General features: G+C 43.9%; 1 protein-coding gene across 1 annotated transcript; it reads right to left on the bottom strand.

Annotated features, from left to right (window-relative positions):
• Positions 1-7,569: 7,569 nt before the first annotated feature.
• On the bottom strand, positions 7,570-22,223 carry LOC126516708 (uncharacterized). Its single transcript, XM_050166811.3, has 10 exons — positions 21,084-22,223; positions 18,487-18,597; positions 17,329-17,423; positions 17,043-17,222; positions 13,787-13,880; positions 9,863-10,021; positions 9,491-9,697; positions 9,294-9,429; positions 8,370-8,443; positions 7,570-7,839 (listed from the first exon to the last, which is right to left on the bottom strand). Exons 1-10 carry the CDS (start codon positions 21,210-21,212, stop codon positions 7,570-7,572), a joined length of 1,455 nt encoding a protein of 484 aa, XP_050022768.2. The 5' UTR covers positions 21,213-22,223.
• Between the last annotated feature and the right edge of the window lie 44,784 nt (positions 22,224-67,007).

Genomic DNA, 67,007 nt, shown 5'->3' with positions numbered 1-67,007 from the left:
TAGCTCCAAGTCCATACGTGCAGACTTCGGACTAGAGGCAGTGCAACCTGCAAAGAAAAAAAAATAAAAGCCATGAAAAGAACATCCACCTTCAAGAATCACCTAGACTTCACCCGGAAATGCAAAGACAAAAACGTCGTGCCACAAAGTCTCCAGCTACACCAAACGATTCACACACTAGAAGGCCAGGACATCACCAACAAGGCCTAGCAAAGATTGGTGACAGCACGGATACATGAGTGTCACACGGTGATTCGGAAGAAAAAAGTTGACACCAGAAGACAGCTTGAACACCAGGTACCCCATCTCTTTACCACCAGGTACCCCAGGTACCCAGGTACACCAGGTACCCCCCCCCTAACCAGGCTGATGATGATGATGACTGGTTAAAGTAATCAGGACTATACATTGAACCCCCCATGGTATTTACGAGTTTATCGAAGAATCCAGCAAGTTATGCAGGCCAGAACATTTATACCATCTTCTCGAAATCGCTTTCAGTAGAAATTTTAATTGCAGTTTCCTGGTTTCTTGCGTGCAAGCACTGTTCTGCGATGTTCCCATACGAAGTGGTAGCCTCTCTCCACTATATTTGAAGGTGCAATATAAAGAAGCTTCTTACTTAGCGCTGTCAAGTTTTCAAAAAAGCTGACATCCGACTGTCTTAGTAGCTTAGCCTTTGCCTTACATTGCTCTTTTATCTTGCGAGTGGCCAAATGAATGATGTTGGGTGGCACACGGTTTGGGCGTGAGGGCAATCTATGAATACTGTCAATGTCAGAGTCTGTCAATTCCTGCAGCCCAGTGGCTCACCCACAGAGTTTACTACGGCCAACAAATTTTCATTTGTTGCTACTTGAATGCAGTGAACCTCTAGGTTCTGTCACCTACTATATTGCTGAAGTTCATTTAGCTCTTTCTTCGACCGAGGCATTTTTTCCCTTGGATTTGCCGCTTTTATTTCAGTCACCCTTTTCTGAAGATTATCGCCTGGTATTGCTTCTTCAACCGCGTTGCAAACTAATCATGTTTATCAGAGAGCATTTGCACAGATCTCTCAATGCTATGAATGGTTTGTTTCATTTCTAATACTGATTCCATTTTCTCGGAGAGAGGCAGCAAAGGGGTTAGCATTTTCTGAATGTAGCTCAGTTTATCAACACTGCTCGGCTCTTCCCTTGTCTTATAATCGTCATCTGACGACCTGCCATGATCAGGATTTGCACAGGAACTGCATTGCCAGTCATTTGGCAACTGGGCACATTGATCTGCTTAAACGCCTTTGTCGTCACTCCCGAACACTTTCCTATACATTGAAACATGCGTCAAACTCGATGCGTGTCGATGATTGCTGATTGTCTAAAAAATTTTTGACGCAAGTGCCACAAACATCATTACGCATCACCGAATCTTGTGAGCCCGCCATTAAAACATGCATACAAATGTCACTCGTGCGACAGCAGAGGCAGCAGCAATGCTATCTCAATAGTGTTTTACGCAATAGTAAATAAGTGTAAGCTACCAACCTTCGAATACGGAAGGTAACACTTTAGGCCGGGTGAAGCGTTCGAGCTGCCTGTCGCTGCCGTCTCCGTGCACAGAATGAGGGGGCGGACAAGGCCGGATCGTTGAGCGGTAGTAACGTATTCCCTCGGCACTTCTCTTCGGTGTACGGCTATCGGCGAAACTATTCAACAGTCAAGGTGCAATTCCCTGATGTCAAAAAACAGCATCCACTGTCGCCAAGCCTGCGAATACGGAAGGTAACACTTTAGGCTGCGTGAAGCGTTCGAGCTGCCTGCCGCTGCCGTCGATGAGCATAAAAATCTTCACGCAAACTTACGCGATACATCTTTCTATACTCCCGTTGTGCCTCTAAAAAGCTCCGTCCATTAAAGGAATAAAAAATAGAAAAAGCCTCCCACGGTTCCGCGCTAAAATTCCACTCGCGTGGAGTAAAAATTCTACCTCCATCATACGGAATATAAGATAACTCCCCCCAACTGGAGGGTCGCTACACTACACTGTAAACGAAAATAAACCCACCTGGGAGTTTTTAAGAGGTGATGTGCCCTAATACCTCCCCTCCTCAAATATTTACTCCGATGTATGGGAGCAAAACAGCGCCATTCCCTCGTTTCACTCCGCTAGCTAGCTGCGGGAGTATTAAGGCGACATGACGCGATTTTACTCCGCTTAAAAATCTTGTTCTCCCGTGAAACTCCGACAGGGAGTTTTATAAAACTCCCCTCCGCCGATACAGGTTGGTCACGTGGCGCTTCCCATGACGCTGTGCGCCTCGCCAGCGACCGGGCGCGTTCGGCGGAGCGGGCAGTGCTCATGGCTGACGGTTTGTTTACGTGTGTAAAGTGTCGTTCCGTGACAGCGTTTCGTCAATTTGTTTCCCGTATTTCCTTCCAGAAAGTGTTATAGGCATGCCTGAAGCTGACTGTATCTCAGCTTCAAGTACATTAGCTGTGATCACTTTGCTGACAACGATGATTGCAAGAGCCACGTTTTCAAGTGCGGAAAAAGGCTTAGGTATACCTCGAAGCTGCTCACTGGCTCGTGATGCCGGCTCACGTTCTGGCTGTGTTTTCGTGCTGCGTCACCCTGTCTTGTGTTCTTCAGTACGTGAAATGCGACTTCTATGTCCTTTTGAGTACATGCTGACAACGTCCAGTGTAGTGTTTGGAAGGACCGCGTAGCAATGGCAACAGCAGCCACTGTTCGAGCGACGACATCCGTGCTAGTCGCGCATGAATGGCGTAACCCAGGTTCGTTGCGGTGCTGTGTTGCCAGTGAGAAAGACCGGAGTGCAAGCAACTGTTTTTATGTATCTGTGAACGGATATCCTCGCCCGAAGAAAAACGGTAGGACATAAGTATGCGTACTGAAAATAAAGCTTCTTATTGAGTGATGTGAATCGAATTGTTATCGCGCATATAGGTTTTGGTCACGTCGTTGCTTCCGATATTGCATTAACGTTACGCTCTATCCGAGACACTGATTTAGACGCATGCCTGCTGGCTCCGAGTTCAGGGATTCACTCGACAGATCAGCGATGTAGCTCCTTTTCGCAACCGAGACAGATTGCTTGGACGCAGAGAAAGTAGTGCGGTGTATAAAATGTATAACTGCGCATTTTTCTGTGTTACGTCGGCTGCTGCGGGTCATGCTCACACGTAATAATTTCTTGCTACGCTACCACTATATCGCACAAATTTAATTTTGCTGTGCAGCGCATGCACTTACATTTTTCTTGCTTACTGTAACTAACGCACTACTTTTTGCCCGCGAACGCCGGCAGTGTGCGAAGTCGCTTCATCACTCACAGAATGGCATGATAATTTTGAAAAATTACGCCATTAACTTTTTTTCTCTCACTATTTTGAATTAACAGTTTTGTTTTGATTAAGGTATTCTGTTAATTTCAGAGAGGCAGATCTCGTATGAACGAGCATGTGAGTCGTAATTCTGAAAACAGCACAGCTGCTCCCTAGGCGGTTTCGAGGCACACAGTATCGTGGCTATATATACTGGCACCGTTGCTTCTTGAGTATCGCGTGTACGTGGGATGTCTTTCAAATTTCTGCATTGGGCGTTTCTGAAATGTTTATGTATGTCATGATATATGTGCTTTCATTGACTTGTTTCGTCGAATTTGACGCGGTCTCGTGTGCATATTTCGAAATTTGACCAGCAGCCTCTGCATGTAAACATGTTCGCGCAAACTCACGCGATGCCTCTTTTATACTCCCGTTGCACCTCGAAAAAACTCCGTCAATTGCAAAGCAAAAAATAAAGAAAAGACAGAGAAAAAAGCTCCCATAATTCCACGCAAGAATTCCGCTCGTACGGAGTAAAAATTCTACTCCGATCATACGGAGCATAATAAACTCCGAACCGGGGGGTCGCTATAGGACAAGCAGTATACTCCCACCTCGGAGTGATTTCCGTTTACAGTGTATAGCACTCTAAACAAAATTACACCCTTTGGGTTGTATCTTGCCACACAATACACTCTAATAACAGTTTACACCCTTTGGAGTGCCCCTTCTGCCACACAACAATAATCATCTGCCTTGATGCGTTTCCTTTCTTGAAAACGCCGCGCCCGCTCTTTTCCTGTCGGGAATTCTATCATGCTGATAACGTGCATGCCGTTCGTTACTGGAAAGTACCGGGCTCGCAGCGTTAAAGAAAGGAAACGCATCAAGGCAGATGACGATTATCGTTGTGTGGCAGAAGGGGCACGCCAAAGGGTGTAAACTGTTTTTAGAGTGTAATAAACCTCACACTCTATGAACAGTTTACATCCTTTGGAGTACTCCTTTCTGCCACACAACGATAATCGTCATCTGCCTTGATGCGTTTCCTTTCTTTAACGCTGCGAGCCCGGTACTTTCTAGTAACGAACGGCATGCGCGTTATCAGCATGATAGCATTTCCTGTCGGCAATGCTATCATGCTGATAACGCGCGTGCCGTTCGTTACTGGAAAGTACCGGGCTCGCAGCGTTAAAGAAAGGAAACGCATCAAGGCAGACGAGGATTATTTTTGTGTGGCAGATGGGGCACTCCAAAGGGTGTAAACTGTTCTTAGAATGCATCTGTCTTGTCCGCATTTCCTTTCTTTAAAGCTGCAAGCCCGGTATACTTCCCAGTAACGAACGGCAATTCCCGTTATCAGCATGACATAGCATTCCCGACAGGAAAGTAGCGGGCGCGGCGTTTTCAAGAAAGCAAACGCAAGCAAGGCAGGTGACGATTATTATTGTGTGGCAGATATACACCTCAAAGGGTGTACCTTTGTCTAAGAGTGTAAGAAAAGTGTACAGCCTTTGAGTCGTATCTTGCCACACAACAATAAACGTCACCTGTCTTGTCCGCGTTTTCTTTCTTTAACGCTGCGAGCCTGGTACTTCCCAGTAACGAAGGGAATGCACGTTATCAGCATGACATAGCATTGCCGACAAGAAAGTTGCGGGCGCGCCGTTTTCAAGTAAGGAAACGCAAGCAAGGCATATGACGATCATGGTTGTGTGGCAGATATACACCCGAAAGGGTTAAACTTTCTTTAGAGTGTAGAGGACAAACATTATACTCCCACCTGTGAGTCACTTTCGTTTACAACGTGATCGCTCACACTAAACAAAAATAACGCGAAATGGGAGTAAACCGCTCGTCCTGTATCGCATTCCCTTTTCTGGGTTTTTTTTACTACGTACCAGCCGAGGTAAAAATTTACTACCATGCTGACCAAGTTTTTGCATGTAGAAACGAGAGTAATTTTTTAATCTGTGTGAAGGTTTTTAGGGACGATAGCGGGACTATATTTTTACTTCCATCACAAAGTTCTAGCGGCTATTCCTGAGAGTTATTTTTCAAGCCCACTCGAGAGTTTCTTGGGTCTGATGCGAGAGTATTTTTTTACCTCTTTCATGAACTTTTCTCAGCTTTTTCCGAGAGTAATTTTTCATGCCCATTCGCGAGTTTCTTGGCTCTGATGCGGGAGTATTTTTTTACCTCTTTCATTAACTTTTCTCAGCTTTATCTGAGTTAATTTTTCAAGCCCATTCTGGAGTTTGTTGGAGGTGATGTGAGATTACTTTTTTACATCATTTATCCGGTTTTCCAGGCTATTCCTGGGAGTTATTTTCAGGCCTATTCTCGAGTTTTTTGGTACTGATGTGAGGGTATTTTTTTACCTCGTTATCAAGGTTTCTTAGCTCTACTCGAGAGTAATCTTTAAGCCCATTCTGTAGTTTGTTGGAGCTGATCTGAGTATTTTTTTCACCTCAGTCATCGTTTTCTCGGTTCTTTCCGAGAGTAATTTTTCAAGCCCATCCTGGTGTTTCTTGGGGCTGATGTGGAAGTATTTCGAAGACAATTGAAAGACCACAAGGATGATTTCAAAGATCCCAAGCATGAGTGATTGTTTATTAGTTCTGACATGTTTCTCATAAAAAAGTCAGGCATGAGTTAATGGCCTGAGGCATGGCCTTAAAATGCTGTGATAAGCATAATAAATATTTGTACTAATACAGACTGGGGCTGGTAGCTGCCCATTAGATCTCTCATAGCAAAGTAAAATATGACAACACATTCAATGTGCAATCCCACTAAACTACAGTGAAAATAAAGTGACACACAATACAATATCTAACTCATAAATACACAGGCAGTACTAGAGATGTTCACATTAGACCCACTGAATATGCAGATCATTCCTTCAAACAGGCAGTTGTCCAGAACATGGTTGTGCAGTGCATTCAATGGATCAGTATGAACCATAACTATGCAACATAAAAATATTGCACTTAAGGCCAAATGACATCTGCTAACGGCCACTACTGCCCCAGACGAAATGAAACAACCATGTGGTAAATACAGCAAGCGTTCGTACTATCACAGTGCAACACATTTAAGAAGTAGTGAAGCTAAGTCAGTAGTAGAGATGTTCACATTAGACCCACTGAATATGCAGATTTCTTCAAACAGGCAGTTGTCCAGAACATGGGTGTGCAGTGCATTCAGTGGATCATTATGAACAATACTATGCAAAATAAAAATATTGCACTTAAGGGCAAATAGCATCTGCTGCTAACGGCCATTACTGCCCCAGACGAAATGGAACAACGATGTGGTAAATACAGCAAGTATTCGTAATATCACACATTAGTGCCGGCAACTGCCCACCATATCTCTCACTGCAAAAGGAAAACTCAACGCACTCACGATGTAGTGAAAATAAAGCACAGTGAAAACAAAGTGACACACAATACAACATCTAACTCATAAATACACAGGCAGTACTAGAGATGTTCACATTAGACCCACTGAATATGCAGATCATTCCTCCAAACAGGCAGTTGTCCAGAACATGGGTGTGCAGTGCATACAATGGATCAGTATGAACCATAACTATGCAACATAAAAATATTGCACTTAAGGCCAAATGACATCTGCTAACGGCCACTACTGCCCCAGACGAAATGAAACAACCATGTGGTAAATACAGCAAGCGTTCGTACTATCACAGTGCAACACATTTAAGAAGTAGTGAATAAGTCAGTAGTAGAGATGTTCACATTAGACCCACTGAATATGCAGATATCTTCAAACAGGAAGTTGTCCAGAACATGGGTGTGCAGTGCCTTCAGTGGATCATTATGAACAATACTATGCAAAATAAAAATATTGCACTTAAGGGCAAATAGCATCTGCTGCTAATGACCATTGCTGCCCCAGCGAAATGAAACAATCGTGATAAATACAGCAAGCATTCATACTATCACATTAGTGTAGGCAACTGCCCACCATATCTTTCATAGCAAAAGGAAAACTGTCACAACACATTCAAGATGTAGTGAAGGTAAAGTACAGTGAAAACAAAGTGACACACAATACAAAATCTAACTCTAAAGTATTGCAACAAGCAAATGAGAGAGCACTAGAGATTATCATTGGACCCAGTGATAGCGTACTGACCTTCAAACAGTGCTTTTGTTAGGCAAAATAATTTTTATACACTTTTCTGAGGATATGAATCTGAAAAATTTTTTGCCTAGCAACAGTTCTTGTAGAAATTTACTAACTCTAATGCTTTCACCCGTGGCTTTGTGTAACACAAATCCAGAAAGCAGTGCTCAATGAATGTTAAAATCCTGTGGGCCTTTTTTGGGTATACAATGTGGAATACCCAGAACGAAGCGAAAAGGCAGGCCAGGCCTGCTAGCAGTGATGACGTCACAAACAATCGCTGCGCATCGATGTGCAGCGCGAGGGAGCCATCAGATGCCCTCTGGAGGCATGGAGTTAGTGGGACCGCAGCTGTCTGTGGAACAAAACAAAAATTAACAATTTTATTACACGAACCTAAGGTCACTCCATAACAAGCCCCTAATTTTGATGGTTACAAAAAAGCAAATGCCTTGTTTTATTCATTCATAAAGTGTGTTATATTTAAGTTTTCCTAAAAGGGGGCATGTTCAGATATGGAAATAAATTTGTCTTACTGAAAGTCACAGCATATGTGCGCAAAGCACACAATTCAGAAATAAGCTAACCAAGACCTTAAATAAAAGCTAACTAATACACTGGGACTACACAAAACATGGTCATTAAATTTTCGCTAAGCATTAGTTTTCAGCAACAGATGTCAGATGAAATCAGTGTGTTTAGGCTCCCTTGAGCAAAAGGGTCAGCAGCTCCCATCTAGCGAGGGAAGAGCAGACGCGCAGTGCCCCCAGAAAGTTATGATAGGCAGAAACAGGCCCCACATGCAGTCCAAAAGGAGATTAACACAACTGTGCTCCAGTCCAGCTATTGTATATGTTAATACCTCCTCTGTCTTGAAGCACTTACTTCTGTTAAGATAGCATCAAGTGATTCATTGCAGCGGCCTGCAATGAAGTTCAGGACACCAAGCACACCATCCTCTGCAAACAGTGAAGGATACACTTCAGTACTATTTTACTCTCTTATTTTATGTAAAGAAAAAAATTAGCTAGAGCTATGCATGTATCGGCATAGTTACTTCATGCATAAGGCTATAAAGGGACAGGGCACACATCTTGCCATTTCTGTAGCGCTGCTGCATGCTGGGCTTGTTGGCATGCGAACTTCTATATTCTTGCGCAAGCGCACAGGGACAAAAGGTAGATGCAAGCACCACATCTAAGTCTTCATTTTATCTCGGTCTGCTTACGCAAGAATGTTATCCAAGTTGTAGTTTTTGCTATAAACTTTTAATGCAACAGTTGTTTGCAATGCTGTTACATTATTACAAAGCTGTTTCATATTCACTGGAAAGTGTACCCATGCGGTGTAGTCAACGTTTCTGGCCATCTCAAGCACACCTTACACAGCATATTACAAAGAAAACAGCTCATTCCTAGTGTTCAAGAATCCAACCCGGATGTTAGTAACCTCGTGCAGATTTCTAGTTTTGAATGAGCAAATTCAGTGTGGTGCCAGAACTACATCTTTAGAAGACAGTTACCAATCATAATCATCATATGAAGTCGCATTAAGCAGGCTCCTACAAACACGGCATGCTCTCTCATAGTGGTTAATCCTCTACAGCTTGAAAAAACCTGTTGTAGCTTGCATGTGAGAGTAAAGAAGTTACTTGCTCTGGGTACATTTAGCTCAAGTGAATAAAAGTAATTATGCAAAAGATTTTATTATAATGTAACTTATGTATATACAGAAATGGTTGATCCCCGAAAGGAGTAGCAGTTTTGTCAACACTGAAAATCTATAAAAAATAGCAACACATAAAATTACCAGAAGCCATGGCAGAGAATTGAACAACCTCGTCCTGCTCCGCGTGGTCGAGAATGATGCTGCACAGACGGCTGCAGCCATGCTCAATACTGTCGAGTATTGTTCTTTTGAACAATATATTGAACTCCATCAGCAGCTGAAAATAGAGACCATTATGATTAACATGAACGGCATGAAAACGTTGAACATAAGCATACCGAGTGTTCTGTTGCTAGGAAAGGATACTGCAGGAGCGCCTCCGACAACGTGATTCGGCGAAGACACTCGTGCCGTTCCTTGGCTGTTGCAAGAAGACGTGGCCGCAAATCTTCTGGATCAGCAGTTGCAAAATGTTGCTGTAGCCACTCGTTATGTTTTTGTCGCGACTCCATGGTCTCCCCATAAATGATGAGGTCATTGTTGTCCTGCAATATGTAAAACCAGCACCTCAGTGACGTAACTTTGATAGTTAAAAGAAAAATATCAGTGAAACAAAAAACAGCCGAAAGATGTGCACCACTGACAACACTTTACCTAAATTTTTCAGAAGGGCATGCAAAACAAAACAGAAATAATTAACAAACACTAACAGAGAGGCGGCATAGCTTCTTGTTCGCCACCTCCACCACTGGCTCCCTGGGACTCTTGCGGTAGCTCTGGGCCCGAACCGCTTGCATTTCCGTAGACACATTCACTGCCTTCTTTCTGTTGTTCTTAAACTTATTCTTGAGGGCAACTTTCCACGATTCCTGTAGATTATTTGAACAAAGAGGCATAAAAGACGTTACTTTAGTGCATAAAAGCACACAAGAATTCCAGTTGGCTAAAGAAATGTGTATGCATACCTAGAACAAAAGCCTTTTACCTGTTACGGTGCATCACAAATTTTTTTAAGGGTACTTGTTCTATTTATACCATTTCATTCTGTTGGATCTTGGTTGTTTTACTTGTGTAAGTGTAAGATTGCCACCTTTACAGACTCGCGCTGCCCTTAGCAGTTTACAACGCAGTCAGATTGACTGTCCAGTTGTGCGCAGCATTAATGACTCTGCCAACAAAATTGTCTCATATGACATATCTCTCGTTGCCCAACGGATACCTTCACACATAAAGGTCGCCAGAAATAACGAGGCTGTTCGGCTGGCTTCACTTGCGCTCATAACAGCTGTGCCTGCCCTGAAATATTGTGCAAGCTTCATGAAGCTCGTCTTGTGATTTGTCAACACCTACTCAAGCAGCATCCAGACTAGCGCATCGCAAATGGAATGTTCCCACCCCGTGTTCGCGATCAAGGCTTGCCTTGTCGCACTAGAGCACTACTACTCAAGCTAAGGGTTGGCTGTGTGAGCGTGTGCGAACGTTTATAATGACAAGGACATGTGGCTGGTCCATCATGTCCACTGATACTGTAGTGTCCTGCTTCCACTGCACAGCGCACGTCGCTTGTGAGAGACTGTCACCTTCTTGGCCTGCAGTGTACGACACTCAACAAATATTTGTACCCCAGTGGTTGTGAGTTTCGACGCAATCAGGTGCATCACACTCTTACTTTTCTAAAAGAATCTACCTTAGGTTCACATTTGTAGCCTATTTCTGTTTCCGAGTGACAGGAACTCAGACACTATTTTTTCTATTTCAACAATATTTAGTGGCGTGGCCTGCAGTGACCGGCCCTACTGCGTGTGACCTGTATTGTGTGTGTTCTACCTAATTCTTTGAGATGAGCAATCTTTCTTTTGTCTTCCATCCCCTTCTTCCTATCTTCTATTTCTGTTGCTGTCTCCTGCTTTCTGAAGGGTAGGCAGGCGTTGTGCCCCTTCCGGTGGCAGTTGCCAGCCTGCTCTTCGCATCCCTTTCCTGTCTAGTATATATACAGGTTGTTTCCGCAAGCACTTTAAAAAAGATTTCAAAGGTTGCCTGTGGCAGATAGCACAATTCTGGTTCATGAGCTGGTCTATTCAAAGAGGCAGACATTACTTGCGAAAAAAATTGAAATGCATAATCAACTTAAAAGGACATCTTGTTGGGCGAGTTGGTCACAATTCGTCTTGAGTACTAGGTGCGAACACACACAAGACACAAGGGAGGAGACAGGACAGAGCGCCACTTACAACTGCTTTATTCGGAGGCGCACCACACACTTATATAGCAGTCTTAGACGCAAGGAACGCAATCAGATCAAGATTGATATGGAAGTGAACTGTTAAATATTTCTCAGCCATATATAAAGATGTTGATGGATCGCTGATGCACATACTTCCTTTCTTTTCGATAAAGAAATGACTTGCAATTCACCGTTGAAGTGCCTGAGGGTAACTGCCTACAGTTTCTAGATATAACCATTAAGTTTTGTGCGGATCAGATTTGTTGGGCATATGCACCTCGTGCAAAAAAAAGGGCTCCTGCCATGCGACTCCGCCCATTCGAAGTTAATAAAAAGGGGAATTGCTTCACTTTGCCTAAAATCTGCCCTCGGAAAATCGTGCCCTCACAAGATGCAGTTTAGCTGGCAGAACCAATTGGCTAGGCTGCCTCCAGCTGGATTCCCTGATTCAATTGTGATGGCAGTCGCTTAAAGCCTAGTACAAAAAATGAGTGCGGCTGTGAGAGCTGAGGAAGATCCCCCTCGAGATGAGGTGTTGAGGCCTGTGGTGGTGCCCTATGTACACAAGATGGCCCACAATTTAAAGAAGGTTGCTAGCAGACATGGGGTACCGCTTGTGTTTTCAGCCCCCAAGAAGCTAGGAAGCCTTTGTTCTCGTATCAAAAGAATATGTGAAGATAAAAATGGATGCAGCACCAAGCACGGGCGACCGATCATGAAGTGCGCCGAAGGTGTCGTGTACGAAATCTCCCTCTTATGCAGCCGCTCCTACATAGGGCTAACTGAGCCCTGCGTTAACGACCGAATTAGGGAACATGTAAGAAATGTAGAGCAAGATAAAGAAGGGCCAAACATATCCAAGCACATTAAGTCCTGCCCGTCATGCTCTTGTGAGCCATGTTTTGCAGGGGCGCGTATTCTAGCAAAGAGTAAGGATAAAAAAGCTCAGGAATTTAAGCTTTCTTTATCGGAAAGAAAGGAAGCGTGTGTGTCAGCAACCCATCAATATTTTTATATATGGCCGAGAAGAAATGTTTAACCTGTTCACTTTCATATCAATCTTGATCTGATTGTGTTCCTTGCGTCTGAGCCGGCTATATAAGTGTGTGGTGTGCCTCCAAATAAAGCAGTTGTAAGTGGCGCTCTGCCCCATCTCCTCCCTTGTGTCTTGTGTGTGTTTGCGCCTAGTGCACAAGATGCATAATCGACTAATTAACATACATTCACTAATTACATTTTTGAACTGATTACCTTGTGGCCTGTATTGCAATTTACAAATTTAGCAGTAAAGTTCGCAAGGCAGATCCATTCGGAACGAATTCACAGTATGACACCAGTTTCAAGATATTAATTCCCGAACATTAAGTGCATTAACATTCCAGTTACTCTCCTCACAAAACGTCGTTATATGCATTAAAGCACGAAAGTAACTTGAATACCAATGCATTTCTCTGCAAAGTTCGGAAATCAATATCTCAAAAGTGGTGTTATCCTGAGAATTCTTTACAAGGGAATACGCTTTGCGAATTCCACGGCTAGAATTTGTAAACTGCAATATGGACCATGAGGTAATTAGTTAAAGCTTATTAATTATTTAATTAGTAGATTATGCATTTCAATTTTTTGTGCAGGTAATATCCGCCTCTTTAAACAGACCGGCCCATGAACTACAACTGTGCTATATGCCACAGGCAACCATTAAATTTTTTTTAGTGTTCGCTAGAACACCCGGTATGTTTTCAAAACAAATAATGCTACTGTGCATGAAAAAAAAAAAGCATTTTAAGTACTAGTTCTGTTATGCAAAAAAAGTGAGGCGTGCAGACAGGACACAAGAGAACTGGACAACATGCCTCACTTTTTTTGCATAATGAATCCTTACCAACTAGCTCAGCTTTTTGTCGTTCTATACTAGTTCTATTTCTGCCATTTCATTCTGTTGGATCTTCCTTCTTTTGTGTAAGTGAACCCAGGATACATAACACTGAGAACTCCATGAAGCTTTTAGTGATGTATGGTATCAGCACACCACTAGAGATCTCAACTTTGTAGCACGAGTTTCCCAGATTTGGATATATTCTATCCATTTCCTGGATATAATCTGAGCTCGTTGCATATTACATAAAAAGACTCAGTTATTTGAGGTGCCTGAGTGAAGTTACACAATATTCAAGGTTTCTGAATTAGGCTTCCTAGTTTCATAAACACAATCATTAATGCCCATCCTCATTTCATCATTGCATTTAATAAACTGCGCATCTTCCTTCTTGTTGTCCTTGCCTGATTATAAGACCCTGCAATGAGCTCTGCCACACCACATCAATCCAGCTGTCAGAACCACTGCATAAGACCTCAATGAGACACCTATGTACTAAAATGGGAAGGGAAAGATGGGAAAAGTTTTACTCACCATGCCACTGCCTATCTTCACGTTGTCACGCAAGTGCGGATATTTTTGAATTAGTTGCTCCACTGCAGTGCAGTAAAGCTCCTTAGAAGGGTACCTATTCAGAAGAGATGTATCAATATAATGCTTGTATTATCAGTACAGCATGAAAACATCTCAGGAAAGCACTAAAGTTGTAAAGAATCTTCAAAAAGCCAATTAATGCAATCATTATTTCTTAGGTATATTATAAATGGTTGAAAGAAATGATAATTGGTTATCAGCCCCTGACTCAACATAGGCCAACCTGCAAACCACTCTGTCCAAGCAAAAAAAAAAAAAAAAAAGATTCATGTCAGACAAAAAGTTACATTTTAAAGGAACTCAGGAAATACACTACGCAACTTCAGTTTCCTACAGCCATGAATGCAAGCATATAAACATACACACATGCACACATACATAGGCAATGCAGTAAGCTGTTTATAAAAGTGCAGGATGCAGGTGGCACTACACCTCTGTTTAGGGCATGCAACGTATCCCCTTCAGTCACTGTACACATTTGTAGACACGACCTATTTTTGCCATATCTGTGCAGTTGTGGCAAGGAATAGATCATAAAATTACGCTTAAGGTAAATTGAACGTTCTTTTTACCTCAAGTACCTCCGTTGTACTGAGGAAAATCTATCGCTACCGAAGATCGCTTTGGAGAAGGCACTGGTGTTTGACGGGTGGTGTAACAGGGGGCGTTTTTGTAGCAATTGCGGATTTTTTTTTTCTTTCTAGTAATGCTTGCAACCAATAATTAACTTGCACAAGTAATCCATGTTAGTCTAATTCGTGACTGAAGGGGCTATCTGGCTTGTTGGTCAATTACTACTTTTTGGCACTTACATTATAACCTTTTAAGGTAGTGAGACTATTCTGCCTGCAAGTCACCTTGCAGAAGCAGAAGTTATGTGTGAAATTGCATTGTGGTGTAAGAATATGTGGAACCAAGAAGGTGCCACCCTCCAGCTTATTTTATTCACAACAATATAGCCACATTAATATGCAGCTGCCTGCAGTAGCATTAACACATACCTACCAAAACTACACCCACATAGCAGCACTTGGACTAGGCTGCACACAACAGCCACCCAAATATAAATCTAGAAACTAAATTTCTTCATTAGCAAGCGCCAAAGAAGCTACGCTGGTACATTTGTAATGACTACACCGGATGTCTTTCATGTTTTCTTAACGCAGTGAAAGGCATCCGTAATCACATCAGTGGCACTTTATATGTTCCTTCTTGTGTGGGTTTTCTTGTGAAGTTATTTTCCTTTTCAGTTATGAACCAACTAGCCTGAGAATAAGTACTTCTGTTTATCTGGGCTCAGCACTTTTTTCGTGGTATTGGAATGCTACTTCAGGCAGTATAAAGGGTGTTTCAGTGAACACTTACAAACATATTTAAAGGTTGCCTGTGGCAGATAACACAATTCTAGTTTATGAGCTGGCCTACTGAAGAGGCGGCATGCAAAAAAAAATTTAAATGCCTTATCGACTAAGTAATGGAAGTGCACTAATTAAGTTTTTTTAACTAGTTACCTTACGGGCCATATTGCAATTTACAAATTGTAGCCATGGGGTTTGCAAGGCGGATTCACTTGGAACGAATTCTCAGGATGACACCAGTTTCGAGATATTGATTCCCGCAATTTGTGGAGAAATGCATTGGCGTTCCAAGTACTTTTGTGCTTGAATACATAAAACAATGTTTTTTAGGAAAGTAGTTAATTAGTGAATATTGTTAATTAGTCGATTATGCATTTCAATTTTTTTTTGCAAATAATATCCGCCTCTGAGTAGACCAGCTCATGAACTAGAATTGTGCTATGTGCCCCAGGCAACCTTTAAAATTTTTTTTAAAGTGTTCGCTGAAACACCTAGTATTAAACACGGTTGTACCCTCCTGAATAGTTGGCCTGTTGCGTTCTGTGTGCTTCAGTTCATTCTTCAGGTTACATAAATTTGCAATCGATTTCCTGATGGTCTGGTACACAACAAAATTGTAAGCATAGCACTGTGTTCAACAGCCTCTCAGTCACTAGTGCTGTGGACTGCCGTGTGTTCATTGCAATGTCAAAGAATATTTTCACTGTAGTTGCCTAGAGCTTGTTCGGCTACGCGATTACTGCACCTTGCAATGGGCCTTGAGATGGTTGGTATTGCAATATGAGTTGGGCAATCAGATTTAGATCGCTTACCTGTTCAACTGGTTTTTTAGCCAATTCCCTGCACTAAGTAAGCAGTTCCACCTGGTTCACTCGTTGTTGCAGCTGGGAACCCGCTAATAAATCACTGCATCTAGTAACAACCAGCTGAATATTTTTTACTATTGCACAGCATATACAAAGTTTATTACTTTTTGACCATGAAAAAAAGCCTATATTCTTCGTTTACCACATATCTTAAAACTAAAAAAAGGCAAGAAGAACCTCGAGGAACCTCGAAGTGTTAGTACAACCAAAACCACTAGAAGCTTGCGGAGAAATGTGTGCAAGCTATCCTGAGGTTAAATAATGTGGAAGCTATGGCTGTCAGAACTTTCCCTAATAGGGAGTATACGTGTCTGCAATATCACACAATACTAAGATCAACAGCTGTTCCAGTTTATAAACATAAGTTCTCATATCTCAATTCAACACTAAAACACTGCACGAGAAATTAAGTTTTTTGCTGTAATATACCGCTTGTGCAAAAGCAAGAAAAGTTGAAATGGGAAAGAAAGAAAAATAAACGTGAATCATTAGTACTGTGATTCAAACTGCCTGCCTTGACACCGAAGGTGAATGCCCTAACGACAGTGTTACGATGGGAGCCTGCTTTCTCTTGTTTCATTGTTTCATGAAAAAAAGAAGGCAGCAGTACCATGACAGCAGTCTTAGCAGCACTGTGAGAGGCTTACCACAAAAGGTTTACCACCAGAAATATCTGTGCTTTATATCAGCATTAACCTACTGAAATTATTTTTTTATTTAGTGGTATAACTGGTTTATTGCCAAATTCAGTCACTCCAGACGGATACCAGTAAGACCTATAAAGAAATTATTTGGCACCAGGTGGTTCGAACTAAGAATTCTACAATAAAGAAAGTCCACCAGTCATCAACATTAGGGACCAGCGTGATTGCTATCACAGCGGTCCTTAACAGGTGGGGCTGGAGGCCAACTTCTACGCATGTCGACATAACAAGGGACCAGATATTAGGTTAATGCAAAAGCACTGCTTACCATACTATCTCGAAACACGCTTGAAAAAGGCGGTTAATGATTGCTCGCCTCACTGGTCCCCCCACGGGCTCTTTCCGCTGTAGGACCTCTTCGTATGGGCCGAATGATGGCAATTTAAAGTCCAAATAGTCAAACTGCTTTTGAAGTGGCACATGCACCTCCACGATGGAGGAGCCATCACTGAAAAGGATTGTTATTGTTAAGTTCACAAAATAGTAACTGTTTTTAGCTGCAGTGAATGACAAAGGGCCTTTCTGTGCCTTTACTATGAAGTACCAGCTCTTACCTGAGACCAAGAAGCTCATTAGTGGGGCCAGCATTGTCGGACGCATTTGAGAAGCTGGTGTCCGGGCTCGTGCACTGCACAGCAATCATGCTTTCCTGCAGCAACAGTTTCCGATTTGTACATTAACAGAGGTCCTCAATGAAAGAATCAATGTCACTTCACTAAGCTGTGCTTTCAATTAATAAATTCAAGCATATTGCAACAAGGCCATTTGTGGTGCTGGCAACAATTACAGCCCTTCGAAATTATAGTTAAACGTGAGCTGTAGCAGCAAGGTATTTGAAATTGCTTGATAACCTGACTTGGCTTAAAAGAATATTTTCCCTTTTAAGTGTAAGATGCACCAGCTAATTCCAGCACAATGGCAATACCAAGCAGCATGACAAGCTAGCAAGTCTGCAGAGTCAGCCAAGTTCTATGTAGCATAGGTAAGAGGAACAAACTATGGATTACTTGAACCTGATGCCTACGCCTGAATCTGCACCTGCATCAGGTGCAGATTCATCACGTGCAGATTGAAAATTAACAGCTCCACATCCTGACTCCCTTGAATTTGAATGCCTTCCTTCTCCGTCTCCTCTGACAACTAAGTCAAGGAGATGTCATGTTTCCATTACAAGTATCGCGTCCTTTATTATTTTTTCTCTTCCATTTTCGCAGTGCGCCGCACTTACAATTACATTTTTTGCAGGTTCTGCAATAAATGATTTACCAAACTGACGTGTCATAGTCGGCAACATTGCAGGCAGTGCCTCTGATTTTCATTCTCTGGCAAAATGTGGGGCTCCCTTGAAAGGAAGGGCGCACAAGCTCTAAATTCAAATTTCAGCTGTTTTTTGCAGCATGCAGTGGTTTGATACTTCACAAACACAATAAGTGTGTGATCTACACACCAGGCTTGTGTGTTTGCATTGCCCTAACCTGATGAAGGGCCCTTGAACTTTTTTCCTTACTGGGTCATAGGAAATGGGTGAATTGGATCGACAGCTTTTCGACACGTGCTGCCTGAACTCTTCCACAAGCAATGCCATGCACTTTTAACTGTGTCAAATTTTTCCATTTTTGCCACACTGAGGAGACAAACAATTAAACACAAGCACGCTCTAAAGACAATTTCCTGGTGGCTGCTTGACTTCTATTTCAGAAGAATACACTCACATCTGTATGAGGCACTGTTTTTCTTGCCACCTTTATCTTCGCCTTGGTGGGAATTATGGCATCTGCCTCCAGGTCAATGAAGTCATCCAGATCGTCGTCGTGGACCTGGAGCTGAACAAGGCATTTTAATTATAAATATCAGCGTTTCTTGGGTGCACACATACTATTACAGCTCTTCCAATGCCTATCAGTGCAGCCTGCTCACAGCCCAAAGGAGCAAGAATAGAAACATATCACATGGTATAGACTCATGTTGTTACATTCCAACCTCTTAAGACTTTTTTCCCGAGCTGATGACGCAGTTTCCTATTGATATTTTTATCCATGTAATAGCTACACCCAAATTATCCAAGAACTACAAACAGTGTGGCTAATTACAACATGCATCTGAGTGGCACGTGCTTTATCGATCGGGAATGAATAAGGGCATGCAAATAGTGTCACATCATGTTGCATGCTATTAATATTTACTTTAGTGCGGTGATGTGTCATGCACCAGAGGCCTCAGGAGAGCACCTTGGCAAAGTAGGCGGCACAGAAAATACAGAGCATTGAAGTGGCAATTATATGTGAACAGGAAGAAAGCAAACCTAGGGGCCCAATTTTTATTAGCCATATCATAAGAAGCCAACAAAGATATATATAGGAACAACTATACATAGTTGTGTTTTCATTCATTTTTATTTTTATTAACTTATCATTTATTTGACTCAATAAGCGCAAGTAATTTCTCTTATGCTGTCTTTGTTGGCTTCTTATGATATGACTACTAAAAATTGGGCCCCTCGGTTTCCTTTCTTCTGGCATATATATATATATGTGTGTGGGGGGGGGGTTTCACGTAGCCTGAGCCAAATTAGAATATGCAAATGCCACATGGCTGAGAGATACTGAGATTATTTCTTGCGTCTGCCTAATTAGATGATGTCTTTATAAACTTATCAATTATTATAACTAGATCAAAGGTCTAAATAAAAAAATTGTAGAGCAACATGAAAAACTCCCCATACAGCTTTCTGTTGCTCATAAAAGTGTTTTTCTGAGCGTTAAAGAATCCCACGAATGCACGCAAAATTGCCGCGCGACTGGCCGCTCGAGGCACTTTGCGTGTATTCGCGGGCATCTTTCACACTCGGAAAAGCACATTTATGTACAGCGTACTGAGCAACAGAAAGCTGTATCGGGAGTTATTCATGTTGCTCTACAATTTTCTCAAACCATTTATATGATCATAATTGGGAAGTTCATTAAGATCAATTATCTAATTAGTCCGAATGCATAAAATATCTCCAAGCGACGGCAAACAACTTTACCTTGGTTCTGTCCAGCTACGTAGCATGTGCATGACTCAAATTAAGAGGAAGCTTTAGCTCGGGCCCAACTCCGACGCGGCCTATTCAAATACATGTAAAAACGCAAAAACGTTTTTCTGCGATAACCCCTGGACCGATTTTAATGAAATTTGTTGCATTTGAGAGAGAAAGTTAAATTCTAGTGACTGTTGGAAGCGGAATTTTGATTTAGGGCTTGAATTTTGTTAAAAGGATTTTCAAAAATTCAGACGTTTGAAAAAAATAGAAGCACGAAGTTTACAAGCTAATAGCTATGCATCAAGAACAGATGTCGCGATTCTGTAAACGGCATCCATTAGACCATTCAAAGCGGACAAATTTGATACGTCAGTTTACATCTTACGTGAATTCGTTACGTTGTTTACGAAGGTTCTGCAAAAGTTGTAATTACACATTACTCCATTTTTTGAGGTTCACGTGTAACATATCAATTTTGTCCGCTTTAGATTTGCTATCAGGTACAATTCACAGAATTGCGATATAATTTTTCCTGGCTGAGTTACGGAGTTGTAAACTTGATAGTTTCGTTTTCTGAAAATTTGCGATTTTTGCCAGATTTTTATAAAAATTTGAGGACCTAAATCGAAAATTCGAAACCAACAGTCACTAGATTTTAAGCTTTTCTTTTAAATGCAGCAAACCCCGTCAAATTTGGTGCAGTGGTTGCCGAGAAAAACGAATTCTCCTTTTACATGCATTTAGATAGGAGCACCCGAGCTAAAGCTTCCTCTTAAGTGAAACACCCTGTATTGCGCCGAAGCACGTGCCGATTCTTGGTAGTATTAAATTTTTGTCACGTTCCGAAAATTAATTACTCTCACGCATGTAAATATACCACGTGCGGACAAATCTCACAACGCGAAGGATATGCATGTTCTTTGTTTCAACTAGTGGGTCAGTGCAGCGATTGTCACAAGTATCTTGTAGCGCGAAAAAGAGACTAAGACAAAGAAACACAAATCGAAAGGACGGGAGCCTTCGTTTTTTCAGTACATAATAGTTGCACCAAAAGTACCCAAAGTTGCGAGTTGGCATGCATTCATGCTTGGGAAGTTACAAGCAGCGAGAAAAAGCGCGCGCACATGCATAGAGAAAGGGATACAAAAAGCGCTTCTCTTGTCATGAGTCCCTCTGTAGCTGTCCGCGTTGCTTGTAATTTGCCAACCATGCATGACTACTTACGGAAGTGACACTATTAACCATCCAACCCAAATGCAAAGCTATCAAGGTATTCAAGGTACTTACCAGTGTGTTCTCGTTGACGGGCACAAATGGCGCCAAAGCCGCCAGAAGTTCTGCATGGGTTCCTGTCGGCAGCACGAGCTTTTTACGCTCGCCTGTTTCCAAGATGGCTAAACACACTACCCCCGCCATCTCGAAAGGTACTACTGCCGGACGTCAAAGTTCGTAAGCTAGCGGGAACCGCGGAGCTCGGGAAGTGCGCGTACTCGTAGGAGCGCGACGGACGGCCGCACACGTATGACCCTAGCATAAGGAGCATATAGGAACTAACTGAGCGCCAAAACGAGCAATCGCAGGGAATTGTGGGGCGCGCCGTCAGCTATAGTAGCTTCTGATTGGATGGACGACGCGGCGGCATTAACGGCATGCCCGGCGCGCGTCTTTTTCTGCGCGGTTTCAACTGTTGGTCGTGCGAAGCTTTCCGTCCGCTTTGTCGACCAGCAATGCCGTACCATTCATGCCGCTGATTTCTGGGTTTCAATTCGCCCTGAGCACGACGATGACGAGCCAAGAAAAGCAAGGATATGTAGGGTTCTTTTTTTTTTTTTTTAAGGATACGCTGTTTTCACAAGCGAACTCTGGTTTTTGTTTCGGCAGCCTTTTTTGTTTCTGCCAGGTTTAGCTCTACGACATTTACCGCTGCTTCGACTCGCCGTCACTGACTGCTGTGCCTGCGGGTCGGTCAGACGGATGAAAAAGCTATCTTTATCCGTAATTTATCAAGCAAGGTTTCGACTTTTGCGCTGCTGCTTCTGTTTCCTTGCGCGCTCGTCGGGGAGTGGCTCAGAGCATATGTGTGTGTATATATATATATATATATATATATATATATATGGAAATAAGCCGACGCGAGAAACTCGTTTGGACCTTTACATCGAGTGGCATGTGCGCAATGCCCTCTGGAGCTCCCTGGGAGGTCTCCCAACCAACATTATATGTTGTATGGTAGAATCGTAGTGGGATATGCCCATTTCGGTTTGGCCAAGAACGGACGCACACCCAGTGGCACATGCTCAGTGTTGTATAAAACTAAAAGTAAATCAAGAAATTCGTTAAATAAAATTCACCAACATTCCATTCAAAGATCGGCGTGCTTTGTAGGTGCCTGTGAGGCGACATTATATTTTCAGGTCTTATGTAGCAAGCTTTCTCTCTCTGTTCTTTTCAAACATATATATATATATATATATATATATATATATATATATATATATATATATATATTTATTTATTTATTTATTTATTTATTTATTTATTTGTTTATTTATTTATTTGGTCAGGATACAAGGGCTATGTAAGGCACTTTATAAGTCACTATCATACAATGGCTATTGGGGGCGAGGACTTACGGAGTCGCTATCTGTCGGAAGCGCTTGGCTTGCGTAGTATGAGGGATAACGCGGCGCGTTCCTCATAGTTTTGGTTTCGGCGCTCAATAAAAACAGCACGCGGGAGCGATCCTGGACATTACTGTTACTCTCGAAACGAATGAAGTCTTTTACTTACTGTCAAAATAATAATCTTGGACAAACAAAGTACAGAATGGCTTACGGACACTATCTCTTTACCGAATAGGTACAGTGATCGCCCAGTGCGGGTGGCCGCCGCGATGGAGTCACCCGAACCGGTTTCTTGCGTGAAAGGTCGGCTATCGCAAAGAGCGAACTATGTGAAATATCTTCTTAAAGTGGGCTGTCTGTATAACCAAGTGGAGCTTAACAAAATGAAGCCTCCATGCAGCCATCGCACGGGTTCGCGGTGACCAACTGCGCGTCTGCATGCATGTCCGCGCACAATGTTTCACTTTCGCACCGTGCCGTGAGCTTTAGGCCGCAGCATATGAGCATTTGACAGTACACAAGCAACCATTGTTGCGTGGATACTCTCAGAGCTGTTAAAAAATAATTTCGTTATAACAGGGACTTCGACGCTTACGACGGCGACTTATTGTGATGTCCCGTCTCGACGATTCAATCTTCTTTTTTTTTCTGAAGCATCGGACGTTTCAGTATAGTTATTTCTCAAGTTGCGTCGCGCTGTATATTTATCGGTCCTCTCAACGAGCAATTACCCGCTGCTTCTTTTTCTTAATCCAGTACATCTCATTGGTTGGTGCTACACAAGCATGAGAATATGCCGTGCCTTTTATTTTGATGTGCTTTTTACCGTTGCCTTTTCGTTGCAATGAACTTGCCATTATCTAGAATCAACAAGGTCATTGACCAAAGCTTCATGACATTAACAGTGCTGAGCGCGCGGGCGAGCGTCTCAGTGCGCGCTTTCTGCTACTCACCGAACATCGCAACCCCGACGCTGTACCAGGAATATGACTCGCGGAAGTGCTTGCTGCATGCCCGAGTTGTAGCCGACGGCTGCTTGTCGGTTCTAAGTATCGTAAACTTCACGCAGCTTCTTGTCCTGCGGGCTGACATATGAAGGCTGACATCCGGCTCCGTTGTGTACGTCCGGCACTGCGGCATCGAGCAGTAGCCTACCATGTTGGATGCCTTCAAAGGCAGCCACTACCTATTATAGGGTTTGCAAGTGTTGTCAAGTGCACACCCGAAGAGAGAAAACCTCCCACTTAATTAGAACCGCAGCGCATGTGGGTCTTTCGTTTTCAGCTCGCTTCGGCGCTTCCGAAGCAGCCGACGCGGCCGCTGTGTCCATATGATCCCTCATACTCCGTCACGCTGACGGAGGCGCCAGCTTTTTTAGTGGTGGAGCTCGCCCCCAATATAAGCGCAAAGGTACAGGAACAGATGATATACGTTACGTAAGGAAGAGAACTATTTACATTCATACAGCCGAGGAACTAAGTAAAATTTATTCGTAGCTCGCTTGTGGATCGAGTGTTGGGGAGTTTAAACCACCCGACCGCGCACACCGGCACTGCTATATAGTGACAGAAGCCGAGTGGCGAGGCTCGAGGAAGTCGCACATATGAGCTCGCGCGTGAGAACGAGAGGCCGGGCAGCCGACAGGAAACTCGTTCGCGGACTTTGTTGTAACCACTGGTTCATATGTAACAGCTGCGTGCTTGCAAATCCGCTTGTGACGTGTACGGCCCTGCAGTACTGAGCAGCGGCCAAGTGTGATTCTTTGGGAATCGTATCATTTAAAAGTTGTTTGTTTCTTGTAAAGCAGAGAGAGCGGTCACAGCTTTTGGAGCTCTGTCGCTCCACAAGCTATGGTTGACATATATATTTGTAAATAAATCTGTATATGAGATGTTGTCGCAAGCCCCATTTGCAACGTGCACGTGGACTCAATATCAAATAGGGTGAGGAGATCGACAGTTCTACCATCGCGAGAGGCGGCCCTGCAGGGGCCTGAAATTATAGCTTCATCTATAACTCGCTCTGTATGGAAATATTCTGCCAACGCACCAAGAAGGCACTTTGCGGTCAAAATATATATACTTTCGTCTACAGACTAGCACAACAAAATATTGCTGTTCACTTATAATCTCGATCCTTGCACACAGCCCTCTACTGTGCGGGTTCAGCTGTAATGCCGACTGTTGAATGGCGCAACTGTCGAATAAAAGGCACTTTTTATGGCGAAGCAACGACAAAATACGTGCGTCTTTTGGCTTCCGGAACAAAACTAATTGACTATTTAAGAAGGTATTTACACGAGTCAAAATGCAGCAAAAGAAACACAGATTGCCAAGTCTTGCTCCACACCAATACGATGTTTCAGCTCACATTTTTCTCGGAGGCGTCAGGGATCTGCACCTTCTACACCCTGCAAGTGGCAATCAGTGCGTCTCTTCAAAACATGTGGAATACATGTACAGCATGATGTTCCGGATCTTCGTGGCGGAGCGCCGGCGGAGACCGGGGTCTCTGACTATGGATATATAGTGTAATTAAACAAAACGCGAAGTTCCCGCATATTATTCACAACAACCGTGAGGCAGAACAAGAAGAAAAAACGGTGCTGGAAAACAAGCGTTTCAATCGATGTGGTTTAGCTCGCTACAATTTGAAGCATAGGAGAAAATTAAATAAGATGAACACGTTATATTCGTGTCCCGAAACCAAATTATAACGCGAGGCGCGTTATTAGGGGAGGAAATTCCGTAAAACAGCTCCCATTATATTTTTGAAAATACGGTATTTGTTAACGTAAAACTCGGAGAAGCAGCATAGCCTCCGAAAACAGCGGTGGAAACTCTTGCACCTATCCCTTCTTCCTTCCTACTGCAGATCTCGGAAGTCTCAAGTACTCACTTCTTCCATCGAGATAGAGAGTTTCTTTCTATCTAGATAGAAATGCAGTGATTGTGGAGAGGAACAGGCGCTATCTGCAACGCGCGAAAGATCGACAAGCGAGCGAGCTGTCGCTGTGAGCACCCACTTGCATTATCTGGAAAGAGAGAGAGAAAGTGATCGCGTGGAGGAAGAGGTGCAATTGGCGCTATTCTTTTCGCGCGCGAAACTGCGAAACATCGAAGAGCGAACCACCTTCAGCGTGCTGCGCTCAGATTCTGTTCAACTTCACGCAGGACTCCCTGCCAGAGTGCGATGACGTTTATAAGTACATTTATCTTTTTGTGAGCCGGAGGTTACGTAGCCACGGCGCTGCGTAATGTGTTACGCTCCTACGGTAAGTTGCATGCAGCGGGTATCCCCGTGTTCTTTATCTTATATGATCTGAATAACCAGTAAACTCAATTGAACGGTTGTTGTTTAGCTTAACTTTTGCGAGCATTTTACTGAGCGTCCCCTGAAATAAGATCCTTGTAGAATCACCCGGTCGGTATACAGGGTGTTAATCTTTAAGTTTTACGGAATTTTTAGAAATTGTCTGTGGCAGGTAGCATAATTCTTATCACAGAGCTGGGTTATTCGATGCGGCAGACATTAGTAGCACGAAAAATCGGAGCACGTATTTGACTAATTAACAAAAAATCGCTAATTAACTTCTTAGTTAATGACTTTATGACACATATTGTAATTTACGAATTGTAGCCGGTGAGCTTGTCAGGCGTATCCACTTGGAATTAATTTCCAGAATGCCACAAGGTTAGAGATATGCGCCATCAAACTTGCTGTAAAAATGCATTGTTCCACTTACTTTTTTACCATAAAGCTGTTTTATACATTGAAGCACAAAAGCAACTGGAACGCTCATGTATTTCATCCCACAATTTGGGAAATATCTCGAAATATCCTTGCACCTTGCATTCGCAAACAACTTTTTTAGTGAATTGCAAACCAACTTGCAGATAACAAAAGTTCCACACACACGACAATCGTTAAATCAAAATGAAAGAAGAAATATGGACGTGGAATCAAACTTATACAATTATCACAATACAGTACGGAATACGTAATCGCGCAACCATTAAACAGCGCTAGTCTTTTTTTTACATATGGTATTTATAATAATCAGTGTAATGGTGTATGTACAGGAACTACATTTACAAAATTATGATCAAGAGATGGTTATAAACAATGACAGGATAACCAGCAGTATACACAAAGAAAACACCATACAGGGGAAAACCTTCCATCTCCACGAGAATTTGAAAGTTCGCCACCTAATCAAAAGTGTATGTCAATTCAGCTGGCATTCATTTTGATCGTAGATGTCCTTTAGGTGCATAATCATATGAGAGAAATGTACTCTTGAAAAAGCTATTCTTTCTGCATTTCGGTCTTGCATACGAGTTTATCATAGGCTATACCAATAATTAAGCTGGCAGCATTGGCCTTGACTGCATGTTGCCTAATGCAGGCCTCCTGATAAACCTGCATTAGGCAACGCTCGGTCGGTGCCAACAGTGCTATCTTATTGGCATAATTGGCACTCTTGGACTAACACTGTAGTGATGGTTATAGTTATGGCAAAGTGTACGGCATTCTAGTTCACTGTAGTTATGGTAATGATGGACACGCCCTTTCTTTTGTGCAAACTTTATACCCTTTGTGCCTGTGAGCATTCGAATTAAAAGAAGTATGACTTACAGCCAATCATAAAAAGGTTTTGTGATGTTCAGGGAGAGACCAAGTCTTCTAAAAAAAAATTTACACAAAATATTTCTTTTGCTTTTGAGGATATGTAACAAGCAGTGGAAGAAATAAATTTTTAAATCATCATAATAAACACGCGTCTAAGCAAAGCCTCTCTGGATACACAGGCAGGGCTTTCCAAGCTCTCTACAGAGATAATTCATACAATTTTTGTTGATAACACTTTTACATAAGCGAACAAAATTTCAGATCATGAGGGAGAAAGACTTCTTTTGTCAAATATGCTCCACTTAACCAGAAACGTCTGCAATGGTCGAGCTGCCAAGTCTGGGACACTTAGCATGGAATGACCCAGAAAACGAAAAGAAAAGAAAGAAAAAGAAAAGTAAAACCACAGATGTATCTTAGCCTTGATATATGACACAGATTTGGAAGCCCACTCAATCATGAACACTCAGTGGCAGCTCTGTTCAATGACATGTATGCCCATAGTGCGTCCCTTCATTGTGGGAGACCTTCGTCAGGTCTATATATGCCACGCCAGCATGTCGGCGACGTTGTCAATGATTTTCCGCTCAGCTAGAGACACACGGTATGGGCGGCGCCACACGATAGATATGTCGTCTGTCAGAATGCAATGCTCTGCAACGGTTGCTTGGCCCAAGATCAATGGATAGACGTCAAAAGAAGTAGCGTGTTTTTTTTTTCAACAAATCAAGCAGCTGTTGCGTCTGCGCAGGAGTCAAGTCAGAGCTGATGACTGCTGTCAGGGCGGTAGACAAAGAAGGGTCCTCAGAATAGACTGGTGTAAATGGCAAGACACATTCAATATAAGCAAAAATTGGTTGACGAAGTCGTGCTAGTAGTTCAAAATAAATCGGTAGTTCCAAAGGAGATTTTTAACTTCACAAAAAGCTAAACGGTTCTCACCCATTGATCACACAAAAATATAAAGATATTTCGCTTAAGTTATACATTATGATTATGCTTATTACTATTATGAAATATTTTTGGGGGTCATGGTATTACTCATACAGTGACTTCATTGGGTCCAATTGGAACCTATTACCTCCTATTGAAAGATTCCATTGAACTCAATGGTGTTTTTTTGACTGGGTGGGTTGCTATCAAGCACACAAGTACTTCAAAAACTTAATTTGCTGACACCATATTGTCCTGTTTGCATCAGGCATTCTATCACATGCTATGTTCTTTCCCAACTGATGGATGAAACCAGCATACAAGTATTAAGATAACTGTATTTCACAACGCACAATGCATGGGCTGTTTGTCTATTTATTAAATTATTAAATTTATTAAATACAAATGATAACTTCCTGTGATTGCAAGATGTTTAACAGTGTAAATGGTGATATTCAGGTGCCACTGGAGCTTTCGCGTTCTGTCTAGTTCTTATAGTTATGTATTACTACATTCTTTCTCAATAATGTACTTTGCTATTCCAGATGGACTCGACGAATGCATATGCTTGTCCCCGATGCCACCAAAGAATGTGTTCCTTAGCTACCCTTTTCCGGCACTTCTGCACATGGCATGGCACAGAGAGTAACTGGCATTGCAATCTGGAAGGGTGTGTCAAGACTTACAGACTGTATAGCACCTTCCGGAAGCATGTCAGGCAACACCACAACCATTTGTTCCTAACAAGTACCAGTGAGACCCCTGTGGAGCCAGTACACTTCAACAGTGAACATGGTGCAATCGAGGACTCCTTCAGTATGTCCAGTGATGAAGAGCCTGAACAGGGATGTAGCAGTAATACTGCGGTGCTTGACACCAGTGATCAATGTGCAATGCATTTGTCCTCTCTGCTGTTGAAGTGGCAAGAGGGGAGACAATTACCGGAAAGCACGACTAATGAAATTGCCAATGATTTGCTCCACTTCATTACAGAGTTCAAAGCAACATTTAATTCAGTGGAAATTACAAGGCTTGAGCATCTTGCGACGAAATCCGGGCGGGAGAACTATTGGAAAAGTGTATTTCCTTTTGTGTCTCCTAAAGCCATGTATCTTTCAGATTCCCAAGATGAGTGCTTCGAATATGTTCCGATCCTAGAAACTATAAAAGCGGTTGCTGGGGTGCGCAAGCTTTTTGGAGAATTCAAAGAATCATGTTCAACCCTCTTGCAAGACATATCTGATGGCAGCTATTATAAAAAGCACAGCATATTTAGAAACGCCAGCACAAAAAGATTATTGGCCATTCAGCTCTATTTTGATGACTTTGAAATCTGTAACCCCCTGGGAAGCAAACGTGGAAAGCATAAACTTCTGGCCGGGTACTTAACAATCTTAAATCTTCCACCACAATTGCAGTCAAAGCTGAATGATAAATACCTTGTAATGCTTGCAAGGACATCCCTTGTGACCAAATTCACTCTTCATAAAATTCTTGAACCACTTCTTAAAGATCTGCAGCAACTAGAAGCAAATGGCATTGAGCTTAACGGAGAAGTTGTGAAAGGCTCACTTTTGTTTGTGAGTGGTGACAACTTATCAAGCCACCAACTTGGTGGTTTCCGCGAATGTTTTTCATCTGGCCCTATCTGCCGGTATTGCATGGCAACCAGAAATGAAATTAATGACAAATGGCATGAGGATGACTTTGTTATTAGAACAAAGGAAATGCATGCTCGTCATATTCAACTCATAAAGCAAGATCCAACTCTCTCTAATACCTATGGTGTTACAGGTGAAAGCTGTCTAAGTGCTCTTAATTCTTTTGATGTGACTCAAGGGTTGCCACCAGACGTTATGCATGACCTTTATGAAGGGGTCATCCCATTTGTCATGAAGCATGTCATCCAGCACATTGTATCAAGTCAGCTTCTAACTCTAGACCAGCTGAATGAGCGGCTTGCCAAATTTCCTCTTCGAGGAGGGGACAAAAAGTCTCGATTGCCACCCCTGTCACGTGCAGCAGTGTTCGGAAGAACAACCATCAAGGGGTCAGCTGCTGAAAAGCTCTGCTTTTTTCGTTTTTTCTCTCTGCTTGTCGGAGACAGTGTCCCAGAAGGAAATCCTGCGTATCAAGTATACCTCGAACTCCGTGCTATAGTGGACATTGTTCTTGCACCACAGGTGTCTCGTGGTTCTGTTGCCTATTTGAAGGTGCTTATTGAGGACTTCTACAGTGCATTTAAGGAAACTTTTGCAGATGTCAGCATTATCCCAAAGATGCACTATCTGACTCATTACCCCAGCTTTCTACTTTTGTATGGCCCTCTTTCTAAATTGTCCTGCATGCGTTTTGAAGCAAAGCACCAATTTTTTAAGTCTCTCACTAGGAAAGTACGCAACTTCAAGAACATTTCTTCAACACTGAGTCGTCGACATCAAATGCAACTTATGTATGCTTTGACACAACCTCAAGAATCACTGACCGTCATAGGGAGCAAGAGGCTAGAGCCAGACTCATTACCTGACCTCTTGAAAGACAGACTTCGAGAACTCTGGCCGAATACAGCAGACGTGCACTGTGCGGATTCTGTTACTGTCTCTGGAAGGACGCTAAGTGTGGGGGCTGTCGTACCTTTGCTTGTACCAGATGATGACCTTCCAGAGTTTGCTAAAGTGACACTGATTGCAGTTTGTAACCTAAAGTTGTTTGTTTTTGCCACCATTCTTGACACAAGATATTTTGATGAGCATTTTTATGCCTTTGTTGTAGAGAGCACAGCTCATAATGTCATAATTGAAAATGTTCAGCACCATAGGGAATTTTATGACCTGCTGTACATGTACAAACAGGGAGGCAATAACTATGTTAGCCCTCGTTATGCTTTCCTCACAGATTCAGATGAGTAACATGCTGCACAAAAGCTCTAAACTTCTACATTTTGTGCTCATCCTTGGTTTTTCTGTAAGCATGTTCATTCATTCAAATAACTTTATTAAATGCCCTGCGATTCGTTGGGGTGGGTCTGGACCCCGCCTAGGTGTCGGCCAAGTGTTGTTGGCCCTTGGCGGCTTCCTCGGCTCGCTGGACGGCCCAGAGTTGGTGCCGCAGGTCCGAGCTGAGCAACGCAGACTTCCAGCGTGCGCGGAGGTTGTCGCTGTTTGAGGCTGCACCAATCTTACTGTGTATTATACCCTTACATTCCTATCGGATATGCTCTAGGGTGGCTCTAGAGTCGCAATGTCTGCACTTGTCAGTCATGTACAAATCTGGGTGTATTAGGTACATGATAGCTCGACTCGGATAGGATCTGGTTTGTAACTGCCACCATTTGACAGACTGTTCTTTGCTTAATTTTGGGTGAAGCGGCGGGAATGTGCGCCTCTGCAATCTATGGTGTTGTGCAATTTCGTGAAATCTGGTCATTCGATCTTGCCACTCCCACTCGTTGGTAGTTGGTGAAGCGGGGCTAACCGAGGCTTGGTCCGTAAGCTCTTGAGCCATGCGGGGCGCTGCCTCATTGCTACCATCTGGTAGTGTGTGAGCAGGGGTCGAGATGCACACTTTTGTCGGGGTTATTACCTGATTTTAGAAGTTGTAGTGCCTCGGGGGAGATTCGACCGTTGGCGAAGTTTTGTATCACCGTCTGGGAATCACTGATGATTACATCTCCTTGCGTTTGTGCTATGGCTAACGCGATAGCTATTTCCTCTGCGGTTTATACGTGTGGCGTGTTCACTGTAGCGCTTGTCGCGCATTTTCCCTCGCAATTTATCACCACTGCTGTATAGGCACGCTTGTGTCTGTATCTAGCTGCATCTACAAATGTGGTGTCCTTGCTGTTACCAATTTCTGTATATCGCAGGCTCCGTTTTGCCACCTACCCTGATAGTGAGTGGGATGCATATTCTTGGATATTGGAAGGACAGTTATCGTGCCTCTGATGTGTCTGGGTATATCTGCTTTGATGCCATATTGGGTATGATACCCTATACCGAGGCGATTCAATATTTGCCTACCTGTTTTAGTTTGGACAGGCATTCATACTGTGCTATGTGCTGTGCCTTGATTAGCTCACCCAGTGTATTGTGTAGACCTAGCTGCAGTAGTCTATCGTTGTTGGTGGTGATGGAGAGACCGATTGCTTGCTTGTAAATTTTTCTGATTAAGCAGCCTAAATTGTATCATTCTGACGAGTACCATTGTAGGTACGATGCCACATATACTATTCTGCTTAGTATAAATGCTTGGAATAGTCTAAGCAGATTGTCTTCTTTCATTCCACTATGTTTGTTGGCTATTCGTTTGAGTAGCCGCATGATTTGAGATGTTATATTGTCTAATTTACGTATGGTCTCTCCATTGTCGCCGCTACTTTCAATGATGAGCCACAATACTCTGATCTTGTCAACCTTGGGTGTGGGCGTACCATCCGCTGTAGTTAGGTAAATTTCCGGATTGTTTCGTTCCTCGTACTTGCGTGGTTTTCGGCCACGTCGCGATGGTATATATGTAAATGAGGAGCTCAGATTTCTCTGCTGAACACGTGAGTCCGGTTCCTGCTGGGTATTGTTCAACTGCTTCTATTGCACGTTGTAATGTGTTTTCAATGTGTCTATCGTTGCCATCGCTCACCCAGAGGGTGATATCATCAGCGTAGATGGTATGATTGCTGCCATCGATTTCCTGTAGCTTTGACGGTAATCCGATCAGAGCCAGATTAAACAGCATCGGTGATATTACGGAACTTTTGGGCATACCTGCGCTTACGATTTGTAGTTCTTCGGAGTTAAGGCTTCTATCTTAATGTGTGCTTTTCTGTTAGTAAGGAAGTTTTGTATGTAAGTGTATACTCGTTGGTCTAGGCCTAGCTCATTTATTCTGTTTAATATTGTTCCGTGGGTAACACTGTCAAAAGCTTTCTTTAGGTCCAATCCTAGGCTAGCTTTGGTCTTCCGGCTTGTGTTATGTATAATTCGATGCTTAAGTTGGAGCATTGCATCCTGTGTAGACAAATTTCTCCGGAAGCCCAACATTGTAAGGGGGAGAATGTCGTTGTCCTCGAGATAGTTGGTCAGTCTCATAAGGACAACATGCTCCATGAGTTTGCCCACACAGGACGTGAGTGAAATCGGTCGCAGGTTCTCCAACTGTAACCGCTTGCCTGGTTTAGGTACTAGAATAATCTGGGCCATTTTCCATTGTTGTGGTATTGCACCGGATTGCCAGCATTTGTTTATATACTTGGTAAGTTGGTCTGCAGAGGCATCATCGAGATTTCGGATCGTCTTGTTTGTTATTCCGTCTAGTCCCGGCGCGGATGTAGTATTAAGCTTTTGTAGAACTGCTCTCAATTCCGCTTTGCTAATCTCTTCATCTAATTGTCTGTTTTTGGTGCCTGTGTAATCTACATGAGGAGTTGGCTTCGCCCAAGATAAATACCTTGTGGCTATCTCATCGATAAAAGCTTTTTCAGTTTTGTCATATGCATGTAACATTTTATTTATGTTTTGTGTGTACGTGGCTTTACTTTCCTCAGAATTCAAAAGGTGCCTGAGCAAAGTTCACATTCTGGATAATCCTAACTGATTATTCATATTGGTCCATTATCCATCCATTGCTTGCTGTCATTTTTCCATTTTAAGGTCTAAGGCTATTAGTGCATATTGTGTTTCCATGTCAGAGAGGGATCTTGAGGAATAGGCAACTGGAAGCCTATGACCTGCTGTCTCTTGTAAGAGGACTGCCCCAAGACTGTACGGTGATGCATCTAGAGACACAGTGAGATGACTGCAAGGGTAGTAGTTGGTGAGCACCAGTGTCGTCGTCAGTGTTATTTTTTTAATAGCATTGAAGCTCTCTACTAGTGGTGTATCCCAGCACCATTAAGCATCACTGTGAAGTAGGTCACGTAACAGTTTTGTGAGCTGCGAGAGCCCTGGGAGAAATTTGGTCAGGTGATTAGCCAATCGCAAGAAGGATCTCGCTTCTGTTGCATCTGCTGGCTCTGCTAGATGACAGACCGCGTTGACCTTTTCAGCATCAGCACTGATACTGTTTGCCGATACAAAGTACCTGAGGAATCTCACTGACTGCTGGTGTAGTACACACTTTGCTGCATTTAAGGTGATGCTAAGAAGTACTCTGTGGAGTCATGCATCATGTTCTTCCTTCATGCAGCCAAACACTATCATGTCGTCTAGCAGACATGCTTGGCTGTGCAGGCCTTCTAGCACTCTTAGCATTTCCCTCTGGAAAAATTCAGGTGCTGTGGAAATCGGAGGAACTGAAAACGGCCAAATGGCATCACGAAAGTGGTGTACCTCTGGGACTCGGCTGCCAGTGGAGCTTGCCAATAACCGGAACTTGTATCGAGCTTGCTAAACATGTAGCTCCAGAGAATTTGGCAAAGCATTCATCGATGGTGGGCATTAAGACTTGTTCACGCAGAATGTTCTTCAACCCCTCAAAGTCGATGCAGATTTGAAGCTTGCCTCCTTTTTTTTTTTTTTTGCAACTGCCATAGCTGCGCAGCACTTTGTGGCCTCTTCAACTTTTCTGATGCCACCCAAGCACTCTAGTCTCTTAACTCACGTTTGGCATAGAGCAACATGGGCAGAGGTACTCACCTCAGGTACGTAATAGCACATAGGAATATCATCATCTTGTATTTTGTCTTGACTAGACCCAGGCATGAAGTCAGGTATAGAATGTTGTACAGGTATCAGGTATAGAAAGTGGCATAGAATGTTGGATGGGTCGCTGACCTAGCAGGTTGACTCTGTTACCTCCAGAACGCTTGGTAGGACATCTAAAGTAATTGATCGCGAGACGTCCAAGAAGTGCGTGACTCTGTCGATCACATAAATTTATTCTTGACACAACCGGCCACTCCAGCACAGGCTTGCACTGAACAGTCCAATCGTTACTATTTTGGTCCTGCTAAGTCCAAGCAGCTGTTTTTTTGCTTGCTTTAAGTTGCCCATAACTTCTTCGTTGGTATAGCGGTTATATCCGCGCCAGTGTTTACCTCGAACTTCATGGGCAAGCCGTTGACTGTCGCACCTCTGTTACGCCTTTTGTAAGCGGATAAGCACACGGCGGCGAAGTGTACACGTCCCTTTTTGACACAAGCACTGCACGTTTTGCCGTTCGCTGGGCACACAAAGTGTGATGGTGGAAGCGTCGTTGAGCCGCACCCCTTGCACGTCGGCGCAGTCTGCTCGCGCTGGTTTTTCTGAGCCTACTGATTTGACTTTCCTTTACTCTTGGAGTTGCGAGCAGGGGTGGCGGCGGCTTCTCGGCGTTAAGTTGCAGCTTCTCCCTTAACGGCGTGTCTTTGAGACCGACCACGAGCCTATCTCGGATCAGTCAGTTCCTCTGATCGCCGTACTCGCAGGTTTCGGCTCGTCTGAATAGTTCGGCGGCGAACGTATCGACTGTCTCGTGCGCTTCGTGCTTCCGGCTGTTGAACTTCGCACGCTCGTGTTTGACGTTCGTCCGCGGCACAAAATATTTCGCTAACGCTCGGGTTTCTGTGTCGTAGCCGAGTTTCTCGGCGTCGCGGAGCTAGGTAATATTCGGCTTCACGACCCATGGCATAGACGAGGGCGTTTACCTGCTTCTCGTCAGCTTGCTTCCTAAGTCCTGAGATAGCGCTCCCATCTCGTGAACCACCGTTTCCACTCTTCGGATCGCCGAAACTGGTTTTTTGGGCTGTTCAACTACGAACGGGTTGAGCGGACGGGCGCGGTTTGTCGGATGGACTTTCTCGCGCCTGCGGTGCTCCTGCTGCATGCCGGATTATACCTTTCTTGCGCCTTGCGGCGCTCTAATTTCGAAATAACTTCACTTTGAGTTGAAATGTTTTGGAAAGTCACGGAGAGCAGCATACGAAAAGCCTGGCACAAGCGAAGATACTACTACAAGAGAGCAGGCCCGGTCTCTACTACGGCCCCTACTGCTCCTCTGGAAAAATCAGTTATGCTATTTTGAAGGTAGAGCGCCGCAAGGCGCAAGAAAGGTATAATCTGGCATGACTGATACAGCACGAGCGCCACAGGCGCGAAAAAGTCCATCCGACGTACCGCGCCCGTGCGAGGAGAAGGTTACGCCAACAAGGAATTTACCCGGAGCGGAGCTGTAGGCATTGAAGGCGAAGCCATGTGTAGTGAAGTTTTGTGTCCGGGGCACTGCGCCCCTGCGCTGCGGGAGTTTTCAGACTTCTATTACAACGGTGCGTTTCTCACGGCGTTGTCGAGCATCCTGCCGCTGCCTCCATGTCGTGGTCGTCTGCCGAGCATGTGACGAGATTGACGAGACGCAAGTGTTAATTGACGACTGTTTAATAAGCCACACTCGCATGGCTACATGCCGTCTCGGCTGGCGCCGGCCGCGGTCTGCTAGAGGCGTCATCGCGTCATTCCACATCTCACCATATGATTTCACCATGGATGGATGGATGGCTGAACCATTTAGATTGGGCGGCGGCTCACACCACCTAGCCGTGACTATATAGTAATATGTGTGACTGCAGAGAAGTAGTATGTATGTAATTGTACTTAGTGGAGGGTTACATTCCACTCGTCTTAATTTTAGCCACCAAACAGATAATCTCTGTTTGGTTATTTCTACGTTGTCTGCACTCCCCCAAACCCCAACGCTTTGAAAAAATCCACCCTGTTGCTTTAAACTGTAGGACGAAACCCTTTATAGAAAAATATCAGGTGTTCAGCCGTTTCTTCCTCTTCACACACACCGCATAACGTGTCTCTCCCTTGATAGTTGGTTCGGTACATCTTAGTCCGCAATACTCCCGTCCCGTCCTGACTTCAAACAACAAAGATCTTTCCCTAGAATTATTGTAGATATTTTCTTTGGCAATTTACTGCTTGAAAATTCTGTATGTTCCCAGTGCTGATTTCGTCTGCATCCCTATTTCCCACAGACCCCTCTCTGTTTGTTAGACCTTGCCCTTAACCGATGATTCTTGGTTTGGCCTCCTGTTGCTGTCCAGATATTTGCTCGACAATTTTCTGGTTCACTTCCTCCACTTTGTGTCAACATTCCTCATGTACAAGTAGCAGAAAACTTTCCTAGCCCACTGCTTTTCCCCCATTTCTCTCGATCGCTCCTATGTCTTGCTGCTAGCTTCTCTGCTCTCAAATGGTGACCACACTGTCTCCCTGTACCCTCTATTTGGTGCATTTCCATGTGCTCCCAAAGCAAGCCTACCTACCCCACGTGGCTTAATTTCCAACCTTTCTCAAACCTCTGATCTTACGCACAGGACCGCATTGCCAAAAGTCAGACTAGGAATCATCACTCCTTTCCAAATCCCTCTCGACCACTTTGTACCAATTGTAATTATTTACTTGTACCTATTAGTTATCACCTATTGTAGTGCCCTATTTTTCATCACAGCTGCATTCCTGTTACTTTAAGTCCTACCTTTTGTGTTCTGTTATGTACGCAGCTCCATTGTTTATCCACATGCCAAAATATTTGTGCTTATCCACTACCTCCAGTGTAACCTAGCTCCTGTATCCTATGCTTGCCACCTTTATTTTGATTAAAAATCATGATTGCTGATTTCTCATTACTCAAGTTTAAACCTAACCTAGCTCCTTCTTTACTGCAGATGTCCATCGATCCCTGCAAATCTTCCTTGTTGTCAGCCATTAGTACTACATAATCTGCGTACATCAGTCCTGGTAATGACTGTTCAATCTATTCTCCCTGCTTGACAAAAGAAAGGTTGAAGCCAAGTCTGCTCCTCTCTAATTTAGCCTCTAATCTTTGTAGGTACAGTGTGAACAACAAAGGTGACAGCCCCTGTCTAAGCCCCGTTGTATCTCTATAGGCTCAGATACCTTTTTTTTCCATTTTATAATCACCTTGAGACTTTTATAGATATCTTTTAAGAGATTAGTTGCTCCATGTTCCACATCTAGTGTGCCCAGTGTGTGCCACAAGTCTTGAATTACACTGTTGTAGGCTCCCTTTATATCCAGAAATGCCAGCCATAGGGGCATGTATTCCTATTCTGCTATTTCGATGCACTGTGTCAATGTGAACAGATTGTACCCTAACTCCTTTGTTTCTGGAACCAATTTTGTAGTTCCCCCAGCATCCCCTCACCCTCCACCCATGCCTATGGACATGTGTGCGTAGTGCCATGTCATATTAGTCCCGCACACAACACTCCCTTGAGGACAAACATACAGCAAAAATGCAACATTTTATCTAAATTTACAACTGTATGTTATTCATTGTTAGTCTTCTCGGGTACTGAAGAAAACTGGAATGCTTGATTTAAAAAAAACTAGCATGCGAACTAGGGCCTATATAGGCAATTTTCATAAAGCTGTTTTGTTTACAATACCGTTTGATTAATATAAGGCTGTATAATGGGCACCTGATCACAGTTTCCTTTATGCATAGAGATGCTTGCATGGCGTTATGGCTATGGGAACTACAAATAGGAGTCAGAATAATCCATTTACTTTTTGTCATCTATGTAGCCCATATTAGTCATCCCTTCTTGAATTCCACATTTATTGGCAATTATTCCTAATGGGACAAATTTTTACCTATATTATGGCCCATTCCATTTTCCAATAAGAATTTGTTGCCGTGTATTTCAGCCCTTGTGTCTTGCTTAAACGAAGGGATTCAGAATAATAATTTCTAGCTGCAATACAACATGAGCAAACTCCCCCATATACTGTAATATGTACTAACTTCTAACAATTCAACTGCATACATTCTGCTGTCATCTCCCAATAGGAGCCAGCATTCGAGAGTGGCCAGTAATGTAATAACTGCTCTCCAAGCCAATGTTAAATACCGGTATGCTGCTATAGGTTACATCTGGAAAAAAAAACATTATATATATATATATATATATATATATATATAGCTCTAGGTAACAGATTCTATATAGTAGTCACCAGGTAACAAGCTTTCTTTTATGTGTGTTAGAGAAGAAAGGAAATGCAGAAGCTAGTAGATCTCTTGTACAATAAAAAAAACCTTTCTCTGAAGTGGTCTTGTTTAAGAGTTTTTTGGTGTTGCAAAACGAAGAGAACTACTCTTACTAGTCATGGCTGACAAAATGCTTGTTGAATGAATTCGGTGGTGTGTAGGGCTTTCATAAGGAAGGGCAGCAATTGTGTCTTTGCTTTCAGTTAGATCACACCAAAACAGCATGAAAAGAGTAGGCTCAACTCAAACAATGGAGGCTGCTTTAAAAAGCAACTTCAGAAAGCCCACCTTACCTCAGATGAGTTTGTACTTGACACTAGCAGTATATGATTAGCTTTAGTAAACAAAGATCTCATGTTTCCAATCATAACATTTTTTTTTATTGTTTCTAGATACCTAATAAGACAGATGCGCTGGCAAGGCTTTTGAGAATGCACTTTCTGATTGTTCGGTAAGACTAAGGAAAAACTAAACATGAAAATTTTGAATGTTTTGGTTTTAGCCAAGCGAAATAAAAATTATATCAGAAGGTACTTTTGGCAGAAGATACTGAAAAGCTGAAACCCCACTTATGAGCACACCTTCTAAAAACAGCTGTGAAGAATAGAGCTTCGTTGGTTGCTGCTTTTGTATACATATGAAAAGTTTGACAGAGATCACAAATATGCGAGAATAGTATGAATGCATGTTTGCCTTAATAGTGCAAGGAATTCAGACAACCACACAAGAGAAAACTACAAGACAATGAAGCACTAACTTCAAACTAAAGCTAATTCGTGATGAAAAGCACCTATTTGACCACCATCACAATAACATAAGAGCAATAAACACAAATAAATCATGGCTCATGTGCCCTCAAAACACCAAAACATCAAATCATGGCTTATCACACTGCTGCATCCTCAGAAAAAAAAACAAAAAAAAGCTGAACATGAAAGTGAAAACCATGCCAGAGCTCGTATGCCTGCACAAAAGGCAGACAGGTAGTATCAAATTGATACTAGACACAACTTTTGGGGAATTACAGTTAACTGTTATCAAAGGGTGGCTAATACTCGAGCCATTTTTGTGTTATAGAAAGCTTCATCTATTTCTCGAGTTAATCTATCTTGTATACACACACGGTAAACTTATGTTGTACATGCCTAGATACACATACAAGGTGTCAAAACTGAATATAGAGAGAGACTCAGCACCAATGTAGATGCATGTATACATGAACCTAACTAGGCCACTGCCATGAGGCCTTTTCTGAATTGTCTTTAAGTATATGACATTTGAGAGGCAAATATTAGGGCAGTCCCATTCGTGCTTCAATTCTGTGGACGGGTTGATACATGAATTCCTAATATGACTCTCAATCTTGTTTTAATGACCTAGCTGAATCAATGACAGATAAAACATGCAATGATCACGATGGAATTATGATGAAAACATGCACCTGCTAAGCAGCACTGAAGGAGCATTGGAACTTTTGAGGGAGGGTCGACAGACATCCGAACAGAGATTTGGGAGCCCATCACTGCTTCGCTGCAATGCTCGCTCACAGGTCCTGTGGGATGCATGTTATTTTTTGGCATTTCACAGCAGTCTTGCAGCACCCCTGTTGTACACCACTGGGTTAGGGCTCTTTGGCTAGCATTGCAATAGCTCCTGCCAACTTAGATTAGAACCTCCTGCACATTTCTGAATGGATTTGATAATGTTAGCTTAGCCTTTGTCAAATCTTTATACCGAAAGGGAATGCCACAAATTCCAAATACATTTTCAAATTTTAATAGAGCACAATATGGTGAAATTAAGATGGCTGTCATCACCATGCATCACACCAATGTTGATGATAGGATAATGACACTTATGTCCCTCAGTAACAGCCCCGAATCTGGCCTTTGGTTATATACTAAGTGGCGTGAGTTTAAGTTTGGAAGCTTGTATCTCTGGATTTTGTTGTTAGCCAATGTAGCCTGAGCTTTGCAAGATTGCACCAACTCAGCTTTGTTAACACCGTTTTATTTTATCTTAGCCAACACATAGTAATGCAATCTCCGGTTGATATAATCAAATGAACTTATCCTGGGGTTTTCCTAGATGAAGCAGGTGAGATTACGTTAAGTTGAATTGGCTGGGCTTACACAGTAAATGTAAGGGCATAGCAAAACCATTAAGAGCAAAGCAATGCAGCCATAGTAAACACATTCATATGGGCTTAAATGCATTTTTTCTTTACAGTTACAACAGAAAAGCATTTAGAATGAAGTGACATTCGGCTACTGTTGACTGTTTTAAACAAGTAGGACTGTGTGTGTTGTCATGCCTGTAGACCTGTTTCAGTACAACACGTTCAATTTTGCTAAGGTTGATTCAGATTGAACTCAAGGATGATTGCGCACTGATTCACTGATTGACAGTCATTTTCAAGCGCAGGAATGTGCATGCCAGACATAACTCACTCCTTGGTGCAGTGCTGCTGCACAGCTACTCAAGGGTATGCAGAGTAACATTCAGAGCACGCTCAAAGAGGTGGCTTGAGTGACTGACCAAGCAACACATCGCTCAACCAGCATCGATTTTCCCCTGCAATGAATCATACATGATTGCAGTGTTTTAAAGCCATATGCTTAGTGGCTTAGCTTAGACTATGGTTATAACAGGTAGCGTATGTCAGTGCTTCATGTCTATTTGGCGAGCTCACCTAAAGGCCTTTGTGTTAAGGTATCAGTTAAGAAGGTGTTTGTCATAACTTGTCTTTCAGCAATTCACTCTTGTAGGACAGCTTTGGGTACCTGCTTTGTGCATTGTCATTTGTATCCCAGTCAGCAGACTGACTTGTGGTGGTATTTTAGCTCATATTGTGCTCACATCACAGTCCTGAACATGCAGAAAGCTGCATGTTCAGGACAGTGATGTGAGCACAATGTAAATGAACAGTCATTGTAGTAGGACGTACCAGCAAGTTTTTCTAGCTCTCGGAGATACCTCATGTGCCTTGCTTCATGCGCTGCCTGCCACCTTTGTATGATTTCAAGTGTCAGTGCTACCCACGACCAGAGCCAATGCAGTATTACTTCCTCTCACATAGTGAAGCTGTGCAACAAGGCAAAGAGGAAATGAGCCTCATGCTTTTTAGCAAGAAGTCGTTATTTGTTGGAAGCAAAAACTGAAAGCTGAGTGACTCGGAATTGATTCACACTGTGGGCTGTCATGATAAACACACGAACGAGAAATGAAAGCGTGGATGACACAGGCATAATCCATGCTTTGACTTCTCTTCCTTGTGTTTATCACGCGACCCACGGTATGTATGTTAGAAGCAAGATTTAAGTCCGGGGTTGTCTTGATGAGCTTCAGGTACTGTTCTGTTGTTCCATGTACTGTGTGACGAGAAGACAAATATATTTCTTGGAAGATAATGTGCATGCACCCAGGTAACTGTCATCTTGTGATTGACAGCTGCTTCTTTCCTCACTCCCAGGCTAAGTGGGTGCTTTCGTACTTTTCTCAGTTACTAGCCAATTGCTTGCACAGTTTGGTTTCTATATGATGATGGGATGCACTGCTTCGTAGGTTAAAAAAAAAAGGCATTTATTGTGAAATATGTGTAGTCCATAAAGCTCAAAATAAACTATGCCGCCATTGAATACTGTCACATATTTGTGTGTGTGTATTCACTTGTGTACTTTCTTGCAATAGAGAGATAAGGCAGACGCGAGGAAGGCCTGTGGTGGCAAATGTTACTTTGTTGTAGATTCTTGCTACTGGTGTTGCTGTTGCCTTCTGAGGTGAAAGTGTTGAGTGCTATTTTATACTACACTAGTTCAACGTACTTGACCAGGAGACACCAGTTGACTTAACTGACCTTGCTGAGAATAGCGTGAGTGATATTAGCTAGAGCTAGGGGCTCTGGAAGTTTATTTGAAATGTGGGGGCAAGAGCCAGACTCGTTACGCCTACACAAACTTATCTCTTTCTTATTCTGAGCCCAGTTAAGGCTCAATATTTTGTACATTAGAGGGGGCCAGTTATCCCCTGCAGTGAGCGCCGCACAGATTCCATTGCAAGCAATGAGCTTGGCAAAACATATTTGGTTTGGGCGAGCTATTTGAGGTCATGAACATGAATTTTGTCTATCGAAACTGCCTATTGGTGGCCAGGTATTTATTTATAACTGGGCAGCCACGTCTTAAATTTAAGAATCACTCTACTGCAGACGTGTCCATCGCCCTGTAGTAAAGAATTCCTGGGCATGCTTTGAAGCATACAGAGCACCTAATGTACAACTTAATATGAAGTTTTATAATTTGTATAACCTAAGTGGTTTGGGTTCTCAAAGAGACCTTTGCATATGGAAAGCGTCATACCCCACTTGTGTTATTTTGTGCAGCTTTGGGATTGTCTTGTATACATTTCTGGCACTCTTTTGTAAGCCCTGCGGTTTGTGTCCTCTCTTTGCACAGTCAAAACTTAAAGCTCCCTATTGCCAAGGCCATGAATTTCAAGGTATTTGGCACAACTGGCAGGATTCAAGGAAATTCTGCTGTTGGTGAGCCGCGGTTACACTCGCAGTTTAACAGGAGGAGTTCTGAGTTGAGATTGAGCTGTTTGAATTACATGCATGCATATTTGGAGATTCAGCTGTAGCCACTAGTGACATCAAGTCAACTTTTGTATGCCCGACATCATGGTAAAAGTAACACGTAAAACGCACGAATACACAGCCTTTGCCACTGCAGACGATAGATAGCAGCCAACAGCAATCAACGGTGCTTCCTTGATCAGTAGATGTGGATGTTAACCTGTACCCTATGTTTACACTGGGAAGTCAAAGTGCTACGTAATTTCAGACCACCATGGTTTGAGTAGTGAGCCCTTGCCATTGTGGCTCCCACTAAAATCAGTGATGTTTGCTTTTATTCAATATGACGATTGGCCACTGTTTTGCTTGGTAGAATGCGTTTGGGTCTGAGAAGGCGTTTGTACTGAGGGAAAGGTTCTGTAAACCAACATTGATGCTAATCAAATCCTATAGCTCCTCAGCTGCATGTATAGAGTTACATTTGTTTGGTGAGGAGCAATTATACAGTGTGTATAGCGGCCGTGAAGCAGTATGTTGAAAACATTGGTGTGCATGGCTGTTTACATAATGGGTACAGCCTTGTGAAATCTGCTGTGGCAGCAATAATAATAATAAAAAAGACAAGGACAAATCTGCTCATCCACAATTTGAACCCCTGTCGGAGTATAAGAATGAGCGTTCCAAGGTTTTTTTTTTTCTTTATTATACCATTGTCACATGGCCACTTTCGATCGCGATCGAGCCCGATCCTGTTCGAAATTCTCGACTGTGATTGGCTTCCTCTCACGGCTTGCTCAAGGAGGGCACACGCGACCGAGAAATTGGATCCTGATCGAGTTTGATCGCCATGGAGAGTGCGCGGTGTGACAACTGCATTGCACTACTCGGAATACGAACTAGCGCTCGACATGATCGCATCTATTTCTAGTGCGTGAGGCTTTCCATTGAATGTCGCTACAACTAACCAACGTTTTGCTTCTTTTGCGCTACAGTGGGCCGTGACGATTCCGTTCATAGCTTCAAAGTGGACAATAGACAGACGTTTTCTCGCTCGTAGAAGCATGAAAAGGTGGGCTTGTGCTTGGCAATGAACTCTGACCGACACGTTTGCTTCCGGCTGGAGCAGCAGACGCGACAACTCGCCGTTTGTAGGCTGCCGGCCGATGGCGGTATCCCTCGCGAACGGCAAGATATTTCCCTGCCGTAGAGAGCATCGGACCAGGAACGATTCTTGAGGCGATTTTTGTCGCTGAATGCGAGCATGGCCACGCCGCATCGCCGTGCAGAGCGGAAGCGGAACATTATTTTTCGGTGAGTTCGCACTGACGCAATGCAGTCGGTCGGCTCGTCGGTCGTGCAACGGGCGGCGCGCCGGCAGGAAGCCGCGTCCACTTGAGACACCTCTTACGCGACGTACATACGTTCCAAGTTTCCAACGTTCGGCGGTTCCGTTGGCGGATGCACCGCCACGGCATCGACCTTTGCCATTACTGCCGCGGCCGTGCCTGTCGCCGAGCATATAGGCTTAACTGGATCGGGCGGAGCTTGCATGATTGCGGAGTACCGTGGTAGTATTTAATCACGTGACCTTCAGGTTGGTTCCAGATCACGTGGTTTTAAACTCTCAATAGATGGTTTTTGGTCACGTGATCTAAAACTCCGTACGTCGTAAAGCCGGCTCATGACATCCTTTTACTACGTTTCTCAGAGATGGTAGTAAAACGATGTAATGTAACGCATTTTACTGCCTCATGCCAGAGTAACTTTCTGGTGCCAGGTAGTCTTCAAAGCTCATGAGCCGCAAAAACCCCAATGCCGGCTAACTTTTGTTTACAGTGCTGAAATAAAACTGAATTTTATTATATTACTGTTTTATTATATTATATTCTAAAATATTATATTTTCTTACCACACACAAGAGTTTACTAAGCTCATCTCATGCAAAGAACGGCGGTCATATTCGTTCCTTTTCGGTTTTTGAAGTGTGACTGCAAGTGCGGCTCCTGCTCAAATGGCCTGGCCTCTTGAAGAGATCGGCACGTTGGCTTCAGCAAGTGGAGTCAAAGTGGCTGTAATTGCAGAAACTTGCTGCCTTCTGGCCCGATGCAAAGTTGCATTGTTATTGATAAGCAAATTTCTAGATTTCCCTATGCCGCAAGTAAGCCCTCATTTGACAAAAAGAAAGCAATTTCGGCAAGTCGCAATGGATTCATTGCGAACGGTGCGCAAAAGAAACGGGACATATAGCAAGGAAACACAAAGACGCAGCTAACGACTAAATTGTGGCCCAAGGCCAGCATTTAAGTATAGATAAGAACGCAGTTGCATATAAAAGAAAAAGAACACAAGCCACGTGCGGACATCTCGCAGGGTCATCAATACTACAAAAGGCGATGATGATGCAGATGATCTCACCAAATTCACTACCGTTACGAACATTTTAGAAATCACTTTTTCTTTCAGCGCAATCGTTCGCTCACTCACACGTTGGTCACCTTACTGGTAAATGTGGAAAGCGCGAGTAATTTAATTACAGTTTTTAGGAATAATATTTTTTCTAAGCCTTCTAAGCCGACTTCAGATCAATTCGGGGTTTACGCGATCTGAGCTTCCGTTCAATTTTTCTCGTAAATTAGGTGATTTGAGGCCTCCTTGTGAACGTAGGGCAACCAAAAAGGCCTAAAAAATGCACTTGAAGGAAAAATTTCCAGCAAGTTGGCGTAGAGCTATGTACAGAGCAGTGATAATGCTTAATTAGCGCGAAAAGACCGAGATAAAACCTAGATGAGCCGATCTTCGAGTTTGTGAAGTCAAAATACGGGCCGATTCCGAAGGTAGCGCAGTGTAAACAAATCACATGGTACAATAATGCGTCACAGAACACCTTGTTCTTCTTCGATGTTGACCGCTGTTGAGCCACCTTTTATTTCGCAAATATGACGTAATAATTACGTGTAACGCGTCGCAGGTCTGAGCCTATATTTAACAGCACAGGAAAACTTGCAAAAACGTCGTTGTTGGCTTAGTTGAGAATACGAAATCTTCGTAACTGACAGCACGTGTTTCTTCAATCCTACATTGATCCTTCCGGCGGTTTGCCCAACGCACGTTTTGCAGAAGGAGAATGAAGCAAAACACACAACGCACGTCATACATCGCGCACAAATGTTTGTGTTTTTTATGTTGCAACCACGTTGCATAGACACCTGAGGAACCTTCGACTTCACATGAATAGCCTTATGACTTCGTTTTGAAGTACGCTATTTCGTTTCTTTGTCTCCGAGGGGTCTATAGTAGACAACAATTACATCATACTCAGGTGAACATCTTGGCATCGCGTTGCTCGACAGTGACAAAAAAGCTGATGGGGTAAGTCAAATTATAATTTAAATGAGTGTTGAGTCAAAACTTTGCGGTCTCTCTCTCCTGCCACCGCACGCTATAGTCGCTGGTTGACTCGCATGAAGTGCGTGCGTGCGGCGATGACCATGCATGCTAGTTGATACACAGTCCTATCGGCTAAGGTTATTTTTGTTACGGTTCCCACGATGCATTGTGTAATTTTTTACTGCATGGTGGTTTCCTTAAATGCAATGGCAATTATATAGACACTCCAGGCGCATTTCTGTGGTCGCCATCCCCGTGTGATTCCGTATAAAGTCCAAGGCAAATATATCTGGTAGCAAAGCTTCCATAGAAGCCCGTACGTTCAAAGCATGGCGGTTCATCGGCGGTTCACGGGGCTTAGCGCCATCTGTACGAGGAGGGAACACTTCCGGCGGAAGAAAAAACAATGTGACGCCATATCCGTTAAAAACAGAAGTGACGTCATCTTGTTCTCAAAGGCGCGAGATTGGTTTGGTGGTCTACCATTAGAGGTGTATATTTAAATGCCCCGCCATTCGACTTCATGGGCGTTTCGAGCTTTCAGCGCGGAAAGCGAAGCAAGGAAAGGCCAGCCGTGCGGGTGTCGCAATCGCACCCCTGAACAGAACATACTTTCTTTGGAGTGTCGACGGAAGCTTTAGGTGTAGAGTGCGGATTCTATTGTCGGACTCAAACCAGTTGGCCCGCGCAGTCACGCGAAAACAGCTAAAGTAAGCAATTATCTGGCGGTCGTAACTCACTACTTTTGGCTGAGCAGGTTGAGAAACGATGAAGCTAACCGCGGCACTAAATTCAGTCAAATGTCGACGAGCAAAACAGCATAATGTGTGAGGGGGGCGTATTGTAACAGGCGAACTTCCCGCGGGCGCGCCTTTCTGCACACTTCAAGAGCTACACTGCTTTGCAAGCGATAGCGGCGTGAACGACGGACGCAGAAAAATGTTATTCATTGATAATGATAAAATAAAACAAAGTTATCTTTTCTTCACTCGTCACACATACATAAAATTGATAAGGAATTTTATTTTCGTTGGATGAATCTGTGTCTCGCTTTCATAAAAAAAAAAACATTTTTTCTTTCCCAATGTTTGTTCCCTCCAAACATAGTCGCGCTTCAATCGCTGCTCCCATAACCACCCTTCCTGATGTCGGTGACAATTCGTTCTGAACGGCTTTTCGCCTGGAGCTTCGCGACCTATTTGGACCGGCCTTGTAAACTCCAAGGGCGATAAAATAGTCAACGCGCGCCGTATGCTGTATGTGCGAGCGGAAGCTTGCGAGGGTGAGTAGGCGAACGTGGCTCAATCTAACGTGGGCGAGCGAGGAAAGCGGGCCGGAAGTGCGCCCTCTCCAGTCGCGCGCGAGTCACGGAGATTAGGTGAGGGAGGGGGGGGGGGGTGTCTTTCTCCGGCGGGCTGCCGCTTTAGTTAGTGTCCCTGTACATGCTCCCTCAGGGAGCATATACCTGTAGGGGTAGGACCCCCCCTCGATCCCCCGAAATAACATCCTCACTACGCCCGTGGGTCGAACAGCTCAAAAGTTCACGTGCGAACCCGCAGTGCCTCGCAACAAGAAGCGGTGCAATGTTTTTCAGCATGCACATGAAGTTTTCTCGCCGAGGTCGAAAGGCAAGAAACGTTTTGAAGGATATCTAACGAAAACTTCACACAAGTAAAGTGGTCAATTACATGAGCGCATCTTGGCTGCCGAAACCAGCCGATTAAGATCGGCGTCAGGGACTATCGGGGCTGTAGTTATGTCACTGACCGTTAACAGAGCGTCATTTATCACTAACCGTCGTTCACAGTATCTGCACTTTTCGATATATCCGCTGCAGACAGGTAGATTTAAACGCATTTGAAATGTTCACGTGCGTACATTTTAAGCAAAGCTAATTTTCACGATTCATTCGTACCGCAGACTAAACAGCTGTTCCCAGCAGCAAATGTGAAAGTGGAAAAAATTGAAGATGCACGAGCTTGTAGATCAAATTTGTTTCGTAGAAGGAAATGGACGACCAACGGCTGCTTACAGCAGGGCAAGAGTGCTAGTTCTTGCAGCCTTGTACGGCAGAATTCAATGCAGCTGGAAAGGCTACAAGCGATTAAGAGTAACAAGAGGTTAATTTTATGGCACTAATCACATCAAGTTGGCAAACTTGCAAAGTAATTATTCGCACATGGGAGACTGTAACATGACAACACATATTTCTTTGTCTCTTCGTACTACTCAGCTCAATTTTACTATAACACAGCGCTTATTAAACATTCAGGCAGAATTTTACATTCCTCACGTTGACTAAGGCCGATCGAACGAGCAAGATATTGAGGGCAGTAAATGTTGAAGTTATCGCAGCTCTCTCATAAGCTAAAGAGCGCGATGTTTTCGCTTACTACAAAACAATGAACACTAGCGCACCAATCAACGTTACATGAAAAATTAGAAAGCCGACAATAAAATAAAAACAGAGGGGAGAAAAACGACTGTGCAGCGGGCAAATTGTACCTGCCAGTGTTTACTCTGTTTCGAACACGTTATTCTAGAGCCACACAGTCAAAGCAATCCTAAAAGCAACACGGCGAATCGGGCTAGATGGTACGTTAACATTCTTGGCGTATATGTGCAGCGCGACACAGACGTGTCGTTGATTGTTTATCCCGCGTCTGTGTCGCGCTTCACATATACGACAAAAATCGTACAAGCGAACAACCTTTCATGCCACCCGTGCTCATCAGCGTTAACAGCGCTGTTACTCGAGTTAAATATTGCTTTTTTGTAAAGAAGGCAAAACTCAGCTCTGTAAATAAGGCGAACGCATCTCGCATATCCTGGGGCGCGATCGGAGATCTTTGTTCGGTACGCGTTCTGTTCGGTTGCCGCAAAGTCTCAAAGTTGCAGTATGCAAAATTTCTGCGAACGGGGCGGCGAGAGCAGCCAATCGGCAAGCGATGAACTCCCCGGAAGTTTACTGCCCTCGTTTGTCGTCTGCTTGCAGACAGTATATATTACAAAACGAAATCTTTCTCGGCTTCCAATGAATGAAATCTTTATCTAAAAAGTGTATTTTTTTCTTCTCAAGCCTAAACACGTTTTTAAATAGTAGTACGTGTGGCTACTACAATTTATAACTATTGGTTTCTCCGCGTCGTCCCCAGGTGGTGTCGCGCACAGCGAGAAAAAAAAAAAGAAAAAAGAAACTACGGGAATAGTGGCGCACTTTTCAAGAGGCAGCAACAACATTCCAGTGGCTCGCTGGTACCGATGATTGGGTCGATATTGCTGTACAACCAACGCACTATTTGTTTCGAGAAACGAAAGCGATGTCGGAATTCACTTTCTGCCATTTCTTCAAACGCGCTTCGCACCGCCACCCGCTCTCCTTCCTCCTCGAGTAACGCCAGCGCAACAACCGAAGTTCCCAACGCAAGCGCCATTTTTCGCGAATTAAGCTATGGATTGGATCCAAACGTGCTAGTCAGCTACCGAAGCCGCCGTTTGGATCCAATCCAATCCACTAGACGCGCCATGCGAAGCCGGTCTCGTAACGAGCGATGATCGCTCCAAACTTCTCAACTCCCGTCGGGTTCGGCGCCTAGCAGACGACGTGCTCGGTGGCAACATGATTGACAGGAGCGTTTCGTCATTTTAACGTCACCAAAAACGTGGCCACGCCCCGCGGCTGGCGACGTCGGCGCGGAGTAGGCCAATCGCGCGCGCCGGTAACCGAACGAACGCGCCGAACAACGATCTCCGATCCCTTTCGGAGCCGGCCAGTATCGACCCATGCGCAGTAGCCATACCCGTCGCCGGCGCACGTCTGTCTGTCCGCGCGTCACCCCGTAAAAAGCTTTAGCAGTTTGTGCAGTTTGGTGCGCTGCACTCCGTCAAACTGCAATACAAGTGTCAATATGATGCGTTTCGTATCACATCACCAAGTTCCTTGACTTAATATCGTCGAATACCGTACCTAAAACCCGGAGCCGACGAATGAAACGCACGCTTGACGGTCCACTGATTGCAATGTCGATGGCACTCGCAGAAACGAGTCGGCATTGGGCCCGTAAAGTTGGGTTCGCACATGGAGGAAGGAAACTGAGGAGAGGCCCTACCCCTTCCGCGCGCTAGGAGAAAAGTGTGGAGGAAATGACGTAGTAGGTTCTCCTTTGTTTTGCTGTTTTTTTGTTTCTTTGCTGTAGTGGCCCCGCCTTTCGGGCCACAATGGCGGCTTTGTTATTGTTCTGTGCGCTCACACGTGTTGCTCCGTAGGTTTTGTACCGTGGCAAAGGCACCGTGCGGGCAGGTTTGCGTTGGTCTCCGTGATTTGTTGCGCTGCGTTATCTGGACCGTGCTCTACCGGATGTTGCTGTGGCCAGGTGGGACAGGAGGAACTAAAGTTCGTGAAATGAACGCGCGTGCAACGCTGTACGCAATGTACCGCGCCACGGCAATAGCTACGGACGAAGGAATATCCGCGGGAAATGTTGCCTTCTTTCGCGGAATCATGCTAACGTGCTAACGATTGCTAAGTATTGCTCCGGAGCGCGCGGGTCCGGGCAGCACGGTTGCGCGCAGCGCGGCGTGGTTTCGCGTGAAATGTAAACAAGAGAGGAGAGCTGGCCCGATAGGCGGAGCAACGCCATGAGCAACGCCAACTTCCGTCTTCACTTTAGCTTCACAAAGAGTGACCTCAGGGCCTCTCCTTAGTTTCCTTCCTCCGTGGGTTCGCAGCGGCGCAGTCGAGCATTTGACGTCATTTTGTGCCACGTGATAGCGTTCGGCGAATAGCGGTGCGAGGGGCGCCGGGAAAGTTCTGCGCAACTCTGCTCCCTGCGGGAGCATATATAGCACGGAGGAAGGAAACTAAGGAAAGGCCCTGACGTCACTCTTTGTGAAGCAAAAGTGAAGCCAGAATTTGGCGTTGCTCATGGCGATGCTCCGCCTTTTGGGCCACCCTCCTCTCTTGTTTACATCTTTCGCGAAACCACGCCGCGCTGCGCGTGGTGTCGCGCGCTCGCGCAACATCTGGCAGAGCACGGTGCAGGTAACACAGCGCAACAAGACACCGTGACTAACGCAAACCCGCCCACTCAGCGCCTTTGCCACGGCCCGAAACCTACCAGAGCAACACGTGTGAGCGCTCAAAACCATAACAACGCCGCCATTGTGGCCCAAAAGGCGTGGCCATACAACAAAAAAAATAAAAAAGCAGCAAAAAAATGAGAACCTACTACGTCATTTCCGCCACACTTTTCTCCTAGCGCGCGGAGGGGGTAGGGCCTCTCCTTAGTTTCCTTCCTCCGTGATATATAGGAACACTAGGCGCAGTATCTTGAAAGCGACCTGCGACATGACCAAAGTACGCGCCCACGCGGGCCTCATCTTCAAGCGATCTACAATGCTTGGAGAGTGCGCGTAGTGCCGGTAGCTTCTATGAGCTGTGCTTTCGACGTTTCGTTCGCGTTGAAGCGACAGATGCACGAAGGTCAGTTCACTCGCGGCTACCGCCGCGATTACTCGCTCCAGCGTTTTGACAGCGAGTTTCCGCTGTCATGTGTGTTTATGTTGCCTGTGCGTGCGTGACACCGTACGTTTTAATGTACTTACAACTCGTTGGCAGGCTAGTTGGTTTGAATCCATGATAGGAAGTGTAAGTGCCACTCCACGAGGACGTAGAAGGAAACAGACACACAAGAGACAGCGTTCTCTGTGTCTGTTCCCTTTTACGTCCTTGTTCAGTCGCGCTTACACCTTATATCATTGTTAATTAAGTTAGTAAGCGAATGTTTACAAGGTTATACGGCCAATAAAACTACTGTCCTTACTTCGTATAGCTATCTACTAATTTCCAATCGCAAATCAGTGCTTCGCCTTTTGGCGAAACTGCAACTTTTTTATTCTCACGTAATTGAATTATTGTTCCGGAAAGAGCTTGTGGGAGACATCTATCATAGGAATAACGCTTCCGTTAGGTGCATCTTTGTCTTTCTTTTTGTTAAAATGTGTGGGTGGCGCAGAATAAGCACACGTACAATATATATACATTTGTCGCGCAGCGTCACCGCCAGCGAGGCGACAGAGTATCAGCAAATCAAACAGTTCCAGTCCACTTTACCAACTCCTGAAAGTATTTAAGAAAGCAACGCGTGACGAGCGGTTGCCATCCCCGATAACAGTAACATTGAAATCAGCTGGATATAGAGACAGAGTCAAAGCTAGTTGGGAAGAAATTCGAACTGTTCAAGCAAGCAACAACACTTAGAAGGTATTTGCCTCAACAACTAGCCCTTCGAAGAAGCAGGGGCAGGACAGGAAGGAGTTGGCGACTAAAAGGTTTCCTCTAATGATACTATCACGTGACAGGAGGTGCCCAAAGAAATAATTTCAGCAAACGACTGTATCACACCTGTGAAGTCCAATGACGACGACATAATACCGCCAAAACGACAGAATACCAACAGCTGTAAAATAGGCACAGTCGGCAACAAAAGCTTATAGTACAAGGAATTTCCGAAGGCAGAATTCCCGTGAAATACGCAATATACATCTTCGAATTTAACGTTGAGTCCATGTGCTTCGGCTCCATATGCACTGCAAATCATACAAACGGAAACAACATATGGTGCCGACACTGTAACACGCAACAAAATCGTCATACGCGTATATCTACGTACGTCCTACAATGTGACATGGCGCATGCAAAAGAAATCGACACGCTTAATGGAAGATGCGCGCACTGAAATCACGCGTGCAATTGGGGGCGGGCGCTACCAGTGCGATGATTGGTGCTGTCGTCGGCGTAACGTGCATGAGACGAGGAATCGCATGGATAACGCTGCCGTGTTCGCTGCGTCGGAAGCACAGAAGCAGGCTGAGAGCTAACTTCTTTAGTGAAGCCATGCGAGTGTAGCCGCGCCGTACGGGAAATCCTCCGCTGAGAGGTTACATTTCCTTAGCACCGTAGTTTTTACTTTCTGATAGTCAACTGCATCGTCTCTCGTTAGCCTTGCAGTTATTTCGGTTGCTTCGAAAGCAAGGACGGTCAGAATCTGTTGTGGCCAACTGCCCAGTGCCAACCCGTTTTTCTCGCAGGTTCGTTCAAAAGTAACGAGAAACAATCCCATGTCATCGTTCACCTCGTACGACGACATGTGATCCCTTATTTTTACTCCTGCTTCACCTGAACATCTTTCATTTATTGAGAGGTTGTCTGCCAATTGCCTCGCCAGATCGCGCTGTACATCCAGTTTATCTAGCTTTATTTCGTGAGCTCTCTGTTCCTATCGTTCCTTTATTTCTACAGCTTTATCAGCTCATTGCTTGTCTTCTGCAGCGTTCTGTTCAGCTTTCTCAGCTCGTTTGTCTATCTCTTCCCCGTGCTTCTGAAATTTCGCCCACAAGAGCCCCGCACTTCTCAATCGCCTCAATAAGCTGCGGGTTTCTCTGGCTTTTTCCGAACTCGATTCCCAGCTCTTCATAAAGCAATAACAATTCTGACTTTCTGCATTTGCTCAAATACATGGTCAATCACGAACGAGGACTTTCTTATTCTTCTGTGATGTGAGGAAGCTTTCAACAGGAGCCTGCACACGCAGAAACGAATTTGTCGTTTTAGAAAACACACGAGCTAAACCTGGCAAATCCTCAAAGAAAGTCAAGCGATCACCATTTTGCTGAAGCAAGGACGAAGCGTGGAGTATGCTAACGCTGCCACCAGCTGATACGATTTCGACTGGCCGAGGTGGGTCTTCCAAGCAAGAATCAGGAGACGGAGACGAAGGCGGGCATCATATGATTATGAAAAAAGAATAGAAATAATTTATTCACTTTATTCGTAGATGCACGTGACTCTATCCTAATTTCGAGCGGTCTTGCCTAACAGGGGGGCTAGGACAGCCTTAACCAACCCCCCGTGTACAGCCGATACAATCGGTGGAGAGGTCCCCACCGAAACGGTCATTCACTTCTCGTGGTCTTGTGGTAGTCGAAATGTGCTTGTGGGTGAGCCCATGGAGGGCTCAGTGCCTGTGCGTTCAGTGCAGCCTTATGTCCCCTTGTCAACTTGCGAAGTCGACGACCCCCTTCGGTTTGTTTCCCCTCCTTCGTGTTCTCCCCTTCGTGCCCGCTTAGGGCCTGGCTGGGCCCATGGGGTTGGCGCTTTCTCGTCGATAATATCAATTACCTCGACACAGGAAAGCGAGTTGGAACGTTTCCCACACGTTTCCCACAGAGCCATGTGTCTCTGTGACGCCTATACTAAGAGGAGAGTGACAATTAACGAGTGCAAAAAAGTCAGTAGCTTTGTTAAGCAAGCTTCTGGCATTGACATTAAGAACTTGTAGGTTGCTATGTGAAGTAAGAAAATTTCATCTAGCGTAATGGATTTAACTATGTGTGGCAGCACCAGACGTACGCACGGATGCTTCGACAAGTTTGCTAGTATATTCATCCCAGTTATATTGTACGTTATCAGTATACGCTTGATCAAAGCGTATCCGTACAGAAGACCCATTGTTATGAGAGAACGCAATAGCATCCCATAGTTTCTTACAGATTATGCGGACACGGTTCGAAAAATCTTCCCTGATGGTGCAGCAAGCGTCTTTGAGCTTTGGTGAATTCCTGAATAGCTATATTTCTACGGTCTCCAGGATCGACGATGTCGGACTAGCGAAGCAAGCCGGCCAATAGCAAGCGACACCAACAAAAACCTTTATCGATGCGGACACTGTACATTTAGGTGATTCATTTGCGTTGAAGAAGTAATGGACCGTTTTCTAGACTGTTGTTCGCTCAATGTTGTCCGAGTGCGAGTCTTTAACAATGTTGTTAGTGTTCGTTACATGCCACAGTGGACGCTTTCTAAATGTGCACGTCTCGGCCAGGATCATGACAGACCGAAATTTCGTGCTCTGACTTGCAGCTATACGCAGCGGCTATACTCCACTCGGTATGAGAGATGTCTCGGCGGCTCAGAAATTGGTAATATTTACCGCGACCTTGGAGAGCATTCGCGTCATGATCAAACCGAATACGATGTGCTTAATAGAATCTGGCCAACTCGTTGTAAAATTTGTGTCCCGCCGACATTCAAATCAATGGTGATCGTGTTGTCGATATTTGATTGTATGGAAATTCTGCATGAAACAGTTGGCACGGCCAAGTTATGAAGTTCAAGTGCCTCTGCCGTAGTGGCCGTAGTTGGTGACGTAGTCATTGTTTGTCCTCAACTCGTATACGACGCAATTCCTTAGCGCATGGTAACAATATGGCGACAATCCTGAACCCGTTGGGCACCCATTTTCGCCTTATATGCTATAGAATCTTTCAGTGCCGAACTTATAGCCACTAATATATTTTTTGCTAAGGTTCGGTTCTGGTTCAGGAACGTTACCGGAATATCGGTTCGGGTTAGCTTCCAGCCAAAACTCAGGTTCGGATGTCATTTTCTGCTCGGGCTTAGTTCAGAACCCTGCAGGAAAGCAACGTGCAGTATTGATTTGTTTAAATATCATGAGGAAGCAGTCTGTTCAGACTCACATGACCGAGCCAAGGTGCTCCAAATTATATATGCGTTCCTACAGTCCATATTCCTTATCTTTCAAGTGCTTCGTTCTAAATCTCATTATATAATTTCTTCCAGTAGGTTTTGGTCATATTATTTACTGCTGCGCTTGAAATGTCCGAGATTTCAACGTTTTTAGTTAAAGTGCGGAACCTGAATTTTTAAGACTAATTAAATTTAGTTATGTAAATATGTATATAATATCATTTTGTGCGCATACCGTGAATCCCATGAAGGTCACCGTGCTCTGAAGTACAGTGTGAAAACAACCGACGTTAAAGCAACCGTTGCTTCGCACGATTCACAAAGACCCCACACGTTATACAACCAATTTTGGGCACTTACATATATTAAAAAAATAATAAATTACGTCCTAGAAATCTATTTTCGAAGTAACTTTCCTCACTGGGAAGTCGCTAAAACATTACGCACCAAAACCACTATCTGATTATGAGGCACGCCGTAGTGGGGGACTCCAGATTAGTTTTGACCACCAGAGGATCAATAACGTGCATCCAATGCACTTGACACGGTCGATTTTGCATTTCGTCCTCATCGAAATGCGGCCGCCGCGGTCAGTATTTGATCCCGTCACGTCATGCTCAGCATCGCAACGCCATAGCAGCTAAGCCACCGCGGCGGGTTCTCCTGAAATCATGGCTCAAACATAGGAAGCCTCTGCTCTAAGGGATGTTACCGCTCTATCACATGGATTGATACATGCATCCGCTACACATATTGTGTTCAGTATTTTAAAGAAATGGCGCCGTCACAAAGACGTGGTATTCTTTCTTCGCTTAGAAATATATTACAGCGTGGTAGACGATTAAGAACCCAACATCTCAGAGATGGTGTTATTACGCCATTTTGAATCGCGGAACGCTCACACAACTGTCGGCGTCATTTCAGACAACCATGCAACTTAAGGTAAAACTGTTTCTAGGCATTGGTACCTACTGCCCAGGTTAATGAGCTCACCGACGATTTAGTTAAGCCCATAGCCTGTGCCTTTAATTTTAAATGGGCACTAAGAAGAGAAAAAATGATTTCTCTTGTATCCGTGAATTTCTCTTGTAAGGTACAAAACACCAACCTTAACGAGATAAGACGCTAGGTGAGCCAGGAAATTCGCAATAACAAAATACGGGTGCCGACGCCTCCTCGAAGTCCCCGTGTCACCTCGCTATGACGTCATGAATTTTGACAGCGTCTACTAGTTCATGGTAAGGTTTGTAACAGCGCACCCAAGACAAGGACAACAGAAGGAATAAAACGACGACACGGCGCTGACTCTCAACTGATATTTTATTGAAGATATGTCTAACACACACACACACATATATATATATATATATATATATATATATATATATATATATATATATATATAGGTGCCATTTGATAAACATGACATGCACAAGATACAGAGATGCGTCGAGGCAACTGTGACAAACTGACGCATAATCAAAATTGACATATGTAATGCAGTTCCTTGTCATGAAGAGTGATAGACGGTTCATTGATACACGCTTTGCCCCTAATTTATATTGTGAGCTTCGGCGATTTCCCTCGTCAATTGGCCTACGTGTTTAAATATGACACTAGTATTTTTTTTTTTTAAATTCAGGGCGACAACCACACCACTTGCAATGCTCCGGGAGATGAAGTGGCGCAACCCCTTGAAGAGATAGCTCATGCTCCCGAAGTGGAACATTCACACATCGCTTCGTTTGTACCACGTACTCTCGACCACAAGATAATGGAATCGCATACACAACCTGCTTAGCACAAGTGATGTACCTGTTCACATGTTAGACAGTGCATTTTCCATTGACTTGCTTTTTCTTCAGCAAATTATGAAGGAACAGGCATGTGCGTCCTATCTTATGTTTCGCAGAAAAACGAACATCTATGTTGTACCTTTAACCAACGTTCGTAAGCCCATGTGCTAGCTTCTGTACATACGGTACAAGTGCGTTTTTTTTTTCTTTTTTCTTCTAATTTAATTTGAATACTTTGGTCATGCTCTTGACGCCGCGACCCATACTTTCACTCAGATGAAATAATCGCTCCGGGGTAACCAGCGTCCAGTAAACGATTTACCTGATCAGAAAAAGCAGCCTTCATCATATGAAAACACGATTTTTTTAACGCAGCATTTAGGATAGTCTTCGGTATAGCCCGCTTCACTACTTTAGAATGACCGAATTTATGGTTCAAAATGAGCTTAACTCACCTGGGACCATATTTCCAGCACACATGATTTTTACCAAAAATTATTCTCAGGTCAAGAAACTGCACTTCATGATCCTTAGGGACTTCGAAAGTAAAATCAAGGCCCATGCATTCTTCTTGGGCGAGTTGATGCTTAGATTTCCTAGGAAGATTCCTAGATTTCCGCCACAAACTATACCTAGGACGGCCCATGCCGTGCTGCCTGAATAACGTTAAAATTTGATCACCACCTTCGGCGTGAATGTCACTGGTAAAAAAAATATAACGAAATCCTCTACATAGCGAAAAATACTATTGGAAAGTTTAGCTAGGTGGCCCTCTCATTGTCATTATAACCTAGAAAAATGTCACTAATGATAGGAGCTACGCACGAGCCAAGGCATACCCCCGATTTTTGTATATACAGACCCGCTTTCCATGAAACAGAGGTAGATCTCAAGTAAAAGAATTTCAACAAAGGCTTCTACTGAGATACCGCTACCATTGATGAAGGCTTATTCGTCATTGTCACGCACTATGCAGTCTTTACCACTTTTCATAACCTAGGCATGTGGAAGGGAGTAATATAGGTTTTCATCATCTACGCTGAAGGCACACCGAATGTTCATTGAAATTTCTTCCAGGTACTTGCACACATGATCCGAATTGGCTATCCGGAAAGGACCAACTATTTTCAAGCTCCCAAGATTCCTGGTGGAATTCCACCAGTTATTCACTGGTGGAATCAGTTAAATAGCACGACTGCACATATTGGCGTGAAGGTGGGAAACTCCCCAGAGGATTTGCACACGCGATTTAAAGTTAGTCCCGGAGCATTGCAAGTCGTGCGGTTGTCGCTCGAATTAAAAAAAAAAAAAAAAACTAGTGTCATTTTTAAACACGTAAGCCAATTGACAAGAGAAATCGCCGAAGCTCACAATATAAAGATTAGGGACAAAGCGTGTATCAGTGAACCGTCCATCACTCTTCATGACAAGGAACTGTGTTACCTATGTCAATTTTGATTATGCGTCAGTTTGTCACAGTAGCTTCGACGCATCTCTGTATCTTGCGCATGTCATGGTTATCAAATGGCACCTATATATATGTTAGATATATCTTCAATAAAATATCAGTTGAGAGTCAGTGCCGTGTCGTCGTTTTATTCCATCTGTTGTCCTTGTCTTGGGTGCGCTGTTACAAACCTTACCATTAATCCCAACCAGCTGTCCGAACTTGCCATTCTGATGCAGTACATTTCCAGTACTCAAGGCTCTCTTCTTTGCGACAACTCAAACCTTCAGGACACAGCCTGTTTGGCAGCCATGATAGCCGTGTGCGTATGTAGGGCCAGAGTTTCGTTTTGGCACGTCAGACAAGGAATCTGCCCAGCCGATGTACAGCTGTTGTGCGGGTTGGCTCCAGCCTTCCATTGGACAATCACGAAGGTTGTGCAAAATTCTCAAGTCCGAGTGGTGGCGACAGGTTAGAATTCTTAAGGACTTACTTCGAATCGCCTGTGCAAATCCTCTAGGGAGTTCCCCACTCTCACGCCAATATGGGCAGTGGTGCAACTTAGCTCCATGGTAGAGTGTATAAGCGCGACTGGACGAGGACGAAGAAAGAAACAGATACACAGACACAGCGCTTTGTCTGTATTGTGTCTGTGTATCTGTTTCTTTCTTCGTCCTCGTCCAGTCGCGCTTATACACTCTACCATGGATTCTAACCAACTAGCCCGCCAACGTGTTTTAGGCAACTTAGCTGATTCCACCAGTGAATTACTTTGGCGCATGGTTCGACCTACGCTCCCGGTGAAGAAAAAAGGACAACATGTTCAGGGCCATGCGCTTAACCTGAGCACCATGCCTATTCCGGAGGAACACAATCGGGTTTTGGGTCTCGGCCCAAAGTACTTCATCGAACCTCACCTGAACCCCTTTGAGAAGGTGGCCACAGCAAGGTCGGTCTCAAGGTGTGCCAAAGAGGACGAACGTTCAAGGTGTGTTTCAGAGTGTGTAGATGCCATTACTAGGACAGGAAGAGGGAGGGGCGGCAAGGACGTGCTTAGGCCCTTAGTTCACTTTCTGTGTGAGAAGAATTTACATGTGTTAGTAGCAGACAAAGAAGGGCACTTCGTTGTCATGAATTCTGATGTGTATTCACAAAAGTCTGAGGATGCAATTCGGAAAACTTTCAAAGGTGTGAAGGTTAAGGCTGCGAAAGACAAGCAGCAAGCACTAACTTTGTTGGAAGGAATGAATTTGCAACGTTTAGTGGCCAGCGTAAAGAAAGCAATAACTCTGGAGCTACAGGTTTTCTTTACGGTGAAATCGCACAAGGATGGCATGCCGTTCCGGGCCGTAGTCTCGGAAAAGGACAGCTGGCAGTTAAGTGTGCCGCGATTTCTACAGAGGAATCTTGGGAGCTTGAAAATAGTTGATCCTTTCCGGATAGCCAATTCGGATCATGTGTGCAAGTACCTGGAAGAAGGTTCGATGAACATTCGGTGTGCCTTCAGCGTAGATGTGGAAAACCTATATTACTCCCCTCCACATGCCTAGGTTATGAAATGTGTTAAAGGCTGCATAGTGCGTGACAATGACGAACAAGCCTTCATCACTGGTTGCGGTATCTCAGTAGAAGCCTTTCTTGAACTCCTTTCCTTTTACTTGAGATCTACCTTTGTTTCATGAAAAGGGGGTCTGTATATACAAAAATCGGAGGTATGCCTTGGCTCGTGCGTAGCTCCTATCATCAGTGACATTTTTCTAGGTTATATTGACAGACAATTAGAGGGCCACCTCGCTAAACTTTCCAATACGATTTTTCGCTATGTTGATGATTTCGTTATATTTTTTACCAGTGACATTCACGCCGAAGGTGTTGATGAAATTTTAACGTTATTCAGGCAGCACGGCATGGGTCTTCCTACGTATACGTTGTGGCGGAAATCTAGGAAACTTCCTAAGAAATCTAAGCACCAACTTGCCCAAGAAAAAGGCATGAGCCTTGATTTTACTTTCGAAGTCCCTAAGGATCATCAACTGCAGTTTCTTGACCTGAGAATAACTTTTGGTAAAAGTCATGTGTGCTGCAAATATGGTCCCAGTGAGTTAAGACCATTTTGAACTTTAAGTTAGGTCATTCTAAAGTAGTGAAGCGGGCTGTAGCGAAGACTATCCTAAATGCTGCGTTAAAAAAGTCGTGTTTTCATATGATGAAGGCTGCTTTTTCTGATCAGGGAAATCGTTTACCGGACGCTGGTTACCCCGAAGCGATTATTTCATCTGAGTGAAAGTATGGGTCGCGGCGTCAAGAGCACGACCAAGGTATTCAAATTAAATTAGAAGAAAAAAAGAAAAAAACGCACTTGTACCGTATGTACAGAAGCTAGCACATGGGCTTAAGAACGTTGGTTCAACGTACAACATACATATTCGGTATTCGGCAGCATATGCCCGTTACTTCATAATTTGCTGAAGAAAAAGCAAGTGAAAGGAAAATGCACTGTCAAACAAGTGAACAGGTACATCACTTGTGCTAAGTAGGTTGTGTATACCATTCCATTATATTGTGGTCGAGAGTACGCGGGACAAACGAAGGGATGTGTGAATGTTCCACTTCGGGAGCATGAGCTATCACTTCAAGGGGCTGCGCAACTTCATCTCCCGGAGCATTGCAAGTCGTGCGGTTGTCGCCCTGAATTAAAAAAAAAAAAAGACTTGTGTGATTTTTAAACACGTAAGCCAATTGACGAGGGAAATCGCCGAAGCTCACAATATAATGATTAGGGACAAAGCGTGTATCAGTGAACCGTCTAGCACTCTTCATGACAAGGAACTGCGTTACATATGTCAATTTTGATTATGCGTCAGTTTGTCACAGTGGCCTCGACGCATCTCTGTATCTTGTGCATGTCATGGTAATCAAATGGCGCCTATAATAGATATGTTAGATACATCTTCAATAAAATATCAGTTGAGAGTCAGCGCCGTGTCGCCGTTTTATTCCTTCTCGTGTCCTTGTCTTGGGTGCGCTGTTACAAGCCTTACCACGAATCCCAACCAACTGTCCCAACTTGCCGTTCTGATGTAGACAGAGGGAGACAGAATAGAGAGGCACAGTAAATTCAACATTATTTCATCTTATGATTTGAAGCACCTTATAGACCGACCTCGTCTTCTTTAGCATCGACACTTGGATGGCGTCTCTTTTAGGATCGCGCAGCTTCACGTGCTCGTAAGACTAATATGTTTCATTTTTTTTTACGGCGATATGGAACATACAGTTTGAGTGTTACGCTTGTGTCTTGTCACTTTTTTTATTTGTACATGTAGTGCGCGTTTGTGTCTGTGCGTTCGTGCGCGTTTGCATGCACCCGCGCGTGCGTGTTCGTGATCCCTCGCTCGCGCTCGTGTGTGTGTGCGACAGCATGCGCGCCCGCCTGTGGTTGTGTGTTTATGTTGAAATGCGCACTTAATGCGATGTCACATATGAAGTAAGCAGAGTCTCTGCGTGTCTTTTTAAGTGTGATGGTACTTTTAGAATCCATAGATTGAAAGGCTAGATCGAAATAGGGGTCGGAGATCAAAAGTCTCGCTTGCTTGGCTAGTTTGTAGCTAACCTCAGCGAAGTTGAAATGAATTTAAAATACTGCTGCTTCTTTCTGCGCGCCAAGGATGTTTGAATTAATGCTGTGAACACTGTAAGCCAACTAAACTGTGGGTATTTGTGCGATATTAAGGGTGATTAAGTTTCCCATATTGAGGAACGACGCTATTATTGGTAAGAGCAGAGAGGACCATCGAAATACTCCGAAAACAGGGCACAAGCGCCGATGCTTCATGGCTATTTGAAGCACGTTTACCGATTTCACACAATAGGGGAACCGATCATTAGGGAATAACTGTTCTAGAATGGGTTAATTCTCACTGCCATCATTGAAAGAAGTTTAGATGAACGCTTGTCACGAGAAGAACCGCATCAAGCTCTGATTTTATGGAAATGCCTTTGTTTCTTTTTTCTGCGGGACCATTTTTATTGCGAAAGCAATTATGTGTACATCTGCGGCAACATCTGAGGTTTCGTTGAAGTCCAAGTGCGACAACATTACTTCTTCTAAGCCATTTAATGTGGGAGTGAGAGAAAGCGTGCGAGCGTTACACATGAATGATGTTGGCTTGTTGCGGCGCCGTCATACAGCGCGCGCAATAAGAAGGTGGGGGGGAGGGGGCACAGGTGAGCGCCTTCTCTTCCATTAGCCCGACCATCGCTGTGCATGGCTGTGAGCGCGTCGGAGTACGAACGTGACCCGCACGCCCTTTGGTCGAGGTTTTCTGCGGCGGGTGCACATACAAGCGAGCTGAAGTGGCTGGTCACTTCACGCAAGATGCCTTCCCGGGCTTCTAATGTTGGAGGTCGCATAATCTCAAGTTTCATGCAGGCGTTGAAACGAGAGGCAGCCCGAAGCGTTTTCTCCCCAATGCCGGCGTTCTTCTTCACGCCACATAGAAACAGCGAATGTTCGCGCTCTTCTACTGAAATCTGTTCAAGTATGCCTGTGCACGCGTGACACTCTGCTTGCTAATTTAATTGTTAAGCTAACGTTTACGTCAACTTATATGGCTGATAAAACTAAAAACATTACTTAGTGCAGTTGTGTACTACTTTACTATCAATATTAGTGCTTTGCCTTTCGGATGAAACTGCTCCTTTAATGTGAGCACACACCTTAAGGGCACTATTTCAAGGGACCCTGAACCGCAGCTCAGGTTGTCTTAAAAAGATCGCGATCGTCATCTTCGCTCGGTGCTTGCTTCACTCGCACATACAGCAAACGACGCGTGGTGACCGTGTAGTCGTCATTGGACTTTATCCGTAATATCACAGCTATGGCAAAAGTGTGCTTGGAGGGTCCATATAATTGCTATCGCAATAATCAACAATAATAAAATTATCCGGTGGCAGTATTCGAATACAGGACCTTCAGCGTAGAATCCCGATATTGAAACATTACGGTCAAACGCACCGAGAGGCGACAAAGAACGCCCTTACGAATTTCTTGCGGGCAAGCCAGCGTGTTGAGACGCTTGGCGCGTTTCATGTTGGCCACCTCGACAGGGTGAGCCGCTTCTCTCAGAAGCGATTGTGAGCATTCGCGCAGTATTCTGCACTTAGAAATGTATAGAATGCGCTGAAATTTACGACAGTGAAGGCATATAAAGCGTGATAAACGAATGCACGAGCACGGAGATCAGACAAATCCATGTACGAGGGAAAGTAAAAAAGTAACGGGACTTTTGCAATTTCTCGCACTAGGGTTTGGTAACACTGCTAGTATCCAGTGCTGAATTAGTGTCGTGTGCAACCCTTCTATGGAATGTGTCACTCTTATAGTCGTTAGTGTGTAGCAGACCGTTAAACATGGCAGCTCTATTGTCGATCTGCACAAAGCAGGAAATGAGGACAGTGATTCAATTTTTTTGTTTCCGGAGAGTGTTAAACGTGCGGGAATTATTCGTCGAATGCAAGCGCAGTATGGTGACAGTCGTTTATCGCGAAGCAAGATCTACGAATGGATAGAGCGTTTCAAACAGGAAAGAACTTCTTTATTTGACTCGGAAAGATAATGCAGGCCATCAACGTCAACGACTGAGAACAATTTGAAAGTCCTTGAAGGTACAGTGATGAAAAATAGACGAATCACAGTGGACGAAATCGACAATACTTTACGTATCAGTCATGGTTCAGCGTATTCCATTTTACACGGCAGGCTAAATTTTCGGAAAGTTTGTGCAAGCTGGGTCCCGAAAGAACTGTCAGGGTAGCGTAACGCACAAACGTCGGACATCTCTTGTACACGTTTGGCTCGTTATCATCGCGAGGGAGATGGGTTTTTACAGCAAATTTTTATTGTTAATAAACTTGGGTAGATCATCCCGAACCGGAACGTTTGGCAGCATGATTTGCCAACACTCATCATGACCAGAAGATAAGAAATTTAAACGTCAACCATCAGCTGGTAAGATTTCGCTAACACAATTCTGTATGGTAGCCGTTCATTTCACGTCAAGAGGCGAAACTGCGAACAGTGAGAACTATTAGGATGTCTTGCGAACTAATCTGAAACCTGCAATCAGATCCAAACGTCGTGGAAAACTGCGAAATGGTGTCATCCTGCAGCGAGATAACGCTCGGCCACATTCTGCCAAACGGATGGCCGCAACAATAAAGGAGTTGGGATTCGAATCGCTGTAACACCCGCCATACAGTCCAGACCTGGCTCCATACGATTTTGGAAGCGCTCTCGGGAAGAACATTTGCAACGATGCAGAAGCCATTGGTGCGGTGCAAAATTGGTTACAGGTGCAACCAAAAATTTTTTTCCCTGAGGTATCAAAACAGTTGTTAAATGTTGGGCAAACTACATTGAAGTGAAGGAAGGTTATGTAGAAAACTAATGCATGTTTCCGGTTTCAATCAATAGAAAAAATGTACCTTTTCTCAAAAGTCCTTTACTTATTGACTTCCTCTTCTACTTTCCACCATTCTCATGGTGGCTGAACGATCGCAGCACCAGAGTTCGCACTAGTAATTATTGTATGAAACTATATGCCAACTGCAGTGCACAGCACACAGCGATTTCCTGGAGCAACGAGTGAGGAAGCAGGTGGTGCTTGCGCTGTTATCGGGTGCATGAGTCAGCGACAGTAAAAGCAGGATCACCGCTCGCCGTCTTCTTGGCAACAGCGCATTACATTTCTTTCAACACACAGGCGGAAGAACACACACTTATTAAGGGTGGACATTTTGCACGCCAAGCCTGTCATTATGATCCAGAACTTCAACGCACATGTGTGTATGTTGTGCAAATCTCCGTTGTAAGGCATGTGAAGACCGGCAACTAAGCGCAACTTGTAAATTTCGTAATTCTTCTTCCACAAACTGCAATAGCAATGGAAAATATGTTTCTTTATTATTCGCAATGTTAATAGCGTTTGTTCAGTAGGTATATATTCACGTAAGGCAACTGTAGCGCGTATTCAGACCTTTTCGAAGGCCTGTATCTCACGTGGGCTAATACGCAATACAATATCATGTCCATTCAATGTATTTTGCTGCTGCTATCCACGCTACTATGTTGATACTCCTTCTAGTAACAATGCTGGTGTTCCTCTTTTTCTGTATGCACGCAAAACTTTTAACCAGTGGGCGCAATGACTGCACTTTACTTATTTCGAGATAATAGAACTATTTCCATCAAAATCAGAATGGAATGTTCAATATGCCCCTGAATA

This window comes from Dermacentor andersoni, chromosome 1, assembly GCF_023375885.2.
Source record: "Dermacentor andersoni chromosome 1, qqDerAnde1_hic_scaffold, whole genome shotgun sequence".
NCBI classification, from domain to species: domain Eukaryota; kingdom Metazoa; phylum Arthropoda; class Arachnida; order Ixodida; family Ixodidae; genus Dermacentor; species Dermacentor andersoni.
The sequence above is the reverse complement of the archived record's forward strand: the minus strand, read 5'-3'. Positions and strand labels throughout refer to the sequence as shown.

Coding starts and splice junctions, on each gene's coding strand:
- LOC126516708 (XM_050166811.3), bottom strand. CDS start 21,212: ATGGCGGGGGTAGTGTGTTTAGCCATCTTGGAAACAGGCGAGCGTAAA. Junction 18,598..21,083: donor CCGTCAACGAGAACACACTG/GTAAGTACCTTG, acceptor TGCCTTGTTCAG/CTCCAGGTCCACGACGACGA. Junction 8,444..9,293: donor ATTCTCTGCCATGGCTTCTG/GTAATTTTATGT, acceptor CACTGTTTGCAG/AGGATGGTGTGCTTGGTGTC.